Here is a 70,130-nt window from a genome sequence, read left to right as displayed (position 1 = left end):
AACTGTTGGAGAGAGACAGTTTGCTTGAATACCTCTTTTGTGTGATAAAATTGTTCATCCTGACACCTGAGATGGCATGTTAGTTGTTGTAGTGAGCCTGCCTAATGGCAATTGCATTATATTGATGAAAGATAACCCTCTCTCTGTGTTAATCACCAACACACATTGTAATCAATTATCTCAATAAATATGTACCAAAAGGGTAGGTAGTGTAAAAAACAAGTAGGTCTACCTAATTTGTAGCTGCTACATTTTTTTATTCAAATCTGCTTTTCTTGATTGAATGGTTATCCATTTCAAATGGTTGAATTGATAGACCTCTTTAATTGAGGTACACTCAGAGGCACTCAAAGAGAAGACTGGAATGTTTAAAATAGATGAAACTGTACAAGTTAGGTCCTGCATGGATAGAGTCATTTTCTACCCCCCAAAAACGTTTTTAATGATATGATATAAGTGATTAGTGTGGTTTGTGAGAACCAGGCCCAATATGGAGTGGCGATACATGAGGGGTTGAATAAGGCTCAATAGTAAGGTACAGAGAGAGCCTGAAGTTTGCTTTTTAAAGTCTGTGTTGTGCTTTGTCATCTCCAATGGCAACGCCTTGCATCACAATGATGATGTCATAAAGGATATTGTGCACATAATGATAGGAACATACAAAATCGATTCATTTGAACTTGGTCACTTTTCCAGTAGCCAACTTTTTACTAGTAAATCAGATAGGCCTATTGCGTAATCATCTCTGGATCAGGATTGTCACTTGCTTCATTGTAAGTAAACGGGAAGAAAATGTGTGCATATTGTAAAGAGATGCATTATTCTTTGGTGAGCAACACGCCACTTACTACAACGTTATGTATTTTCCAGAGTTATTGTTAGCTAGGAGGAAGACATGGAGGGTTCAACGCTGACACAGAGGAGGGCTGAGTGTCAGTTGAAGGAAAGGGCGATCCAGACAGACTACGTGATGGAGCTGAGAGTCAGGTTGGCTCTGGTGTGGCAGATCCAGAGGGAGCAGGAGAAGGAAATGAAGAGGATTTGGTTTGAGACGAGGAAAATGCCAAGCCTGATTGAGGAGGTAACAAGACCAACTTTGACAAAGTTTTCTAGAGTTCTATTGAATAATATTGATTGAATCAAATATATGTCAATATACGGGCAAAATGTGCGATATGCCATGGAATGTAAGCTAACAATATTTTGTCTGATATCTTTTCTTGTGTTGTATCGTGTCTGTCTCTCTGTTTGAGTATTGTTATGTACATAGTCCTCAGTTCTTGTGGTTGTCTTGTCTTTAAAAAACTAGACCAAGCGATCTCTCGTAGACCTTCATATCAGGATTATATGGTTGTCCCACCTAGTTACCTTAAGTTGAATGCACTAACTGTAAGTCGTTCTGGACAAAAGCATCTGCTAAATGTCTAAAATGTCAAATGTTATGCTGGGTGTGGTGCGTGTATTTTTACACTTAGTTGAGCCATTGACTAGAAGACCAGGGTTGGTACAGACTGGTGCAGAGCATCTGAGAGGACACTAGATATATACAGTGCCTTCGGAAAGTATTCCGACACCTTGACTTTTTCCACCTTTTGTTACGTAACAGCCTGATTTGAAAATTGATGAAATAAATGCATATTCTCAGCAATCTACAAACAATACCCCATATTGACAAAGTGAAAACCGGTTTGTAGAAATGTTGAAATATCTGTTTTACATAAGTATTCAGACTCTTTACCATGAGACTGGAAATTGAGCTCATGTTAATCATGTTTCTACTGATTATCCTTGAGATGTTTCTGCAATGTGATTGGAATCCACCTGTTGTAAATTCAACTGATTGAACATGATTTGGAAAGGCACACACCTGACTATATAAGGTCCCACAGCAGACAGTGCATGTCAGAGCAAAAACCAAGCCATGAGGTCGAAGGAATTGTCTGTAGAGCTCCGAGATAGGATTGTGTCGATGCACAGATCTGGGGAAGGGTACCAAAAACTCTGTGCAACATTGAAGGTCCCCAACAACACAGTGGCCTCCATCATTCTTAAATGGAAGAAGTTTGGAACCACCAAGACTCTTCCTAGAGCTGGCCAAGCTGAGCAATCGGGGGAGAAGGGCCTTGGTCAGGGAGGTGACCAGAGCCCGATGGTGACTGACAGAGCTCTAGAGTTCCTCTGTGGAGACGGGAGAACCTTCCAGAAGGACAACCATCTCTGCAGCACTCCACCAATCAGGCCTTTAAGGTAGAGTGGCCAGATGGAAGCCACTCCTCAGTTAAAGGCACATGACAGCCTGCTTGGAGTTTGCCAAAAGGCACCTAAAGGGTCTCAGACCATGAGAAACAAGATGCTCTAGTCTGATGTAATCAATATTGAACTCTTTTGCCTGAATGCCAAGTCTGGAGGAAATCTGCCACCATCCCTACGGTGAGGCATGGTGGTGCCAGCATCATGCTGTGGGGATGTTTTTCAGCGGCAGGGAATGGGAGACTAGTCAGGATCGAGGCAAAGATGAACAGAGCAAAGTACAGAGAGATCCTTGATGAAAACCTGCTCCAGAATGCTCAGGACCTCAGACTTGGGCGAAGGGTCACCTTCCAATAAAACAATGACCCTAAGTACAAAGCCAAGACAATGCCGGAGTGGCTTCAGGACAAGTCTCTGAATGTCCTTGAGTGGCCCAGCCAGAGTCTGGAATTGAACCGGATCGAACATTTCTGGAGAGACCTGAATATAGCTGTGCAGCAACGCTCCCCATCCAACCTAACTTAGCTTGAGAGGATCTTTAGAGGAGAAAGGGAGAATTCCCGAAGCACAAGTTTGTAGTGATACCCAAAAATATTCTCTGCTGTAATCGCTGCCAAAGGTGCTTCAACAAAGTACTGAGTGAAGGGTCTGAATACTTATGTAAATGTGATATTTCAAAAGAAATGTGTGATGAATTTGGAACAATTCTGTTTTTGCTTTGTCATTATGGGGTATTGTGTGTACATTGATGAGGGGAAAAAACGATGTAATCAATTTTAGAATAAGGCTGTAAGGTAACAAAATGTGGGGAAAGTGAAGGGGTCTGAATACTTTCCGAAGGCACTGTATATGTGATGTATAAGTAAATAGCATTGACTCATAAAGTATCTATGTACTGAATGTGATCACTTTCAACATGCCTGTTTTTTTTCTCACGCAGAATGTGAGAGATGTGACAAACCGTCCACTCACTGAGTTCATGGCTCCCTGTATTGACTCCCTCCCACCACTGGCTTTCACCAATCGGAGGCCTATACCAACCATGTTACATCCCCCCTCTCAATTGGCCATACGCGCTCCAGGAGGCACAGCGGTTCATTGTATTTTCATACTTTGTCCCTGCTGAGTGCCCAGTTGCCACAGAGGCCACTGCAGATGTACGTACTGGTAAAAGAGAGGACTTATCGACAGATACACATCTTTCCTCAATGCTGCATCGATACCTGCCACACTTCTTTAACGATGACTCCATGCCACCACAGCAGACATTAGAGGGAACCACTGAGGTCTCAGTTGCTCCAGTGGCAAAATCTAATATCAAGGAAGAGGACAGATTCTATCCTTTCTCCCTCCCACCACTGGCTCAGCGGTTCATTGGCAAATCATTCAATGTCCCGGAAACCTCCCAGCCTGCTGTTTTAGCCACAGAGTACCGAGTTGCCAAAGAGGCTACTGCAGGCACGGCCACTGTCAAGACAGAGAACCGATGGGCAGCTAGAAGTCTTCTTTCAGTGCTGACTCCATGCCTGCCATCAGTCTTTGACGGTGACTTCATGCCACCAGAGCAGACAGTAGAGGATGCCTATGAGGTCTCAGGTGCTACAGAGAACACTTCAGGTACAGCTACTGTTGATGGAGTGGGCAGATCAGCAGCTAAATGCCCTGTCCCAATGCTGCCTCCAAGTCTGTCACGTGTCTTTGACATTGACTACAAACTGCCGGGGTCGGCAGTAGAGGGAACCAACAAGTGTCCAGTTGCCAGTGGAACAACCAATGATGTGTCAACTCACCTAAAGGAGGACATGGCAGCTGATCAAAGCCCTCCTGACCCTGGAGCACTGCCTCCAAGCTCGCCATGTATCCGTGACTCTGACCACAAACTGACCAAGGAGAAAAAAGAGGACGCCAATGAGTCCTCCCTTGCCACAGAGATCACTGTAGGCACATCCATTGTCCAGGGAGAGGACCTGTTGGGTGATAAAAGCCCTGCTCCAAGGCTGCCTCCAAGCTTGTCACACATTTTGGACAATGACCATAAGCAGCCAGAGGAGACGATAGTTGCGAGGGAAGCAGCTGTTTCCGTGTCCACTGTCCTCCAAGAGGAGTTTTTGGCTGGTAAAAGTCCTCCTGCACCCGCAGCACTGCCTCTAAGGCTGCCCTGTACCCACTGCATTGACCACAAACAGCAAGAGGAGACAGTTGAGGAACACACAGAGCGCTTAGTTGACACAGAGGAAAGTGCAGTTTCATCCACTGTCAAGAGAGAGGAACTGACAGGTGATACAAACCCTGTCCTAGCACTTCCTCCAAGCCTGGCATGCATCCATGACAAAGACCACAATGATCCAAATCAGAAAGGGAGGTGCACTACTAAGAAGGTGTATCTCTGCACTCACGCTCACCAGCTGGACCCAGATGCTAACTTAACTCTGTCAACCCACAATGATGAACCCAGGACCTGGACCCTGGAAGAGACAAAGGTAGGTGTCCTATTTTACACTACTACTTTACAGGGTTGGGGGTCAGTTCCATTTCAATTCAAAGCATTGAAGAGAATTGGAATTTTAGAGTTCTTCTTGAATAGACTGGAATTGACCCAAACTTGCTGCTCTTTGCTCATAGTATGAAACATCACCCCTCACTAGGGTTAACATTTATGGGTTTTGTAAAATATAATGGGGATACAAAAAAAACAAATGACCTTAATTACTGTCCTCCAAATTGTGTGCCCCATGAGGCCATCATTGTATGTTGATCACTCAAATGTGTATTGAATGTGCCACATTGGAACAATATTACATCTAGAATCAATGTCTTCCTGTCAGGATTATTGGATAGGCATTGACATTGAGAGTGAAGAGAGGAGCGTCCAGGAGGAGGTGAGACCGAGGGAGGGGTTGAAGTGTGATGCGGACTGTGCCCATTCCAAGAGCTCCAATGGGATGGTTTCATCAGAGAGAGCAGAGACCATCCTGGGAAGAGTGGGCTTTCTGGTCAGGAACCACATGCAGAAAATCCCATTTTTGAAGATGGATAGAAAAGGGGAAAGTAAGAAACTGAATAAGAAGTTGAAAGATGACGAGAAAGAGAGAAAGGAGATGAAAAACAAGGAGGAGGAGCAAAAAAAGAGGGAGAAGAAAGAGATGAAAGAGAGAGAGAAAGAGCAGAAGAAAGTCATGAAGGCTGAGAAAAAGAGGGAGAAGTTAGAACAGAAAAAGAGAGAGAAGGAAAGAAAAGAGGAGGACAAGGCAGAGAAAAAGAGGTTAGAGGGGCTGATGAAGATACATAATGACATGATGAAAGACAGGATTAAGAAAGAGAAGAAGTGTTCTGATGAGCTGAAAAAGAGAGAGAAAGCTCAAGCTGAGTTCCTGGAGATGGAGAGAAAGATTCAAGAAAAGGAGGAGAAGAAGAGAGAAAAGATGAGGAAAGAGGAGAGGAAGAGACTGGAGAAGAAGAAAAAGAGTGAGCCAGTTGGAGGTGGAACTGAGAGGGTGATAGAAGAGCAGGGAAGGGATGAAAGCTTGAAGATGGATGAGTAGACTGGGTGATAGAGAGAGAGAGCAGGGAGGGAAACTTTATTTTTGCGTGCATTGAAAAAGGAATAAAAAAAATCAATAAATAAGGTTTACTCTCTGTTTAATTTTTGTCAAGGCATACTGTATAACACAGTATAAACACACAATGTTTACTTTTCACAAATCTGGGGAGTGTTGCAATGTTAAAATGTTGAATTCCAAATCTACCCGATGGAGTGGAGCTGTGCTGAGATGAGGAGGAGGGAAAGGGAGGGGGAGTGGATGGAGGGTAGAGAGGAATATGTTAGAGAGGAATATGATAGAGAGGAATATGATAGAGGGGAATATGATAGAGGGGAATATGATAGAGAGGAATATGATAGAGAGGAATATGATAGAGGGGAATCTGATAGTAGGAACGTGATACAGAGGAATATGATAGAGAGGATTATGATATTTTATTAATTTATTTAATTTAACCTTCATTTTATTAGGCAAGTCAGTTAAGAACAAATTGCTATTTACAATGGCGGCCTACCAAAAAGCAAAAGGCTTTCTGGGATTAAAAATATAAATATATTAAATAGTTAAAATATAGGACAGAACACACATCACTACAAGAAAGACAACACAACACTAAATAATGAGAGACCTAACACAACAACATAGCATGGCAGCAACACATGACAACACAACATGTTAGCAACACAACATGACAACAACATGGAGGCAACACAACATGGCATCAACACAACATGGCAGCAACACATGACAACACAACATGTTTGCAACACAACATGACAACAACATGGAGGCAAAAACAACACGGCCGCAACACAACATGTTAGCAGGACAATACAGGGCACGAACATTGTTGGGTACAGACAACAGCAAACAAGACAAGAAGGTAGAGACAACAATACAACACGCAAAGCAGCCATAGAGGGAATATGATAGAGGAATATGATAGAGGGAATATGATATAGAGGAATATGATAGAGGAATACAATAGAGAGGAATATGACAGAGGAATATGATATAGAGGAATATGATATAGAGGAATGTAATAAGAGGAGAATATGAAATAGAGGGAAATGATGAGGGGAATATGAAATAGGGGAATATGATAGAGGGAAATAAAATACAGAGGAATATGACAGAGAGGAATATGATATATGAGGAATATGACAGAGGGTAAAATGATAGAGAGGATTATGATACTGAGGAAAATGATACAGGGGGATATGATAGAGAGGAATATGATAAAGGGGAATATGATAGAGGCGAATATTATGTTTTATTTTTTTTAATTTCATTTAACCTTTATTTTACTAGGCAAGTCGGTTAAGAACAAATTCTTATATGCAATGACGGCCTTCCAAAAGGCAAAAGCCTTCCTGTGGGGATGGGGGCTGGGATTAAAAATATAAATACATTAAATAAAAAATACAGGACAATACACACATCACGACAAGAGAGACAACACAACACTACGTCATGAGAGACCTAAGACGACAACATAGCATGGCAGCAACACATTACAACACAACATGTTAGCAACACAACATGACAACAACATGGAGGCAACACAACATGTCAGCAGCACAAAACAGCGCACAAACATTGTTGGGCACAGACAACAGCAAACAAGACAAGAAGGTAGAGACAACAATACATCACTCAAAGCAGCCAGAGAGGGAATATGACATAGAGGAATATGATATAGAGGAATGTTATAAGAGGGGAATATGATAGAGGGGAAAATGAAATAGAGGGAAATGATAAAGGGAATATGATTGTCGTGTTTTTGGCTATGCCAGATTAAGTGATATTTCATGCTATTCTATAAAATCCTTTCTCTGTAATTAATATTACCTGATTAAGCTAATCATGTAAATGTAATTAACTAGAAAGTCGGGGCACCACGGAAGAACGTTTATAGAGCCGTTATCTTCCGAATAAACTCTTAAAATACTTAGTAATCTTTTACATCGATAGCAGTCATCTTAATCATCTTATTTTCAGTCTCATAATGAAAGTTGTAAATTCTTGGTTATCTTCACGAACCCTGGCTAACAAGTTGAATCAGCAATACAAAATTGGGTTTAATTATTTATTTACTAAATACCTAAACCAATCACACAGAATTACAAATACACAGAATACAAATGATGTCATACAGAAAACATCCCTGGTGGACGGAACCTGTATGAAAGCTGGTTACACAAAGAAAGGGGGTTGGGCTTGAGTCAAAGAGCGGGAAGACTTAGGAACAAAGCAACAGCAGCTATGCTATCGTTAATACATTATCTTATGCATTCTAAATGACTGCCCATTCGGAAAAGGAAAATGCAATAAATATTTACTCTGAGCTGCGCTTCGGTAGATTGGTCGTAGATGCTGGCCGGGTTGGCCAACAGATCTTCCTGTCCTCGGAAGAATGTCTCTGGTGGTAAATTGGATACGTGGTGGTATCTTCGTCTGTTTGTTAGACTGGATCCGTCGTCCGTCCTTTCCTAGCCCACGTCTTCAGCGGCCGCTGCTAACTCAACGGCTAGGAAGTATCACTTCTGTAGTGATTAAGCTCAAAGTTCATACCATTCGCCACCAAAGCTCACGCCGAGGTTGGCTTAGTTCTGTACTTGACGTGTGTCCTTCTAACGTAGAGGCTGCAGACCTCACGTACTGGAACATGTGGTTATCTTTTCATCAAAGGCTTATATAGTGGAGAGGGGGAAGGATGTGTTTCATCGTTTATAACCCCTGTCTCTTCACAGGGGTGGGCCACTGATCAAGCAGGGCACTTTCCTTATGAAAACCCAATTCTCTCATTTGGAAGCTAAAATTACATTTAATCTCCTAACAAACAATTTCAATATCAAACATTTCAATTGCATAACAATTCCATGTGACTCTGATAACTAGAGGGTGTATACTTTCCCAGGTACAGTTTATGTCGTCCTGTCATCAGTCATAATGTCTCAGATGACAACTGAACTGACATCCATACTCATTACGTTCCAAAGCATATTTCCAACTGGTTTTATTACCAAAATATGGTTCCTTTCCCCATTTGTTTGATGTTCCCAGATTCTCTATATTTAACAGGACAGCAGTCCTTCAGGACAGCAGTCCTTCAGTAGGTTCAGAAAGAGAGGGGAAGGGAGAAAGGTATTTATGGGGGGGTCATAAACCTTACCCACAGGCCAACGTCATGACATGATATATAAAGAATATGATAGAGGGTAACATGACAGAGAGGAATATGATAGAGGGGAATTTGAAAGAGAGGAATATGATAGAGGGGAAAGTTATATAGAGGAATATGATAGAGGGGAATATTATAGAGGGGAACATAATAGAGTGTAATATGTGTCACTCCTGCTCTCGATCTTCCCCCCTGTATCTCGAGGGCGCCAGGCTCCCCAGCATTGCTCGCTCCTGCCATCATCATTACACACACCTGCCTTCCCCCGTCACGCGCATCAGCAATTATTGGACTCACCTGGACTAAATCACCTCTGTCATTACCTTCCCCATATCTGTCAGGTTCCCCGCTCTGATCCCTGCTTCTGAACTGATTGTCATATGTCATTGTTTACCCGTGTGCTGACAATGTTACTGTCTTGTTCTATGTCTGTTCCCGATTAAATGTTTGACTCCCCGTACCTGCTTCTCATCTCCGGGATTGGGTCTTAACATATGATAGAGGGGATTTGATAGAGAAGAATATGATAAAGGGGAATATGATAGAGGGAATTTGATAGAGTGTAATATGTTGGAGGGGAATATGATATATAAGGAATATGATAGAGGGGAATATGATAGAGGGGAGTTTGATAGAGAGGAATATGATAGAGGGAATATGATAGAGATGAATATGATAGAGGGGAATATGATAGAGGGGATTTGATAGAGGGGAATATGATAGAGGGGAATATGATAGAGGGGATTTGATAGAGAGGAATATGATAGAGATGAATATGATAGAGGGGAATTTGATATATAAGGAATATGATACAGGGAATTTGATAGAGTTGAATATGATAGAGGGGAATATGATAGAGAGAAATATGATAGAGATGAATATGATAGAGGGGAATTTGATATATAAGGAATATGATACAGGGAATTTGATAGAGTTGAATATGATAGAGGGGAATATGATAGAGAGGAATATGATAGAGTTGAATATAATAGAGAGGAATATGATAGAGTTGAATATAATAGAGAGGAATATGATAGAAAAGGAATAAAATAGAGGGAATTTGATATATAAGGAATATGATACAGGGAGTTTGATAGAGTTGAATATGATAGAGGGGAATATGATATATAAGGAATATGATAGAGCGCAATATGATAGAGGGAATATGATAGAGATGAATATGATAGAGAGGAAATTGATAGAGGGGAATTTGATACAGGGATTATGATAGAGTTGAATATGATACAGGGAATATGATAGAGTTGAATATGATAGAGGGGAATATTATAGAGGGGAATATGATAGAGTTGAATATAATAGAGAGGAATATGATAGAGGGGAATATGATAGAGGGGAATATAATAGAGTGTAATATGTGTCACACCTGCTCCCTGTCTTCCCCCTGTATCTCGAGGGTGCCAGGCTCCCCAGCATTGCTCACTTCTGCCGTCATCATTACGCACACCTGCCTTCCCACCGTCACGCGCTTCAGCGATTATTGGACCCCACCTGGACTAAATCACCTCTGTCATTACCTTCCCCATATCTGTCGTGTTCCAAACTCTGTTCCCTGCTTATGCATTCATTGTCATATGTCCTTGTTTACCCGTGTGTTGACACGGTTCCTGTCTTGTTCGGTCTGTTCCCGATTAAATGTTTAACTCCCCATACCTGCTTCTCATCTCCGGCGTCGGGCCTTAACATATGATAGAGAGGAATATGATAGAGGGAATTTGATAGAGGGGAACATGATATAGAGGAATTTGAAAGAAGGGAATATGATAGAGGGGAATATGATAGAAAGGAAAATGATAGAGGGGAACATGACAGAGGGGTAAACTTTATAGATTAATATAATAGAGAGGAAATTGATAGAGGGGAATATGAGAGAGAGGAATAATATAGAGGAATATGATAGAGTGGAATATGATAGAGGGGAATATGATAGAGGGGGATATGATTGAGGGAATATGATCAGTGGCGATTTTAGCTTGTAAATCTTGGTGAGACAAAGAAAAGAAAATGTTGGATGCATGCCAACAAAGCCACTACACAACACTAAACAATACATGAATTGCACTATAAGGGTGAAAGACGGTGCCCACAAACTGTTCGAGCCTACATAAAGCTGTCCCAACACCTTACCACTGCTATACCTGGCTATCAGCAAAGCCTTGTCTGGCAGCAAAATAGTTCATTCATTCGGTGAGGCACATGGGCTACTAACAGCTTACTTTCTTAGCTACGGTATATATATATCTCCCTGCCATATTACTTAATTTATGTAGCAGCATACAAGACATTTTTGGACTCACCTTGTTGTGCTGTGCTCACTTGAACAGGAAGGTGGCGCGGCGGTCCATCGTGGGCAAATTTTGTCACCAAACTTTGTCATCAAAGTCTGGCATTTTCTGGATTCATGGTGCATTCAAGAAAACTGGGAACTCAACAACAAAAAAAGCATGAATCATGATGACATCAGTGATCTTCAGGACGTAGCTCTAGAATGAGGCCTGAGTTCTGAATTTACAATTCCGAGCTGGATGAAAGTTCAAAATGTATTTTCCTAGTCGTAGATCATTTTTCCCGAGTTCCCAGTTGTCTTGAACTTACTAAAGTCAGATTTTGCAGTTCCGAGTTAACAGTTGTTTTGAGCGCTGCACAAATCATGCTTCACTGACAGCATGGCCAATGTTGATTGAAAAGAGACCCTTAATCTTAGACTTGGGACTACACAGCCACTCCAGTGAATAGCAGGCTAATGACTGCTTTGCAATTCTTGCAGTTAGCGACTGATTCCTTCCAAACCACTCATTGTTGAATTTGCGATTTCCAACTTAATGTGTCCAATGGCCGCTGAGCAACGATACGTTTTATCCTCAATTAACAAATTAATATATATTTTATATTTGAGATTCTTCAAAGTTTCCACCCATTGCCTTGATGTCAGCTTTGTACACTTTTGGCATTCTCTCAAACAGCTTCACCTGGAATGCTTTTCCAACAGTCTTGAAGGAGTTCCCACATATGCTGAGCACTTGTTGGCTGCTTTTCCTTCACTGCGGTCCAACTCATCCCAAACCATCTCAATTGGGTTGAGGTCGGGTGATTGTGGACCAGGTCATCTGATGCAGCACTCCATCACTCTCCTTCTTGGTCAAATAGCCCTTACACAGCCTAGAGGTGTGTTGGGTCATTGTCCTGTTGAAAACAAATTATACTTCCACTAAACACAAACTAAATGGGATGGCGGATCGCTGCAGAATGCTGTGGTAGCCATGCTGGTTAAGTGTGGTTGAATTCTAAATAAATCACAGACAGTGTCAGCAGCAATGCACCCCCACACCATCACACCTCCTCCGCCATGATTCAGGCTGGGAACTACATATGCGGAGATCATCCGTTCACCTACTCTGCGTCTCACAAAGACACGGCGGTTGGAACCAAAATCTCAAATTTGGACTGATCAGACCAAAGGACAGATTTCCACTGGTCTAAAGTCTATTTCTTGTGTTTCTTGGCCCAAGCAAGTCTCTTCTTATTGGTGTCCTTTAGTAGTGTTTTTTTTGCAGAAATTCGACCATGAAGGCCTGTTTCATGCAGTCTCCTCTGAACAGTGTATGTTGAGATGTGTCTGTTACTTGTGTGACGACCCTCCCACTCTGTTTCCTTATTAGGATGCCGCTGGGCGGAGTTGGGAGGGTCGTCAGCTACATGGGAAACACCTGGGCCCGGGTGTGTCCCATGATAAAAACACCTCTTCCTCAGTCATTGGAGAGACTCTCTCCATGCAGACACCTTTATTTGATTTCTGTTGTGGTAGTCTTGTGGCTTTTTGGTTGTTTGCTTTGGCACCCTTCAACACCCTGGTAACTCTGGGTTTTCCTTTCCTGTGGCGGTCCTCATGAGAGCCAGTTCCATCATAGCGCATGCTGTTCTTGACATTTTCCTGATAGACTGATCTTCATGTCTTAAAGTAATGATGGACTGTCATTTCTCTTTGCTTTATTGAACTGAACTTCCCATAAAATGGCATTTTCCCCCCAAATAGGGCAATCTTCTGCATACCACCCCTACCTTGTCACAACACAATTGATTGGCTCAAACGCTTTAAGGAAAGAAATTCCCCAAATTAACTTTTAACAAGGCACACCTGTTCATTAAAATGCATTCCAGATGACTACCTCATGAAGCTGGTTAAGAGAACGTCAAGAGTGTGCAAAGCTGTTATCAAGGCAAAGGGTGGCTACTTTGAAGAATCTCTAATATAAAACATATTTTAATTTGTTTAACCCTTTTTTTCTTACTACATTATTCCATATGTGTTATTTTAGAGTTTTGATGTCTTCACTATGATTCTACAATGTAGAGAAAAAGAGAAAATAAACCTTGAATGAGTAGGTGTGTCCAAACTTTTGACTGATACTGTATATATATTTTACATTGTTTGCAAACTGATATGTGACATGTATTAATGTCAAAATAACATGCAAAACAGGACAGCCAGTTTTTGCAAAAATGTGGGGCTAAGCCCCAGGAATATGATAGAGGGGAATGAATGGAGGAATGTGTGATGCTCTTGAGTCTGATTGGTTAGATCAACTGGAAAGACATGGATAAGAAACATTTCAAACACGTTTTTAAACAAATGGCCCTGTTGGCAGGTCTAAAACTTCTGTTCAATTGTCAGCTGATATTGATTTCCTTAATTAATAATTTATTGAACTACAATACAAGAATTCAGGGACACCTACTCTTCAACCAAATGTTTTAGGCCTAGATAATTACACATCCAGCACATCTTATTTCTCTACCAGCATGCCTACCGTAAAGATCCCTCAACTGCAACAGCTCTAGTTGATTTAACCCATCAATGGCTCAGGTCACTTGACCAAGATAAACTTGTGGGTGAGCTGCTTCTTGATTGTAGTGCTGCATTTGACCTTGTTGATCATATGGCTAATAGCTGAGGCCGTTGGAGATATTTTCTTGAACCCTCATTTCTTTGTTGGAACTATGTTACTGAGGTGTCATAGTCTATGGAAGACTTGTTTTACTGTAGTAAGGTAGCCTAAATATTATATTAATGATGAAGAGGATGATGAGAAACATTTACATTAGAGGTAGGCTGAGATCAAACAAATAACCTAGTAAACCTGGATGCTAGTTGTGATATCTAAAACATATTCACTTTGAAATAGGCAAAACACCTGTATTACGAATGGTCAACCATTTGAAATGAGGTAGAGTATTTTATTTGAATAAAAATTGTGGTTACATGGATTCAATGTAAATATTTGGTATGACTGCTGCATAGGTTAAAAAAGGTGAATTGTTCCAGCATTTGATTACACATGAGAGCTTCTGTTGGTAGTCATGGCAATGAGGCCTTCATTGTGACATCACAAGATTCTGATTCTAGGAGGTTAGCTGTTGTACAGACAAACAGAACAGTGCAAAGAGACTGATTCAACTAACCACTGACAGATTATTAATGTCCTATTTCATTAGAGAGAGACCACGCTGCTTACTTGAGAGGTAGGTTGTAATATAACTTACTGTATAACTATGTTCCTGTAGAATAACTACTTTTCAAATTACTAACAGGCCTAACATACAATCTGTTGAAACTGTTGGAGGGAGACAGTTTGCTTGAATACCTCTTTTTGTGTGATAAAATTGTTCATCCTGACACCTGAGATGGCATGTTAGTTTTGTAGTGAGCCTGCCTAATGGCAATTGCATTATATTGATGAAAGATAACCCTCTCTCTGTGTTAATCACCAACACAAGTTGTAATCAATTATCTCAATAAATATGTACCAAAAGGGTAGGTAGTGTAAAAAACAAGTAGGTCTACCTAATTTGTAGCTGCTACATTTTTTATAAAAATCTGCTTTTCTTGATTGAATGGTTATCCCTTTCAAATGGTTGAATTGATAGACCTCTATAATTGAGGTAGACTCAGAGGCACTCAAAGAGAAGACTGGAATGTTTAAAATAGATGAAACTGTACAAGTTAGGTCCTGCATGGATAGAGTGATTTTCTACCCCCCCAAAAACGTTTTGAATGATATGATATAAGTGATTAGTGTGGTTTGTGAGAACCAGGCCCAATATGGAGTGGCGATACATGAGGGGTTAAATAAGGCTCAATAGTAAGGTACAGAGAGAGCCTGAAGTGTGCTTTTTAAAGTCTGTGTTGTGCTTTGTCATCTCCAATGGCAACAGCTTTCATCACAATGATGATGTCATAAAGGATATTGAGCACATAATGATAGGAACAGCCAAAATCGATTCATTTGAACTTGGTCACTTTTCCAGTAGCCAACTTTTTACTAGTAAATCAGATAGGCCTATTGCGTAATCATCTCTGGATCAGGATTGTGACTTCCTTCATTGTAAGTAAACGGGAAGAAAATGTGTGCATATTGTAAAGAGATGCATTATTCTTTGGTGAGCAACACTACACTTACTACAACGTTATGTATTTTCCAGAGTTATTGTTAGCTAGGAGGAAGACATGGAGGGTTCAACGCTGACACAGAGGAGGGCTGAGTGTCAGTTGAAGGAAAGGGTGATCCAGACAGACTACGTGATGGAGCTGGGAGTCAGGTTGGCTCTGGTGTGGCAGACCCAGAGGGAGCAGGAGAAGGAAATGAAGAGGATTTGGTTTGAGACGAGGAAAATGCCAAGCCTGATTGAGGAGGTAACAAGACCAACTTTGACAAAGTGGACTAGAGTTCTCTTGAACATTATTGATTAAAGTAAATACGTCAATATAAGGGCAAAATGTGCGATATGCCATGGAATGTAAGCTAACAATATTTTTTCTGATATCTTTTCTTGTGTTGTATCGTGTCTGTCTCTCTGTTTGAGTATTGTTATGTACATAGTCCTCAGTTCTTATGGTTGTCTTGTCTTTAAAAAAAAATGTAAAACTAGACCAAGCGATCTCTCATAGACCTTCATATCAGGATTATATGGTTGTCCCACCTAGTTACCTTAAGTTGAATGGACTAACTGTAAGTCGTTCTGGATAAAAGCATCTGCTAAATGTCTAAAATGTCAAATGTTATGCTGGGTGTGGTGCATGTATTTTTACACTTAGTTGACCCATTGGCTAGAAGACCCAGGGTTGGTACAGACTGGTGCAGAGCATCTGAGAGGACACTAGATATATACAGTGCCTTCGGAAAGTATTCGGACACCTTGACTTTTTCCACCTTTTGTTAGGTAACAGCCTGATTTGAAAATTGATGAAAAAAAAGCAAATTCTCAGCAATCTACAAACAATACCCCATATTGACAAAGCGAAAATCGGTTTGTAGAAATGTTGAAATATCTGTTTTACATAATTACATTACATTACATTTAAGTCATTTAGCAGACGCTCTTATCCAGAGCATAAGTATTCAGACTCTTTGCCATGAGACTGGAAATTGAGCTCATGTTCATCCTGTTTCCACTGATCATCCTTGAGATGTTTCTGCAATGTGATTGGAATCCACCTGTTGTAAATTCAACTGATTGAACATGATTTGGAAAGGCACACACCTGTCTATATAAGGTCCCACAGCAGACAGTGCATGTCAGAGCAAAAACCAAGCCATGAGGTCGAAGGAATTGTCTGTAGAGCTCCGAGATAGGATTGTGTCGATGCACAGATCTGGGGAAGGGTACCAAAAACTCTCTGCAACATTGAAGGTCCCCAACAACACAGTGGCCTCCATCATTCTTAAATGGAAGAAGTTTGGAACCACCAAGAGTCTTCCTAGAGCTGGCCAAGCTGAGCAATCGGGGGAGAAGGGCCTTGGTCAGGGAGGTGACCACAGCCCGATGGTGACTCTGACAAAGCTCTAGAGTTCCTCTGTGGAGACGGGAGAACCTTCCAGAAGGACAACCATCTCTGCAGCACTCCACCAATCAGGCCTTTAAGGTAGAGTGGCAAGATGGAAGCCACTCCTCTGTTAAAGGCACATGACAGCGCGCTTGTAGTTTGCCAAAAGGCACCTAAAGACTCTCAGACCATGAGAAACAAGATTCTCTAGTCTGATGTAACCAATATTGAACTCTTTGGCCTGAATGCCAAGCTTTACGTCTGGAGGAAATCTGCCACCATCCCTACGGCGAGGCATGGTGGTGCCAGCATCATGCTGTGGGGATGTTTTTCAGCGGCAGGGAATGGGAGACTAGTCAGGATCGAGGCAAAGATGAACAGAGCAAAGTACAGAGAGATCCTTGATGAAGTCCTGAGCATTCTGGAGCAGGTCCTCAGACTGGGGCGAAGGGTCACCTTCCAATAGAACAATGACCCTAAGTACAAAGCCAAGACAATGCCGGAGTGGCTTCAGGACAAGTCTCTGAATGTCCTTGAGTGGCCCAGCCAGAGTCTGGAATTGAACCGGATCGAACATTTCTGGAGAGACCTGAATATAGCTGTGCAGCAACGCTCCCCATCCAACCTAACTTAGCTTGAGAGGATCTTTAGAGAAGAAAGGGAGAATTCCCGAAGCACAAGTTTGTAGTGATACCCAAAAATATTCTCTGCTGTAATCGCTGCCAAAGGTGCTTCAACAAAGTACTGAGTGAAGGGTCTGAATACTTATGTAAATGTGATATTTCAAAAGAAATGTGTGATGAATTTGGAACAATTCTGTTTTTGCTTTGTCATTATGGGGTATTGTGTGTACATTGATGAGGGGAAAAAACGATGTAATCAATTTTAGAATAAGGCTGTAAGGTAACAAAATGTGGGGAAAGTGAAGGGGTCTGAAAACTTTCCGAAGGCACTGTATATGTGATGTATAAGTAAATAGCATTGACTCACAAAGTATGTATGTACTGAATGTGATCACTTTCAACATGCCTGTTTTTTTTCTCACGCAGAATGTGAGAGATGTGACAAACCGTCCACTCACTGAGTTCATGGCTCCCTGTATTGACTCCCTCCCACCACTGTCTTTCACCAATCGGAGGCCTATACCAACCATGTTACATCCCCCCTCTCAATTGGCCATACGCGCTCAGGAGGCACAGCGGTTCATTGTATTTTCATACTTTGTCCCTGCTGAGTGCCCAGTTGCCACAGAGGCCACTGCAGATGTACGTACTGGTAAAAGAGAGGACTTATCGACAGATACACATCTTTCCTCAATGCTGCATCGATACCTGCCACACTTCTTTAACGATGACTCCATGCCACCACAGCAGACATTAGAGGGAACCACTGAGGTCTCAGTTGCTCCAGTGGCAAAATCTAATATCAAGGAAGAGGACAGATTCTATCCTTTCTCCCTCCCACCACTGGCTCAGCGGTTCATTGGCAAATCATTCAATGTCCCGGAAACCTCCCAGCCTGCTGTTTTAGCCACAGAGTACCGAGTTGCCAAAGAGGCTACTGCAGGCACGGCCACTGTCAAGAGAGAGAACCGATGGGCAGCTAGAAGTCTTCTTTCAGTGCTGACTCCATGCCTGCCATCAGTCTTTGACGGTGACTTCATGCCACCAGAGCAGACAGTAGAGGATGCCTATGAGGTCTCAGGTGCTACAGAGAACACTTCAGGTACAGCTACTGTTGATGGAGTGGGCAGATCAGCAGCTAAACGCCCTGTCCCAATGCTGCCTCCAAGTCTGTCACGTGTCTTTGACATTGACTACAAACTGCCGGGGTCGGCAGTAGAGGGAACCAACAAGTGTCCAGTTGCCAGTGGAATAACCAATGATGTGTCCACTCACCTAAAGGAGGACATGGCAGCTGATCAAAGCCCTCCTGACCCTGGAGCACTGCCTCCAAGCTCGCCATGTATCCGTGACTCTGACCACAAACTGACCAAGGAGAAAAAAGAGGACGCCATTGAGTCCTCCCTTGCCACAGAGATCACTGTAGGCACATCCATTGTCCAGGGAGAGGACCTGTTGGGTGATAAAAGCCCTGCTCCAAGGCTGCCTCCAAGCTTGTCACACATTTTGGACAATGACCATAAGCAGCCAGAGGAGACGATAGTTGCGAGGGAAGCAGCTGTTTCCGTGTCCACTGTCCTCCAAGAGGAGTTTTTGGCTTGTAAAAGTCCTCCTGCACCCGCAGCACTGCCTCTAAGGCTGCCCTGTACCCACTGCATTGACCACAAACAGCAAGAGGAGACAGTTGAGGAACACACAGAGCGCTTAGTTGACACAGAGGAAAGTGCAGTTTCATCCACTGTCAAGAGAGAGGAACTGACAGGTGATACAAACCCTGTCCTAGCACTTCCTCCAAGCCTGGCATGCATCCATGACAAAGACCACAATGATCCAAATCAGAAAGGGAGGGGCACTACTAAGAAGGTGTATCTCTGCACTCATGCTCACCAGCTGGACCCAGATGCTAACTTAACTCTGTCAACCCACAATGATGAACCCAGGACCTGGACCCTGGAAGAGACAAAGGTAGGTGTCCTATTTTACACTACTACCCTACAGGGTTGGGGGTCAGTTCCATTTCAATTCAAAGCATTGAAGAGAATTGGAATTTTAGAGTTCTTCTTGAATTGACTGGAATTGACCCAAACTTGCTGCTCTTTGCTCATAGTATGAAACATCACCCCTCACTAGGGTTAACATTTATGGGTTTTGGAATATATAATGGGGATACAAAAAACAAATGACCTTAATTACTGTCCTCCAAATTGTGTGCCCCATGAGGCCATCATTGTATGTTGATCACTCAAATGTGTATTGAATGTGCCACATTGGAACAATATTACATCTAGAATCAATGTCTTCCTGTCAGGATTATTGGATTGGCATTGACATTGAGAGTGAAGAGAGGAGCGTCAAGGAGGAGGTGAGACCGAGGGAGGGGTTGAAGTGTGATGCGGACTGTGCCCATTCCAAGAGCTCCAATGGGATGGTTTCATCAGAGAGAGCAGAGACCATCCTGGGAAGAGTGGGCTTTCTGGTCAGGAACCACATGCAGAAAATCCCGTTTTTGAAGATGGAGGAAAAAGAGGAATGTAAGAAACTGAATAAGAAGTTGAAAGATGACGAGAAAGAGAGAAAGGAGATGAAAAACAAGGAGGAGGAGCAAAAAAAGAGGGAGAAGAAAGAGATGAAAGAGAGAGAGAAAGAGCAGAAGAAAGTCATGAAGGCTGAGAAAAAGAGGGAGAAGTTAGAACAGAAAAAGAGAGAGAAGGAAAGAAAAGAGGAGGACAAGGCAGAGAAAAAGAGGTTAGAGGGGCTGATGAAGATACATAATGACATGATGAAAGACAGGATTAAGAAAGAGAAGAAGTGTTCTGAGGAGCTGAAAAAGAGAGAGAAAGCTCAAGCTGAGTTCCTGGAGATGGAGAGAAAGATTCAAGAAAAGGAGGAGAAGAAGAGAGAAAAGATGAGGAAAGAGGAGAGGAAGAGACTGGAGAAGAAGAAAAAGAGTGAGCCAGTTGGAGGTGGAACTGAGAGGGTGATAGAAGAGCAGGGAAGGGATGAAAGCTTGAAGATGGATGAGTAGACTGGTTAATAGAGAGATAGAGCAGGGAGGGAAACTTTATTTTTGCGTGCATTGAAAAAAGGAATAAAAAAACTAAATAAATAAGGTTTACTCTCTGTTTGATTTTTGTCAAGTTATAGTGTATAACACAGTATAAACAAACAATGTTTACTTTTCACAAATCTGGGGAGTGTTGCAATGTTAAAATGTTGAATTCCAAATCTACCCGATGGAGCGGAGCTGTGCTGAGATGAGGAGGACGGAAAGGGAGGGGGAGTGGATGGAGGGTAGAGAGGAATATGTTAGAGAGGAATATGATAGAGGGAATATGATAGAGGGGAATATGATAGAGGGGAATCTGATGAAGGGTAATATGATAGAGAGGAATATGATATAGAGGAATATGATAGAGGGGAATATGATAGAGAGGAATATGATAGAGAGGATTATGATATTTTATTAATTTATTTAATTTAACCTTCATTTTATTAGGCAAGTCAGTTAAGAACAAATTGCTATTTACAATGGCGGCCTACCAAAAAGCAAAAGGCTTTCTGGGATTAAAAATATAAATATATTAAATAGTTAAAATATAGGACAGAACACACATCACTACAAGAAAGACAACACAACACTAAATAATGAGAGACCTAACACAACAACATAGCATGGCAGCAACACATGACAACACAACATGTTAGCAACACAACATGACAACAACATGGAGGCAACACAACATGGCATCAACACAACATGGCAGCAACACATGACAACACAACATGTTTGCAACACAACATGACAACAACATGGAGGCAAAAACAACACGGCCGCAACACAACATGTTAGCAGGACAATACAGGGCACGAACATTGTTGGGTATAGACAACAGCAAACAAGACAAGAAGGTAGAGACAACAATACAACACGCAAAGCAGCCATAGAGGGAATATGATATAGAGGAATATGATAGAGGAATACAATAGAGAGGAATATGACAGAGGAATATGATATAGAGGAATATGATATAGAGGAATGTAATAAGAGGAGAATATGAAATAGAGGGAAATGATGAGGGGAATATGAAATAGGGGAATATGATAGAGGGAAATAAAATACAGAGGAATATGACAGAGAGGAATATGATATATGAGGAATATGATAGAGGGTAAAATGATAGAGAGGATTATGATACTGAGGAAAATGATACAGGGGATATGATAGAGAGGAATATGATAAAGGGGAATATGATAGAGGGGAATATGATGTTTTATTTTTTTATTTCATTTAACCTTTATTTTACTAGGCAAGTCAGTTAAGAACAAATTCTTATATGCAATGACGGCCTTCCAAAAGGCAAAAGCCTTCCTGTGGGGATGGGGGCTGGGATTAAAAATATAAATACATTAAATTAAAATACAGGACAACACACACATCACGACAAGAGAGACAACACAACACTACGTCATGAGAGACCTAAGACGACAACATAGCATGGCAGCAACACATTACAACACAACATGTTAGCAACACAACATGACAACAACATGGAGGCAACACAACATGTCAGCAGCACAAAACAGGGCACAAACATTGTTGGGCACAGACAACAGCAAACAAGACAAGAAGGTAGAGACAACAATACATCACTCGAAGCAGCCAGAGAGGGAATATGACATAGAGGAATATGATATAGAGGAATGTTATAAGAGGGGAATATGATAGAGGGGAAAATGAAATAGAGGGAAATGATAAAGGGAATATGATTGTCGTGTCTTTGGCTATGCCAGATTAAGTGATATTTCATGCTATTCTATAAAATCCTTTCTCTGTAATTAATATCACCTGATTAAGCTAATCATGTAAATGTAATTAACTAGAAAGTCGGGGCACCACGGAAGAACGTTTATAGAGCCGTTATCTTCCGAATAAACTCTTAAAATACTTAGTAATCTTTTACATCGATAGCCGTCATCTTAATCATCTTATTTTCAGTCTCATAATGAAAGTTGTAAATTCTTGGTTATCTTCACGAACCCTGGCTAACAAGTTGAATCAGCAATACAAAATTGGGTTTAATTATTTATTTACTAAATACCTAAACCAATCACACAGAATTACAAATACACAGAATACAAATGATGTCATACAGAAAACATCCCTGGTGGACGGAACCTGTATGAAAGCTGGTTACACAAAGAAAGGGGGTTGGGCTTGAGTCAAAGAGCGGGAAGACTTAGGAACAAAGAAACAGCAGCTATGCTATCGTTAATACATTATCTTATGCATTCTAAATGACTGCCCATTTGGAAAAGGAAAATGCAATAAATATTTACTCTGAGCTGCGCTTCGGTAGATTGGTCGTAGATGCTAGCCGGGTTGGCCAACAGATCTTCCTGTCCTCGGAAGAATGTCTCTGGTGGTAAATTGGATACGTGGTGGTATTTTCGTCTGTTTGTTAGACTGGATCCGTCGTCCGTCCTTTCCTAGCCCACGTCTTCAGCGGCCGCTGCTAACTCAACGGCTAGGAAGTATCACTTCTGTAGTGATTAAGCTCAAAGTTCATACCATTCGCCACCAAAGCTCACACCGAGGTTGGCTTAGTTCTGTACTTGACGTGTGTCCTTCTAACGTAGAGGCTGCAGACCTCAAGTACTGGAACATGTGGTTATCTTTTCATCAAAGGCTTATATAGTGGAGAGGGGGAAGGATGTGTTTCATCGTTTATAACCCCTGTCTCTTCACAGGGGTGGGCCACTGATCAAGCAGGGCACTTTCCTTATGAAAACCCAATTCTCTCATTTGGAAGCTAAAATTACATTTAATCTCCTAACAAACAATTTCAATATCAAACATTTCAATTGCATAACAATTCCATGTGACTCTGATAACTAGAGTGTGTATACTTTCCCAGGTACAGTTTATGTCGTCCTGTCATCAGTCATAATGTCTCAGATGACAACCGAACTGACATCCATACTCATTACGTTCCAAAGCATATTTCCAACTGGTTTTATTACCAAAATATGGTTCCTTTCCCCATTTGTTTGATGTTCCCAGACTCTCTATATTTAACAGGACAGCAGTCCTTCAGGACAGCAGTCCTTCAGTAGGTTCAGAAAGAGAGGGGAAGGGAGAAAGGTATTTATGGGGGGGGGTCATAAACCTTACCCACAGGCCAACGTCATGACATGATATATAAAGAATATGATAGAGGGTAACATGACAGAGAGGAATATGATAGAGGGGAATTTGAAAGAGAGGAATATGATAGAGGGGAAAGTTATATAGAGGAATATGATAGAGGGGAATATTATAGAGGGGAACATAATAGAGTGTAATATGTGTCACTCCTGCTCTCGATCTTCCCCCCTGTATCTCGAGGGCGCCAGGCTCCCCAGCATTGCTCGCTCCTGCCATCATCATTACACACACCTGCCTTCCCCCGTCACGCGCATCAGCAATTATTGGACTCACCTGGACTAAATCACCTCTGTCATTACCTTCCCCATATCTGTCAGGTTCCCCGCTCTGATCCCTGCTTCTGAACTGATTGTCATATGTCATTGTTTACCCGTGTGCTGACAATGTTACTGTCTTGTTCTATGTCTGTTCCCGATTAAATGTTTGACTCCCCGTACCTGCTTCTCATCTCCGGGATTGGGTCTTAACATATGATAGAGGGGATTTGATAGAGAAGAATATGATAAAGGGGAATATGATAGAAAAGGAATATGATAGAAAAGGAATATGATAGAGAGGAATATGATAGAGGTGAATGTGATAGAGAGGAATATGATAGAGAGGAATATGGTAGTGATGAATATGATAGAGGGGAATATGATAGAGGGAAGTCGATAGAGTTGAATATTATGGAGGAGAATATGATATATAAGGAATATGATAGACGGAATAGGATAGAGTGTAATATGATAGAGAGGAATATGATAGAGGGTAATATGATAGAGGGGAGTTTGATAGAGGGGAATATGATAGAGGGAATATGATAGAGATGAATATGATAGAGTTGAATATGATAGAGGGGAATTTGATATATAAGGAATATGATACAGGGAATATGATAGAGTTGAATATGATAGAGTTGAATATGATAGAGAGGAATATGATAGAGTTGAATATAATAGAGTTGAATTTGATAGAGTTGAATATGATAGAGTTGAATATAATAGAGAGGAATATGATAGAAAAGGAATATAATAGAGGGAATTTGATATATAAGGAATATGATACAGGGAGTTTGATAGAGTTGAATATGATAGAGGGGAATATGATATATAAGGAATATGATAGAGCGCAATATGATAGAGGGAATATGATAGAGATGAATATGATAGAGAGGAAATTGATAGAGGGGAATTTGATACAGGGATTATGATAGAGTTGAATATGATACAGGGAATATGATAGAGTTGAATATGATAGAGGGGAATATTATAGAGGGGAATATGATAGAGTTGAATATAATAGAGAGGAATATGATAGAGGGGAATATGATAGAGGGGAATATAATAGAGTGTAATATGTGTCACGCCTGCCCCCTGTCTCTACAGGGTGCCAGGCTCCCCAGCATAGGCTCACTTCTGCCGTCATCATTACACACACCTGCCTTCCCACCGTCACGCGCTTCAGCGATTATTGGACCCCACCTGGACTAAATCACCTCTGTCATTACCTTCCCCATATCTGTCGTGTTCCAAACTCTGTTCCCTGCTTATGCATTCATTGTCATATGTCCTTGTTTACCCGTGTGTTGACACGGTTCCTGTCTTGTTCGGTCTGTTCCCGATTAAATGTTTAAATCCCCATACCTGCTTCTCATCTCCGGCGTCGGGCCTTAACATATGATAGAGAGGAATATGATAGAGGGAATTTGATAGAGGGGAACATGATAGAGGGGAATTTGATAGAGGGGAATATGATAGAAAGGAAAATGATAGAAAGGAAAATGATAGAGGGGAATATGATAGAGGGGAATATGATAGAGGGGAATATGATAGAAAGGAAAATGATAGAGGGGAATTTGATATAGAGGAATATGATAGAAAGGAAAATGATAGAGGGGAACATGACAGAGGGGTAAACTTTATAGATTAATACAATAGAGAGGAAATTGATAGAGGGGAATATGAGAGAGAGGAATAATATAGAGGAATATGATAGAGTGGAATATGATAGAAGGGAATATGTTAGAAGGGAATATGGTAGAGGGGAATATTATATAGGGAATATGATATATAGTGAATATGATATAGGGTAATATGATAGATTGGAATATGATAGAGAGGAATATGATAGAGGGAATTTGATAGAGGGGAACATGATAGAGGGGAATTTGATAGAGGGGAATATGATAGAAAGGAAAATGATAGAGGAGAACATGACAGAGGGGTAAACTTTATAGATTAATACAATAGAGAGGAAATTGATAGAGGGGAATATGAGAGAGAGGAATAATATAGAGGAATATGATAGAGTGGAATATGATAGAAGGGAATATGTTAGAAGGGAATATGGTAGAGGGGAATATTATAGAGGGAATATGATATATAGGGAATATGATATAGGGTAATATGATAGATTGGAATATGATAGAAGGGAATATGATAGAGGGGAATATGATAGAGGGGGATATGATTGAGGGAATATGATCAGTGGCGATTTTAGCTTGTAAATCTTGGTGAGACAAATAAAATAAAATGTTGGATGCATGCCAACAAAGCCACCACACAACACTAAACAATACATGAATTGCACTATAAGGGTGAAAAACAGTGCCCACAAACTGTTCGAGCCTACATAAAGCTGTCCCAACACCTTACCACTGCTATACCTGGCTATCAGCTGAGCCTTGTCTGGCAGCGAAATAGTTCATTCATTCGGTGGGGCACATGGGCTACTAACAGCTTACTTTCTTAGCTACGGTATATATATCTCCCTGCCATATTACTTAATTTATGTAGCAGCATACAAGACATTTTTGGACTCACATTGTTGTGCTGTGCTCACTTGAACAGGAAGGTGGCGCGGCGGTCCATCTTCGGCAAATTTTGTCACCAAACTTTGTCATCAAAGTCTGGCATTTTCTGGATTCATGGTGCATTCAAGAAAACTGGGAACTCAACAACAAAAAAAGCATGAATCATGATGACATCAGTGATCTTCAGGACGTAGCTCTAGAATGAGGCCTGACTTCCGAATTTACAATTCCGAGCTGGATGAAAGTTCAAAATGTATTTTCCTAGTCGTAGATCATTTTTCCCGAGTTCCCAGTTGTCTTGAACTTACTAAAGTCAGATTTTGCAGTTCCGAGTTAACAGTTGTTTTGAGCACTGCACAAATCATGCTTCACTGACAGCATGGCCAATGTTGATTGAAAAGAGACCCTTAATCTTAGACTTGGGACTACACAACCACTCCAGTGAATAGCAGGCTAATGACTGCTTTGCAATTCTTGCAGTTAGCGACTGATTCCTTCCAAACCACTCATTGTTGAATTTGCGATTTCCAACTTAATGTGTCCAATGGCCGCTGAGCAACGATACGTTTTATCCTCGATTAACAAATCAAAATGTATTTTATATTTGAGATTCTTCAAAGTTTCCACCCATTGCCTTGATGTCAGCTTTGTACACTTTTGGCATTCTCTCAAACAGCTTCACCTGGAATGCTTTTCCAACAGTCTTGAAGGAGTTCCCACATATGCTGAGCACTTGTTGGCTGCTTTTCCTTCACTCTGCGGTCCAACTCATCCCAAACCATCTCAATTGGGTTGAGGTCGGGTGATTGTGGACCAGGTCATCTGATGCAGCACTCCATCACTCTCCTTCTTGGTCAAATAGCCCTTACACAGCCTAGAGGTGTGTTGGGTCATTGTCCTGTTGAAAACAAATTATAGTTCCACTAAACACAAACTAAATGGGATGGCGGATCGCTGCAGAATGCTGTGGTAGCCATGCTGGTTAAGTGTGGTTGAATTCTAAATAAATCACAGACAGTGTCAGCAGCAATGCACCCCCACACCATCACACCTCCTCCTCCATGATTCAGGCTGGGAACTACATATGCGGAGATCATCCGTTCACCTACTCTGCGTCTCACAAAGACACGGCGGTTGGAACCAAAATCTCAAATTTGGACTGATCAGACCAAAGGACAGATTTCCACTGGTCTAAAGTCTATTTCTTGTGTTTCTTGGCCCAAGCAAGTCTCTTCTTATTGGTGTCCTTTAGTAGTGTTTTTTTTGCAGAAATTCGACCATGAAGGACTGTTTCATGCAGTCTCCTCTGAACAGTGTATGTTGAGATGTGTCTGTTACTTGTGTGACGACCCTCCCACTCTGTTTCCTTATTAGGATGCCGGTGGGCCGAGTTGGGAGGGTCGTCAGCTACATGGGAAACACCTGGGCCCGGGTGTGTCCCATGATAAATACACCTCTTCCACAGTCATTGGAGAGACTCTCTCCATGCAGACACCTTTATTTGATTTCTGTTGTGGTAGTCTTGTGGCTTTTTGGTTGTTTGCTTTGGCACCCTTCAACACCCTGGTAACTCTGGGTTTTCCTTTCCTGTGGCGGTCCTCATGAGAGCCAGTTCCATCATAGCGCTTGCTGTTCTTGACATTTTCCTGATAGACTGATCTTCATGTCTTAAAGTAATGATGGACTGTCATTTCTCTTTGCTTTATTGAACTGAACTTGCCATAAAATGGCATTTTCCCCCCAAATAGGGCAATCTTCTGCATACCACCCCTACCTTGTCACAACACAATTGATTGGCTCATACGCATTAAGGAAAGAAATTCCTCAAATTAACTTTTAACAAGGCACACCTGTTCATTAAAATGCATTCCAGATGACTACCTCATGAAGCTGGTTAAGAGAACGTCAAGAGTGTGCAAAGCTGTTATCAAGGCAAAGGGTGGCTACTTTGAAGAATCTCTAATATAAAACATATTTTAATTTGTTTAACCCTTTTTTTCTTACCACATTATTCCATATGTGTTATTTCATAGTTTTGATGTCTTCACTATGATTCTACAATGTAGAGAAAAAAGAGAAAATAAACCTTGAATGAGTAGGTGTGTCCAAACTTTTGACTGATACTGTATATATATTTTACATTGTTTGCAAACTGATATGTGACATGTATTAATGTCAAAATAACATGCAAAACAGGACAGCCAGTTTTTTGCTAAAAATGTGGGGCTAAGCCCCAGGAATATGATAGAGGGGAATGAATGGAGGAATGTGTGATGCTTTTGAGTCTGATTGGTTAGATCAACTGGAAAGACATGGATAAGAAACATTTCAAACACGTTTTTAAACAAATGGCCCTGTTGGCAGGTCTAAAACTTCTGTTCAATTGTCAGCTGATATTGATTTCCTTAATTAATAATTTATTGAACTACAATACAAGAATTCAGGGACACCTACTCTTCAACCAAATGTTTTAGGCCTAGATAATTACACATACAGCACATCTTATTTCTCTACCAGCATGCCTACCGTAAAGATCCCTCAACTGCAACAGCTCTAGTTGATTTAACCCATCAATGGCTCAGGTCACTTGACCAAGATAAACTTGTGGGTGAGCTGCTTCTTGATTTTAGTGCTGCATTTGACCTTGTTGATCATATGGCTAATAGCTGAGGCCATTGAAGAGAGATATTTTCTTGAACCCTCATTTCTTTGTTGGAACTATGTTACTGAGGTGTCATAGTCTATGGAAGACTTGTTTTACTGTAGTAAGGTAGCCTAAATATTATATTAATGATGAAGAGGATGATGAGAAACATTTACATTAGTGGTAGACTGAGATCAAACAAATAACCTAAGTAAACCTGGATGCTAGTTGTGATATCTAAAACATATTGACTTTGAAATAGGCAAAACACCTGTATTACGAATGGTCAACCATTTGAAATGAGGTAGAGTATTTTATTTGAATAAAAATTGTGGTTACATGGATTCAATGTAAATATTAGGTATGACTGTGCTGCATAGGTCAAAAAGGTGAAATGTTCCAGCATTTGATTACACATGACAGCTTCTGTTGGTAGTCATGGTAATGAGGCCTTCATTGTGACATCACAAGATTCTGATTCTAGGAGGTTAGCTGTTGTACAGACAAACAGAACAGTGCAAAGAGACTGATTCAACTAACCACTGACAGATTATTAATGTCCTATTTCATTAGAGAGAGACCACGCTGCTTACTTGAGAGGTAGGTTGTAATATAACTTACTGTATAACTATGTTTCTGTACAATAACTACATTTCAAATTACTTACAGGCCTAACATGCAATCTGTTGGAGAGAGACAGTTTGCTTGAATACCTCTTTTTGTGTGATAAAATTGTTCATCCTGACACCTGAGATGGCATGTTAGTTGTTGTAGTGAGCCTGCCTAATGGCAATTGCATTATATTGATGAAAGATAACCCTCTCTCTGTGTTAATCACCAACACAAGTTGTAATCAATTATCTCAATAAATATGTACCAAAAGTGTAGGTAGTGTAAAAAACAAGTAGGTCTACCTAATTTGTAGCTGCTACATTTTTTATAAAAATCTGCTTTTCTTGATTGAATGGTTATCCCTTTCAAATGGTTGAATTGATAGACCTCTTTAATTGAGGTACACTCAGAGGCACTCAAAGAGAAGACTGGAATGTTTAAAATAGATGAAACTGTACAAGTTAGGTCCTGCATGGATAGAGTCATTTTCTACCCCCCAAAAAACGTTTTTAATGATATGATATAAGTGATTAGTGTGGTTTGTGAGAACCAGGCCCAATATGGAGTGGCGATACATGAGGGGTTGAATAAGGCTCAATAGTAAGGTACAGAGAGAGCCTGAAGTGTGCTTTTTAAAGTCTGTGTTGTGCTTTGTCATCTCCAATGGCAACAGCTTGCATCACAATGATGATGTCATAAAGGATATTGAGCACATAATGATAGGAACAGCCAAAATCGATTCATTTGAACTTGGTCACTTTTCCAGTAGCCAACTTTTTACTAGTAAATCAGATAGGCCTATTGCGTAATCATCTCTGGATCAGGATTGTCACTTGCTTCATTGTAAGTAAACGGGAAGAAAATGTGTGCATATTGTAAAGAGATGCATTATTCTTTGGTGAGCAACACTACACTTACTACAATGTTATGTATTTTCCAGAGTTATTGTTAGCTAGGAGGAAGACATGGAGGGTTCAACGCTGACACAGAGGAGGGCTGAGTGTCAGTTGAAGGAAAGGGCGATCCAGACAGACTACGTGATGGAGCTGGGAGTCAGGTTGGCTCTGGTGTGGCAGACCCAGAGGGAGCAGGAGAAGGAAATGAAGAGGATTTGGTTTGAGACAAGGAAAATGCCAAGCCTGATTGAGGAGGTAACAAGACCAACTTTGACAAAGTGGACTAGAGTTCTCTTGAACATTATTGATTAAAGTAAATACGTCAATATAAGGGCAAAATGTGCGATATGCCATGGAATGTAAGCTAACAATATTTTTTCTGATATCTTTTCTTGTGTTGTATCGTGTCTGTCTCTCTGTTTGAGTATTGTTATGTACATAGTCCTCAGTTCTTATGGTTGTCTTGTCTTTAAAAAAAAATTAAAAACTAGACCAAGCGATCTCTCATAGACCTTCATATCAGGATTATATGGTTGTCCCACCTAGTTACCTTAAGTTGAATGGACTAACTGTAAGTCGTTCTGGATAAAAGCATCTGCTAAATGTCTAAAATGTCAAATGTTATGCTGGGTGTGGTGCATGTATTTTTACACTTAGTTGACCCATTGGCTAGAAGACCCAGGGTTGGTACAGACTGGTGCAGAGCATCTGAGAGGACACTAGATATATACAGTGCCTTCGGAAAGTATTCCGACACCTTGACTTTTTCCACCTTTTGTTACGTAATAGCCTGATTTGAAAATTGATGAAAAAAATGCAAATTCTCAGCAATCTACAAACAATACCCCATATTGACAAAGCGAAAATCGGTTTGTAGAAATGTTGAAATATCTGTTTTACATAATTACATTACATTACATTTAAGTCATTTAGCAGACGCTCTTATCCAGAGCATAAGTATTCAGACTCTTTGCCATGAGACTGGAAATTGAGCTCATGTTCATCCTGTTTCCACTGATCATCCTTGAGATGTTTCTGCAATGTGATTGGAATCCACCTGTTGTAAATTCAACTGATTGAACATGATTTGGAAAGGCACACACCTGTCTATATAAGGTCCCACAGCAGACAGTGCATGTCAGAGCAAAAACCAAGCCATGAGGTCGAAGGAATTGTCTGTAGAGCTCCGAGATAGGATTGTGTCGATGCACAGATCTGGGGAAGGGTACCAAAAACTCTCTGCAACATTGAAGGTCCCCAACAACACAGTGGCCTCCATCATTCTTAAATGGAAGAAGTTTGGAACCACCAAGAGTCTTCCTAGAGCTGGCCAAGCTGAGCAATCGGGGGAGAAGGGCCTTGGTCAGGGAGGTGACCACAGCCCGATGGTGACTCTGACAAAGCTCTAGAGTTCCTCTGTGGAGACGGGAGAACCTTCCAGAAGGACAACCATCTCTGCAGCACTCCACCAATCAGGCCTTTAAGGTAGAGTGGCAAGATGGAAGCCACTCCTCTGTTAAAGGCACATGACAGCCCGCTTGTAGTTTCCCAAAAGGCACCTAAAGACTCTCAGACCATGAGAAACAAGATTCTCTAGTCTGATGTAACCAATATTGAACTCTTTGGCCTGAATGCCAAGCTTTACGTCTGGAGGAAATCTGCCACCATCCCTACGGCGAGGCATGGTGGTGCCAGCATCATGCTGTGGAGATGTTTTTCAGCGGCAGGGAATGGGAGACTAGTCAGGATCGAGGCAAAGATGAACAGAGCAAAGTACAGAGAGATCCTTGATGAAGTCCTGAGCATTCTGGAGCAGGTCCTCAGACTGGGGCGAAGGGTCACCTTCCAATAGAACAATGACCCTAAGTACAAAGCCAAGACAATGCCGGAGTGGCTTCAGGACAAGTCTCTGAATGTCCTTGAGTGGCCCAGCCAGAGTCTGGAATTGAACCGGATCGAACATTTCTGGAGAGACCTGAATATAGCTGTGCAGCAACGCTCCCCATCCAACCTAACTTAGCTTGAGAGGATCTTTAGAGAAGAAAGGGAGAATTCCCGAAGCACAAGTTTGTAGTGATACCCAAAAATATTCTATGCTGTAATCGCTGCCAAAGGTGCTTCAACAAAGTACTGAGTGAAGGGTCTGAATACTTATGTAAATGTGATATTTCAAAAGAAATGTGTGATGAATTTGGAACAATTCTGTTTTTGCTTTGTCATTATGGGGTATTGTGTGTACATTGATGAGGGGAAAAAATGATTGAATCAATTTTAGAATAAGGCTGTAAGGTAACAAAATGTGGGGAAAGTGAAGGGGTCTGAAAACTTTCCGAAGGCACTGTATATGTGATGTATAAGTAAATAGCATTGACTCATAAAGTATCTATGTACTGAATGTGATCACTTTCAACATGTCTGTTTTTTTTCTCCCGTAGAATGTGAGAGATGTGACAAACCGTCCACTCACTGAGTTCATGGCTCCCTGTATTGACTCCCTCCCACCACTGGCTTTCACCAATCGGAGGCCTATACCAACCATGTTACATCCCCCCTCTCAATTGGCCATACGCGCTCAGGAGGCACAGCGGTTCATTGTATTTTCATACTTTGTCCCTGCTGAGTGCCCAGTTGCCACAGAGGCCACTGCAGATGTACGTACTGGTAAAAGAGAGGACTTATCGACAGATACACATCTTTCCTCAATGCTGCATCGATACCTGCCACACTTCTTTAACGATGACTCCATGCCACCACAGCAGACATTAGAGGGAACCACTGAGGTCTCAGTTGCTCCAGTGGCAAAATCTAATATCAAGGAAGAGGACAGATTCTATCCTTTCTCCCTCCCACCACTGGCTCAGCGGTTCATTGGCAAATCATTCAATGTCCCGGAAACCTCCCAGCCTGCTGTTTTAGCCACAGAGTACCGAGTTGCCAAAGAGGCTACTGCAGGCACGGCCACTGTCAAGAGAGAGAACCGATGGGCAGCTAGAAGTCTTCTTTCAGTGCTGACTCCATGCCTGCCATCAGTCTTTGACGGTGACTTCATGCCACCAGAGCAGACAGTAGAGGATGCCTATGAGGTCTCAGGTGCTACAGAGAACACTTCAGGTACAGCTACTGTTGATGGAGTGGGCAGATCAGCAGCTAAACGCCCTGTCCCAATGCTGCCTCCAAGTCTGTCACGTGTCTTTGACATTGACTACAAACTGCCGGGGTCGGCAGTAGAGGGAACCAACAAGTGTCCAGTTGCCAGTGGAACAACCAATGATGTGTCCACTCACCTAAAGGAGGACATGGCAGCTGATCAAAGCCCTCCTGACCCTGGAGCACTGCCTCCAAGCTCGCCATGTATCCGTGACTCTGACCACAAACTGACCAAGGAGAAAAAAGAGGACGCCAATGAGTCCTCCCTTGCCACAGAGATCACTGTAGGCACATCCATTGTCCAGGGAGAGGACCTGTTGGGTGATAAAAGCCCTGCTCCAAGGCTGCCTCCAAGCTTGTCACACATTTTGGACAATGACCATAAGCAGCCAGAGGAGACGATAGTTGCGAGGGAAGCAGCTGTTTCCGTGTCCACTGTCTTCCAAGAGGAGTTTTTGGATAGAGAGAATCCATCAGCAGCTACACGTCTTCCCTCAGTGCTGCCTTCAAGTCTGCCACTTGTCTTTGACAATGACTACAAACTGCCAGAGGAGGCAGTAGAGGGCACCAGCAAGTGTCCAGTTGCCAGTGAAGCAGCCGCTTCCGTGTCCACTGTCCTCCAAGAGGAGTTTTTGGCTGGTAAAAGTCCTCCTGCACCCGCAGCACTGCCTCTAAGGCTGCCCTGTACCCACAGCATTGACCACAAACAGCTATGGGAGACAGTTGAGGACAACACAGAGCGCTTAGTTGACACAGAGGAAAGTGCAGTTTCATCCACTGTCAAGAGAGAGGAACTGATAGGTGATAAAAACCCTGTCCTAGCACTTCATCCAAGCCTGGCATGCATCCATGACAAAGACCACAATGATCCAAATCAGAAAGGGAGGGGCACTACTAAGGAGGTGTATCTCTGCCCTCACGCTCACCAGCTGGACCCAGATGCTAACTTAACTCTGTCAACCCACAATGATGAACCCAGGACCTGGACCCTGGAAGAGACAAAGGTAGGTGTCCTATTTTACACTACTACCCTACAGGGTTGGGGGTCAGTTCCATTTCAATTCAAAGCATTGAAGAGAATTGGAATTTTAGAGTTCTTCTTGAATTGACTGGAATTGACCCAAACTTGCTGCTCTTTGCTCATAGTATGAAACATCACCCCTCACTAGGGTTAACATTTATGGGTTTTGTAATATATAATGGGGATACAAAAAACAAATGACCTTAATTACTGTCCTCCAAATTGTGTGGCCCATGAGGCCATCATTGTATGTTGATCACTCAAATGTGTATTGAATGTGCCACATTGGAACAATATTACATCTAGAATCAATGTCTTCCTGTCAGGATTATAGGATTGGCATTGACATTGAGAGTGAAGAGAGGAGCGTCCAGGAGGAGGTGAGACCGAGGGAGGGGTTGAAGTGTGATGCGGACTGTGCCCATTCCAAGAGCTCCAATGGGATGGTTTCATCAGAGAGAGCAGAGACCATCCTGGGAAGAGTGGGCTTTCTGGTCAGGAACCACATGCAGAAAATCCCATTTTTGAAGATGGAGGAAAAAGAGGAATGTAAGAAACTGAATAAGAAGTTGAAAGATGACGAGAAAGAGAGAAAGGAGATGAAAAACAAGGAGGAGGAGCAAAAAAAGAGGGAGAAGAAAGAGATGAAAGAGAGAGAGAAAGAGCAGAAGAAAGTCATGAAGGCTGAGAAAAAGAGGGAGAAGTTAGAACAGAAAAAGAGAGAGAAGGAAAGAAAAGAGGAGGACAAGGCAGAGAAAAAGAGGTTAGAGGGGCTGATGAAGATACATAATGACATGATGAAAGACAGGATTAAGAAAGAGAAGAAGTGTTCTGATGAGCTGAAAAAGAGAGAGAAAGCTCAAGCTGAGTTCCTGGAGATGGAGAGAAAGATTCAAGAAAAGGAGGAGAAGAAGAGAGAAAAGTTGAGGAAAGAGGAGAGGAAGAGACTGGAGAAGAAGAAAAAGAGTGAGCCAGTTGGAGGTGGAACTGAGAGGGTGATAGAAGAGCAGGGGAGGGATGAAAGCTTGAAGATGGATGAGTAGACTGGTTAATAGAGAGAGAGAGCAGGGAGGAATACTGTATATTTGCATGCATTGAAAAAAGGAATAAAAAAAAAACGAAATAAAAAAAGTTGACTCTCTGTTTGATTTTTGTCAATGCATAGTGTATAACACAGTATAAACACACAATGTTTACTTTTCACAAATCTGGGGAGTATTGCACTGTTAAAATGTTGAATTCCAAATCTACCCGATGGAGCGGAGCTGTGCTGAGATGAGGAGGACGGAAAGGGAGGGGGAGTGGATGGAGGGTAGAGTGGAATATGTTAGAGGGGAATATGATAGAGAGGAATATGACAGAGAGGAATATGATTGAAGGGAATATGATAGAGAGGAATATGATAGAGGGGAATGTGATAGAGAGGAATAGGATGGAGAGGAATATGATAGAGAATGAATGGAGGAATTTCTGATGCTCTTGAGCAAGAAAGGTTGTCTGATTGGCTAGATCAACATGGATTAGAACATTTTCAAACATGTTTTTAACAATAGGCACTGTTGGCAGGCTCAAAAGTCAGCTGATAATGATTTCCAAAATTAATAATTTATTCAACTAGAATGCAAGAATTCAGGGACACAGCCAATAGCTTCTACCTTATAGCCATAAGACTCCTGAACAGCTAATCAATGGGCTACCCAGACCCCTTTTTTACTCTGCTGCTACTCTCTGTTTATTATCTATGCATAGTCACTTTAACTCTACCTACATGTACATATTACCTGTGGTGGCTAATTTCTGCATTACCAAATGAGGAGAGTTGCAAACTTCACACACCAGTCAGAGTTATACTTAAACTATATCTTTAATAATAAGAGCTTTGCAATAGCACTGACTTTCAATGATGCACCATTTCTAATGAACCATTGAAAGTGACAACACAAAAGTACAAAGATCTTTTATAGCCAAGATACACCCCTCTCAACCTACATGATGAACAACAGATCTTAGGAACAGTTCACAAAGAAAGACTTTTACTTGAGAGAGAGGAGTATCCCATAGCCAGATAGCATTCACTATAAATTATCGTTCAGTTTGGTCCCCAAGACGTGGTTCTAATCCCGTTCCTGGTACTTCATAGCACAAAAACACCATCTCATTCAATGGCATAAATCAATTGTCAACTCTAGATACTCCCATCTCAACTAAAACCCCTCTTGACCCCACTCCTGGACAAGCTCACTGAGGGGAGTGAGCCTTTAGGTCATACACTATCCCAGGATAAGTGCAACATCAGAGAGGACATACAATGGTTCCAGACACTGCCATACACCTCCCGCCAATGCAAAAGGAGGGAGTGACTTGCGCCCAGACATTGTGGAGACAAGTAATTGGTTTCTCATTAATCACGCCATCCCTTCACATGGTTTAACAGATACATTCACATATGAAGACAATGTTCCATCCTGTCCTCTTCCCTTTCTGATATTCTGCATAGCACCAGGGATATGTGAAAGACAAGCCTGACCTCTCCCCTCTCTGGGCCCCAAGTGACTGAGCCCCAGCTGAGGGAAGAAATGCAACTGCCAACACTAGAGTCTATTAGAAATACATTCTAATAGACACGTATATCACATAAACATATTATGCAATACAAGCATTATAACATAATCTTGCAATTTTCCACGACATACCTCAATTACCTCGACTAACCTGTGCCCCCGCACTTTAATTCTGTACCGGTACTCCCTGTATCTAACCTCGCTATTGTTATTTTACTGCTGCTGTTTAAGTATTTGTTACTTTCATTTAAACATTTTTACTTAACACTTTGTTTTCTTAAAACTTCTTAAAGCATTGTTGGTTAAGGGCTTGTAAGTACTCATTTCACTGTAAGTTGTATTCGGCGCATGTGACAAATAACATTTGATTTGATTTTACCTACTCTTCAACCAAATGTTTTAGTCCTAGATAATTACACATCCAGCACATCTTATTTCTCTACCAGCATGTGTACCGTAAAGATCCCTCAACTGCAAGGCATACTGTATAACACAGTATAAACACTAAGCACTCCTACATTTTCAAAGTATTGGATAGATGTACAGGGAGATACAGGTGTAATATGGCCAACATAGCCTATCAGAGGGAGTGGTAGAGCCATTACCGGTGCTTATACATTTGGGATAGGTAGAGAAAATTCTAAAACAAATCTCATAAGCTCTCATCCATAGTCAAATGAACTACTGTCGTCTGGGGTAATGTAGATAGCTACACGCCTGAAAATACCCATCTCCACTAATAGGGCAATAATTAAGAAATGTAAAACACCTGGAGCTGTGATGAACCTTCCTGGAAGAGGACGCAAGTGTATTTTGCCCCCACGCACAGTGAGAAGGATGGTTCAAGTGGCAACAAAAATCTCCAAGGATCACAGTTGGAGAATTGCAGAAGTTGGTTACATCTTGGGGTCATCAACTCTCCAAAACTACAATTAGACGCCACCTCCATGCCAAGAAGTTATTTGGAAGGGTTGCCAGAAGAAAGCCTCTGCTGTCACCAAGCCACAAACGTAAGCAGCTGGAGTTTGCAAATTGTCATTGGAATTATGATTGGAACCAGGTTCTATGATATGATGAGACTAAAATTGAGATTTTTGGCAACAAACACCAGAGGTGGGTTTGGAGTAAAAAGTGCCATGGCCATGCAGAAAATAACCTAATCCACAGTCTTTTACTTCCAAAGGCCATGGGAACCTTGTTAGGTTACATGGCATCATGGACTCCATCAAGTACCAGAAGATTTTAGGTCTAAACTTGTGCCAGGAGGCTAAAACTGGGTCGTCGTTGAATCTTCTTGCTGGACAATAATCCAAAGCATACCTCCAAATCCACACGAAAATGGTTCACTGACCATAGAATCAAGCTTTTGCAATGGCCATTCCAGTACCCTGACATAAACCCCATTGAAAAAACTGTGTGGTGAGCTGAAGAGGAGAGTCCACAAGCAACGACCAAGGACTCTGAAGGATCTGGAGAGGGTTTGTATAGAGGAATGGTCTCAAATCCGTTCCCTTCCTATGTGTTCTCCCACCTCATCAAACATTATATGAGATGACTCAGAGCTGTTATCTTGGCAAAGGGAGGGTGCTCAAAGTACTAAATGCAGGGGTGACAATTATTGTGAATAAAATAATTATTTTTTTGATGACGATAATTTAAAAAAAAATTTTTTTTTAACTCAGTTAAAGGTTAGATTCATATGATATTTTGAATGCAAGATCAAGCTGATAACCAACAATGGCATTTTTTTCACAGCCTTTTTTGTTCATATTTACATAAGGTGCCAATAATTCAGGAGGACACTTTATGAGTTCCTATTTCTACAGTTGATCATACTTTCTTTATTATTATGTATTAGTCTAGGAAATCCCAGACCTAGGGCAACGGAAAATTGTTACCATTGTGGGAGGTATGCAAACCAACCTTGTCTTCCTAGGGAGACTAATTTATTATCAAATTCAAAAAATGAACTGCTGATCAAATAAAAGCTTGCCTTTGTTAGGATTTGTTTTGTTATACCCAGATATCATTCATAGAACAGTGGCCATTGAAATGTTATTCTAACGTTTTAGGAGCGTTTTTATCAGACATAAGCTTTTATTGTGCTTTTATTTTATTCAAAACCGGAAATACCCTTTTTGTGTTGCACCTCCTTAAAACTGTGTTTTCAGCAAAACAGTCCTGACCTCCCCACTTGTTCTTACGTACTAGGTTCCTAGCTAGCCGTCCTGGATCTAAACAATTGATTGACCACAACAATCTTGACGTTGTAGTTTAATCTGCCCTTGAACTTTGTGACAGATAGGTATATTTGCGACATTATACGACATTAATAGAGACACTTGCGTCCAACAACGTTCCCAGATTGATTGGTAGCAAACGTTATACAAAGTAACGTTAGCTAGCTATAGCCACATCTTGTATTTTTCAGTGGTTGACGTGTAACGTTAGTAGCTAACTAGTTAGCTAATAATAGCAAATGTCATAACAAGTCTGATCTAAAGTTGCAGTGCTGTTGCGTTCAAGGAAAACGTCATCCATTTAATGAGAATGGTGCACATTCTAAGAAGCTAAGAAAAGCACAAACACGACTGAACTACAGTGACAGGTACAGTATGTTCAATACAAGTTTTTTATTTAACCTTTAATTAACTAGGCAAGTCAGTTAAGAACAAATTCTTATTTACATTGACGGCCTACACCGGCCAAACCCGGACGACGCTGGGCCAATTGTGCGCCGCCCTATGGTACTCCCAATCACGGCCGGTTGTGATACAGCCTGGATTTGAACCAGGGTGTCTGTAGTGACGCCTCAAGCACTGAGATGCAGTGCCATAGACCGCTGCACCACTTGGGTAAAACAAGGGGAAGCATGGCATTGTTGCATGGCACGAGCTTACTGTAGTGTGTGTGTGTGTGTGTGTGTGTGTGTGTGTGTGTGTGTGTGTGTGTGTGTGTTTAAACCATTAGATTGTGGTTAGATTTACAAAATTAGATTGTGATTGGTTTTAGTTCTGCAGGAATAATTTGTCAAACTTAAATTAAAGTCAGTGCATGTAAAACATCCACATAATACACTTTGCAATATAACTAAGCATCCCTCCCCATCCACTCTAGGCATCCGCTCTCTCCCCAGCCATGGCTGGTCTCCTCCACAGAAGGTTGCGTCTGAGAACTGCTCTCAGGTGGATGAGTCCCCTCAGCACTGCCTCACCTCCAGCCGTAGTCAGAACTTTACCCCCAGGTTTTAGCAGCAGCCTGCTCCAGACACCCAGGCCCGGGTCTTGTGGTGTCCGCTGTCGGGAGCTCCATGCTGGGGAAGAGAGACCCGCCCCGTCCCCCGCAGCTGCCCCAGAGAGGAGGCCTTTCTCCAGGGTAACTCCAGAGGACCTGGCCTTCTTCAGCAAGATAATACCAGGCAGGACCATCACTGACCCAGATATACTGGAGGCCAGTAATGTGGACTGGCTCAAGTCAGTGAGAGGTGAGAAATAAAGAGAGGGGGAGGGAGAGAGCGAGAGAAACAAATAGTACAAACAAATATGAAAATGTATGCACTCACTACTGTAAGTCACTGTGGGTAAGAGTGTCTGCTAAATAACTACAATGTAGAAAGATAAGTCCGAGGAGGGAGATTGTGGAGGAAAGAGCGGTCAGAGGAGGGAGATTGTGGAGGAAAGAGCGGTCAGAGGAGGGAGATTGTGGAGGAAAGCGCTTGCTATCTTTCTCTCCTCTGTAGGGTTGTTAGGAACTGTTGATGTACTTGTTATGGTTGTATTGTGTTGATGGATGTGTAGATCTCATCCCTCTGTCTGTGCAGGTTTCAGTGAGGTTCTGCTGAGGCCCCAGAGTACAGAGGAAGTTTCTCATATCCTTGGGTATTATTCTCCAGTCTTCTACTTTATGAAGCCAGGTTTCCTCTACTGTTGTAGTGTTACATGACTGGTGGGAGGCAGTGTACCTGTGTTCTAATGTTGTGTTGTGTTTCTCCTGTAGGTACTGTAACAGTCGTAACCTGGCAGTGAGTCCTCAGGGTGGTAACACAGGGCTGGTGGGAGGCAGTGTTCCTGTCTATGATGAGATCATCCTCTCTACCGCTCTCATGAACAATGTCATCAACTTCGACTCTGTCTCCGGTCAGTATCGTCTGTAATTCTAGGGTTACTGTCAGTATTCATTGGTCAGTTACACGTCAAATTTCCTGTTCCGATTCTCAAAGTTTTGCCTTAGTGTTTTACAGTCCAATCCAGTTGAGCCAGACTCACCTCTCTTTCTCTCTTTCTTTCTTTCTTTCTTTCTTTCTTTCTTTCTTTCTTTCTTTCTTTCTTTCTTTCTTTCTTTCTTTCTTTCTTTCTTTCTTTCTTTCTTTCTTTCTTTCTTTCTTCCCCCCTGCTAGGTATTCTGTCATGCCAAGCAGGTTGTGTGTTGGAGAGCCTGTCTCTTTACCTAGAGGACAGGGACTACATCATGCCCCTGGACCTGGGGGCAAAGGGAAGCTGCCATATAGGAGGCAACGTAGCCACTAACGCTGGAGGACTGAGGCTGCTACGCTACGGATCCCTACGAGGGACAGTATTAGGACTAGAGGTGGTCAGTAGGGGAGGGGGGGTTGACAGGGGGCTATGCATTTTGAAATTCAACTAACTATAAAGGACAGCACCAATACTCTGTGTGTGTATTTGTGTGTAGGTGCTAGCAGACGGAAGGGTCCTGGACTGCCTAGCCACCCTGAGGAAGGACAACACAGGATATGACCTCAAACAGCTGTTCATCGGGTCAGAGGGCACGTTGGGGGTCATCACCGCGGTAACCATCCTGTGTCCACGGAAAGCTAAAGCCGTCAACGTGGCCTTCCTGGGTAGGTGTGACCTGACCTCATGACCCCTCCTGACCTTGTAACTGGTGATCATCTAATGTCACATATACATCCTCCTTTTGACTTATTTATGTTTTTACACACTCTCACGCTGTCTAATATATGATGCATGTGATGTGTTTCTTCTGTGAGATGATCGTCATGACAATTTAATGTGATGATATGATCGTGTGTGTCCAGGCTGTGAGAGTTTTGAGCAGCTGCTGCAGACCTTCCAGCTGTGTAGAGGCATGCTGGGAGAGATCCTCTCAGCCTTTGAGTTCCTGGACAGAGAGTGTATGAGACTACTGAACACACACCTCAAACTAGCTAACCCCATCACAGGTACACACACACAGATTTTCTAATGCTTTTGAACGTTCTAGTAATTGTTCGTTTGAGTAATTCTAACTCTGATTGGTTCAAAGCCTCTTATCTATTTCCTGCTTTGTTCCACAGACTGTCCGTTCTACATCGTCATAGAAACGTCCGGCTCTAACCCCACCCACGATGAGGAGAAGTTGCACAAGTTTCTGGAGGAGGCCATGACATCATCCCAGGTTATCGACGGGACCGTAGCAACCGAGGAGGCCAAAATCAAGGTGACTTTCATTTATGAATATGTTGATATCAAAAAAGAGAATCATTAAAAAGAATGATCAAACATTGGAGGATGCAAGACATGTTGCCTCAATGTGTTTTCCTGTGTGTGTTTTCCTGTGTGTGTTCCTGTGTGTGTGTTTAGGCTCTCTGGTCACTGCGCGAGCGAGTAACAGAGGCTTTAACTCATGATGGTTTCACATATAAATACGACATCTCACTTCCTGTGGAACGGATCTACCAGCTGGTCACAGATATGAGAGAACACCTGGGAAACAGGGCCAAGAGTGTGGTGGGATACGGACACGTTGGTAAGACTGTGTGTGTGTGCGCGTGTGCCTGACGCGTGTGTGTGTGTATGCGTGCCTGACGCTGTGTGTGTCCTCTCCCACCAGGTGATGGTAACCTCCACCTGAACATCACCTCTCCTACCAAAGACCCCGACCTCCTGGCCTCCATCGAACCCTTTGTCTATGAGTGGACGGCCCGTTTCCAGGGCAGCATCAGCGCAGAGCACGGCCTGGGCCTGAAGAAGAGGAACTATATTTACTACAGTAAAGCCAACCTGGCTGTTGCTCTGATGGGGAACATTAAGACCATGTTAGACCCCAAAGGCATTCTCAACCCTTATAAGACCCTGCCGGACAACCTGCAATGACCATATTGCTCCTTACCTGATTAACTTAAACACCTGACCTGACCTTGACTCAACTCTCATAAGACTACCAGTTGACCTTTCACCCTGCACGACCATAACTGATGAACTCAACTAACCCTGACCCAAACCCCCCTCCAGACCACCTCCACTGCTGACTCCAGGGCCCAGATTCACAAAACCTTCTTAAGAAGATATGTCTCACTTTTTTTTTGTTGCATAAAGCTAGGCTAGGATTCAATCTGATCGCGCTTTGTCGACAGTGCACGTTTTAAAGGCAATGTTTACGAGTTCACAGAGACCACATTCACAGTATACCCTGCATATGTCTGCTCAATCGGAAATTACCTTTAAGTGGCGCATTGTCCAAATCCGCGATCGGATTGAATCCCGGCCCTAGTGAACTACCTGATACTCAACTCCAACCTGCACTGATGAGGCCACAGTAGACCTGTCTGATTAGGGGGCTAACCGTGGCCATAGTTCTCTCATTGTATAAGTGTCTCATCAACTTCTAATGTAAGTATAATCTGTGTAAATTCATTGTAAATAGAGCTGATAACTTTTTTTTTTTACATAATCAGTTTATTATTTACCACCACAATTGAAGACAGCAGATGGTGTTTGGTAACAGTGCAGATATTGTTTTATTACATGTAAAAAAAGATATGTTTTTAAAATGTACAGCAACAAAATAAGCTCATTTTGTGAATGAATACAGAATCTCTAAAAACTAGATGTACGGCTGATTCTTTTCATGTAAATAATTGTGCATGCTCGTTTCCCCAAAGGGACCCATAGATGCCCAATTCCAAATTGACCCTTAACCCCTACACTATAAGCAATATTGTGGTAGCTCCACCTTGCCCTCTGATGTTAAAAGCTCAGTGGAGTTTTCCTTTTTCGATCTTGTTCTGAGGGCAGAATTAATGTGATTGTTTGGATGTAGGCAGAGTTTGCAGCAACAGGTGAATGTCAAATAAAGGCTTGTTAGGTGGTAACATTTTATTTTATTCAACTAGGCAAGTCAGCTAAGAACAAATTCTTATTTACAATGACGGCCTACACCAGCCAAACCCGGACGACGCTGGGCCAATTGTGCGCCACCCTATGGGACTCCCAATCACGGCCGGTTGTGATACAGCCTGGATTCCAACCAGAGTGTCTGTAGTGACACCTCTGGCACTGAGATGCAGTGCCTTAGACCGATGCGCCACTCGAGACGGTAGAGGGTGTACAAAATTAGTTTTGACACACAAGATCACTAGTTCGAATACCAATGTGGTTTCAGTTCTCTAACCCACCATACTTAACCAATCACATTCCCAATGTACTGTCATTCTGACAGACTGACTGAACAGCGTTATATATGTGCGGTAAAAAGACTGGTGCCTCCCCCCTATTGGCGCAATGGACTAGGTACAGGGACCAGAAGGTCACCTGATCTTGTTGATGCCCTGATGTTCAAATCTCAGTGTGGTTGTTTTCTAACCCCATTCATAGTTCTTGCTTTAACGTAACCAATCACATTTGTTAGCTGTCCTCCGAATAAGGGCTGGATTAATTTCGTATAGTGGAAGATCCGCGTTAAAATGTAAAGGTCCGATTGAGTCAACATATGCAGTGTTTACCGCATTGTCTTACATCAGGTAGGGAGGCGATTCGGCATGCACCAATATTGGTTGAGGGACGAGCGTCGCGGAGGACTGACGCCATATGACGTGAGACAATGGCGTTTACCGTGAATATAGTCTCCCAGAAGTCAGGAACGTTACCTTTAAATTTCAATCGAGCTATAACATGGATCTTCTGCGATACGGATCTAATCCAGCCCCTAGAAATACACCAATCTGCCCTTAAAACACATTTTCTCTCTTGACCTCCTTGAGTAGGTAGAAGTTGCCTGATACAGGGTCTGATATGTCAACCCCGTAGTGGTTAAGGTTAGGATGTGGGTAGTATGGTAATCTGATTATAGATCTGTGGTTAGGGGAAATGTCTACCTGGAACCTTAATTGAGCAACACCTGTTAGCTTCAGTACCAATGTGAAAACAGATCAGCTTACAGAGTCTTATCGGGGGCTCAACTTTAAAAACCTTGGTACTAGTACAACCCTATTACAAAGACATTTTCCACACACTGTTCCTTACAAATTTAAGGTCAGGATTTAATCCAACCAGTTACACCTCCGACCCCCAAAAGGAGCAATGTGTTTTTCAACTAACCAGGCTACTGCGGATCGGATTTAATCCTGGCCTTTTCCTGTAAAACATTCTCTCAAAAGGAACAAGTCTGTTTCCTATGCGTTGGCGATCCTGGGTGAGCGGAATCATTAGGTGCACGTGATTAAACTTGCCTGACACTCCGGCAGGGCCGGTTCCAGGCATAAGTGACATCAGCGGTCACTAAGGGCCTCCGGGATCCTCCCCAAAACAGGAACTCAGCCGAGTCTCAATTTACTAATGAGAATAAGAATAGAATACACCAGCTGCAATTTAGAAATGTGGTTATGCAACAGCAGTTTTTCTCTTGTTATGTCAGTCACTGACAGCCACTCAATTAACCATGTCAGCTAGTCTAGCCAGCTATCTAAACTTGTAGGAATCATGGACAAATACCGACCAGGGTCCCTGACCTCCAAGGGGGCCCCATTGATTTGGTTAGTCATTCTCACTCAGATATCATATTAACATGTCATTACGTGTAGAATTACAGGAAATTGGCTAAATGTGTTAATGTTTATGTTTTCTCTCTGCCCCAAAATGTCTGAGGTCCAATGCAGCTGTTTTTATGTCAATATCAAATCATTTCTGGGTAACATTTAAGGCATACTTCAGGATTTTGGCAATAAGCCCCTTTTTTTTTTTTCATTTAGCAGACGCTCTTATCCAGAGCGACTTACAGTAGCGAGTGCATACAATTTCATACCTTTTCTACTTCCCCATAGTCAGATTAACTCGTGGATACCATTTGTGTCTACGTGCCATTTGAAGGAAGTTATTAACTAGCGTTAGTGCAATTGCTAGCTAGAGTTAGCACCTGCTAGTAGATACCTTAGACTAGTTAGCATTGGCTCACGCGACTACCTCCAACTGACTTCATACGGGATGCAGATACATACAAATGGTATCCAGTTCATCTAACTCTGGGGAAGGAGATAAAGGGCTTCATTGCTAAAATACAGAAGTATCCCTTTAAGTACCTGTGATTGTTAGCAAGAGCACTTTCTCAAGCAAAAAAACTTTACTAGCACTGTCTGGGAGTGGAAAACAAAAAATGTTATTGGGAGAGAAGTTTGGACAGGCTGAAATTCCAAACAGCTACTACACTAAAAGGGCATTATCATGTTCACAGTATTATTCCAACCTCATACTGTGGAAATATATAAAACACAGGAAAATCACATTAAAAAATATATATATACATTCTCTCTCTCCTCCGTAAAGAGGGGGGCCAATAAAATGTTTTGTCACGAGGTGGGGGGCCCCACAACCAAATCTGGCAAAGGCCCTGCACTCTGGGTAGGGAGAGTTGTTCACTTTTGAAACCAGTCAAGGTGAAAACTGTCAACATGGCGCAGGTGTGAAGTAAATCAAGAGCACTGGGTGGAATTCTACAAAGCATACAATACTGAATCAGTATGTGGTTCCAATATTTATAACAATAATGCATTCACAGCTCACAATTCAAAGCATGTGGAGGCATGTCTCCTGACTTCCTTTGTAAATACACAATGTCTTAATAGCCCAAAAAACTGCATTTACATGGGTATATAAAGTTTCCTTGTAATGTAATCAGTTTTCCCTTACCAAAACCAACTCCAAACTCCTAGTCATAACATTACAAATCATCATAGTCCCACCCTACACAAAGCACATTACATCAATATTTTACTATAGAGTTCACAACTGTAGCGTTCATTTGATCCTATTGGCTCTGTTCCTGTGTAACTGAACTCAAGATTGTGTGTGTCTTCGTTCGTGTGTGTACCTACATTGGAATACACATCTGATTGATTGTCTGAGTAGAGCAACATAATATGATTGGCTGAACATTGAAACGACAAATGGGCAGAAGTGCGTGTGTGTAGAGGGTCTGAGCCCCAGCCTTGACCCCTGCAGCGTGTACAGGCCTTTAAAGCAGGGTAAGGCTACGGTAACACCATCTCACACGGAGTGACCAGCTAGTTCAGTTCAGCATTCAGCCAATAAGGATATCAACATTCATGTTCAGTAGCAGCAGCTGTGTCCATCTGATCTGTTATCTCCACCCCCCCTGCCTTCTTTCTCTCTCTCCTCTGGCAGTCGCCCTCCTTTACTCTCCTCACGACTTCTTTCCTTTCTCCAGGGAGCTCTGGATCTTGTTCAGGGTCTTTTTGATGCGCAGGGCTGTGAGGCGAGCCGAGGGGTTCTGGTACCAACACTCCTTCATCAGTTTCACCAGGGCAGACAGGGTCTAGAGAGAGAGGGTGGGGGAGAGAGAGAGGAGCGGGGGAGAGAGATGGAGAGGGTCATTGTAAGTTTATACACAAGAAGACAGGGTTTGAAACACAGAAACCTGAGAACATATTACCTTAATTTAGTGTTACCGTTAAGGTCATGGTACCCGTGTGTGTGGTCATTTAACGGTCACGTAGTGGTCATACTCACAGGGTCGGAGAACCAACGATTGGGGATGAACGGTCGTTGTTGTTCCACACAGACCACCTTCCTCATGTCCTCAAAGCTGGGGTCGTTAGGCACTTGGTCATAGAACGGTGGCTTGTACTCCTCCACAATACCTGATCACAGGGGTAAGAGGACATCTAGTGTTAGGGTCAAGGGTTACAGGGGCTAGGTGAAGGAAAGGGGACAAGGAGAGGAAGCCACTTGACGTCAGAGGTTCCTGAACTATTTTAGGTAATAAAAACATTATTAGTCCTGACCGTTGCTGTAGGTTCTCCTAGCGATCTCCCACAGTACCAGACCGAGGGCCCAGATGTCCACTCTCTTATAGGCATCAAAACAGTCTGTCTGGATGGTCTCATCCAACACTTCAGGAGCCATGTAGCGCTTGGTGCCCACCTTGGGGTTGTTTCCTACATCCAGCTGGTTGTCTGACTGGGAGTGGGTTACTGCCAGGCCTGTAGGGAACAGGGGGAGAGGAGAGAAACTGTTCAGTACTGGCACAAAATGGCTACTGTGTGTGATTGTGAGTGCCCCGTTTTATTTTTTTATATGGCTCTGCATCTATCAATCTCTGACATATTTCTTTCACACTGGATTTAAGTACCGAAGCTAATTAGTAGCATGTAAAGACAGACACTCAGACACACACACTACTGACCCAGATCAGCTATACAACAGTGTAGATCCTTGGTCACCAGTATATTCTTGCTCTTCAGGTCTCGGTGAGCGATGGCCGGCTTCCCCTCGGTGCCGAAAATTTCCGTGTGCAGGTGCACCAAACCGCACGCCACTGACGTCGCCATCGCTAGGCCCTCCCCCGTCTCTACGGGAACCCTCTGGAGGTAGTCGTAGAGCGAGCCGTTGTCATGGTAATGTGTGATAAGCCAGAGCTGGGTGCTGGAGTAACGAGACGTCATATCTGACGCCATGAAGCCTGGAAGGAAACGGAGAGGTCAAAATCTTAATAACTATTATTTTAATATTACCATCAGGGTTCTCCCCAGGAATTTTTAACAAGGTGGTGCTGCTGAGGACGGCGGGAGATTTTTGAACACCTATAATGGTCTTACAGGGCATTCGGAAAGTATTCAGACCCCTTGACTTTTTCCACATTTTGTTACAGCCTTATTCTAAATTGGATTAAATAATTTTTTTCCCCCTCATCAATCTACACACAATATCCCATAATGACAAAGCAAAAACAGGTTAAGACATTTTTGCAAATGTACTATTAAGATAATTATATACATACATATTCAGACCCTTTGCTATGAGACTTGAAATTGAACTCAGGTGCATCCTGTTTCCATTGGTCATCCTTGAGATGTTTCTACAACTTGTTTGGAGTCCACCTGTGGTAAATTCAATTGACTGGACATGATTTGGAAAAGCACACACCTGTCTATATAAGGTCCCACAGTTGACAGTGCATGTCAGAGCAAAAACCAAGCCATGAGGTCGAAGGAATTGTCTGTGGAGCTCCGAGACAGGATTGTGTCGAGGCACAGATCTGGGATACCAAAAACCCTGAAAATATGTGTACAGCGACGCTCCCTATCCATCCTCACTTTTTTTTTGTGCAAACATTTCTATAAACCAGTTTTTGCTTTGTCATTATGGGGTATTGTGTGTAGATTGAGGGGGGAAAATGACTTAATCCATTTTAGAATAAGGCTGTAAAGTAACAATGTGGAAAAGATCAAGGGGTCTGAATACTTTCCGAAGGCACCACCTCTCTTACATTCTTTGGGGAGAACCCTGACCATTATTATTAAATATTATTTGAATATTACCATTTCATAACATTGTTCAATATGCGTTTGTGTGCTTGAGTCCAATATAGCGTGTGGGAGCTGGATGTGGGAGCTGGATGTGGGAGCTGGATGTGGGTTAGAGAGCGAGATGCTCCTACTCACCCAGTATGTTCTCGTGTCTCAGTAGCACTGTGTTGTAGATCTCAGTCTCTCTGAACCATGACCTCTCGTCTCGGGAGGAGAAGATCTTCACAGCCACGTTCTCCCCCTGCCACTGACCCCTCCAGACCTCTCCATAACGCCCCTTACCTAAAGACACGGGGAGAGACACCTCATTCGTTACAAATGTTTACATTTCTATTATATGTGTTTGTCTGTTGTATGTGTTGTGATTCTATGTACCTACACACGCCATTAGGCTGATCTAAGTGTTGCGTTTCTACATACCTACGCACTCCATCAGGCTGATCTGTCTGGCCACAGTTCTCTGGACCAGGAAGGGCAGGCCTGAACCACTGCCTGACGTACAGGAGTGGTCCAACAGCTCCTTGAGAGGGAAGTGGGGGAGAGACAGAGGTCATCAGGGTTCTCTCTATATTAATACAAACAAACTCATACAAGTATTTTCTTCTTACAGCCAGAGTGCTGTCCCCAACATTAGAGGTGATGAGTCCGTCAATCGCATCCTGTTCTGGGTCAAACTCCTGTAGTCGCTGTAGCCTGCCATGGTGCAGCCTCCTGCAGCCCAACACAGATAGGACTGACAGGAGGGTTAGGATCACTACTGGACCCAATACAAACAGGGCCAGAGTCTCCACACGATACCTCATAGGCTCTTCTTCTGGAGCTGGAGGTAGAAAGGCGGAAGAGAGAGAGAGAAAATGTTACATCACTACAACTGGACCCAGCATGCCATGAAACAAGCCAAAGTCTTTGCTTTTCTTAAAAGTAGTTTAAGGGGTGCAGTTCCCACCTGTAGCGAGGAGGGGCAGTAGTGAGCTGGCGGTGGCGTTGCGGTTGCACATGAAGCTGGAGCAGCAGAGAAGGGCATGGCTGAGGGAGGACGCCGTAGAACAGATCAAACGGGTCTTCTCTGATCCCTGCAGGCAGCCCCGTGTTACTACGGCCCCATGGCTACTGACCGCCACCGACGAGTAGCATTGAGAGCCCTCGCACTGGGCGGAGTTGAGGCAGCCGCTGCCCTCACACACACACAGCAACTGGCCATCTAATAGAGAGAGAGGAGAAGTAGAAGGGGAGAGAGTTAACACACATGCAAAGCAAATGTCCATATGAGAGAGAGCGGTAGATATACTTCATGTCTACCTTCGGCCAATGTCTGCAGGGTCTGTAGCAGCAGGAACAGAAAGACACAACGACCCATTTGGTTCACTGCACTGTAGGGGAGAGGGAGACGGTCAGCTCTCAGAACAGGGCTGGTCACAGTCATTTTATTTCCTCTCTCTAAGGGACACAATGTCTTTTGTCTCAATTGATCGATCCTCTGCAGCGTGTGTAAGTGAATTAAACTGGGCTGCAACTCGCAATGTTGACAGGGAAAAATACATAGCCACACTGTGTTGTTGTCTTAGGTCTCTTTATGTAGTGTTGTAGTGTCTCTCTTGTCGTGATGTGTGTTTGGTCCTATATTTTTATTCCCAGCCCCCATCGCCGCAGGAGGCCTTTTGTCTTTTGGTAGGCCATCATTGTAAATAAGAATTTGTTCTTAACGGACTTGCCTACTTAAATAAAGGTTAAATAAAACATTTAAAAATAAACTAATAGCAGAATATAAAGGGCAGAATGTAAGATCCACATTAGACCATGGATTGGGTCAATTTAATTTTTTTAATTGCTACTCGCTCACTGAATAGACTGAATTGCATTGGAACTGACCAAAGTCCTGATCAGATATGGGCTTACTACTAGCAGGTCTTACTTGTAGGGGTCCAGTTGGGATGGTCGGCTGTGCCTTAGGGCTCAGACATAGCCAGTCTGGCCTCTACAGATCTATGGAGGGGACAGGAGAAAAGCGCAAAACAGTAGCAGGATTCAGTTAGACACATTCTCATATCAGGTAGCCATCATACATGTATTACTGCATATTTTATAGCCGGGTTTCTCAACTGCACAATGTACAACACATTAATGATGTGATGTACATCAGTCTAGGAAGTACAAAACCAACACTGTGGTAAAGTTACTGGTTTGACTCTTTCAGTCACCATAAAACACGCATAGCTTGTTAGACAACGTTAGCTACCTAGCAAAAATGTTCTAGATATCTAGTTGGCTAGACATGATTTGGATCAAATCAAAGTTTTTGTCAAGTGTGCCGAATACAACAGGTGAAATGCTTACTTACAGGCTCTAACCAATAGTGCGGGAAAAAAAGGTGTGTGTGTGTAGGTAAGTAAAGAAATAAAACAACAGTAAAAAGACATTTGAAAATAACAGTAGCAAGGCTATATACAGACACCAGTTAGTCAGGCTTATTGAGGTAGTATGTACATGTAGGTATGGTTAAAGTGACTATGCATATATGATAAAAAGAGAGTAGCAGCGTAAAAGAGGGGTTGGGGGGGGCACACAATGCAAATAGTCCGGGTAACCATTTGGTTACCTGTTCAGGAGTCTTATGGCTTGGGGGTAAAAACTGTTGAGAAGCCTTTTTTGTCCTAGACTTGGCACTCCGGTACCACTTGCCATGCAGTAGTAGAGAGAACAGTCGATGACTGGGGTGGCTGGGGTCTTTGACAATTTTGAGGGCCTTCCTCTGACACCGCCAGGTGTAGAGGTCCTGGATGGCAGGCAGCTTTGCCCCAGTGATGTACTGGGCCGTACGCACTACCCTGTGAAGTGCCTTGCGGTCGGAGGCCGAGCAATTGCCATACCAGGCAGTGATGCAACCGGTCAGGATGCTCTCGATGTTGCAGCTGTAGAACCTTTTGAGGATCTCAGGACCCATGCCAAATCTTTTTAGTTTCCTGAGGGGGAATAGGCTTTGTCGTGCCCTCTTCACGACTGTCTTGGTGTGTTTGGACCATTCTAGGTTGTTGTTGATGTGGACACCAAGGAACTTGAAGCTCTCAACCTGCTCCACTACAGCCCCGTCGATGAGAATGGGAGCGTGCTCGGTGCTCCTTTTCCTGTAGTCCACAATCATCTCCTTAGTCTTGGTTACGTTGAGGGATAGGTTGTTATTCTGGCACCACCCGGCCAGGTCTCTGACCTCCTCCCTATAGGATGTCTCGTCGTTGTCTGTGATCAGGCCTACCACTGTTGTCGTCTGCAAACTTAATGATGGTGTTGGAGTCGTGCCTGGCCATGCAGTCTAGGGTGAACAGGGAGTACAGGAGGGGAATGAGCACGCACCCCTGGGGAGCTCCAGTGTTGAGGATCAGCGTGGCAGATGTGTTGCTACATACCCTCACCACCTGGGGGCGGCCCGTCAGGAAGTCCAGGATCCAGTTGCAGAGGGAGGTGTTTAGTCTCAGGGTCCTTAGCTTAGTGATGAGCTTTGAGGGTACTATGGTGTTGAACGCTGAGCTGTAGCCAATGAATAGCATTCTCACATAGGTGTTCCTTTTGTCCAGGTGGGAAAGGGCAGTGTGGAGTGCAATAGAGATTGCATCATCTGTGGATCTGTTTGGGCGGTATGCAAATTGAAATGGGTCTAGGGTTTCTGGGATAATGGTGTTGATGTGAGCCATTACCAGCCTTTCAAAGCACTACATGGCTATGTACGTGAGTGCTACTGGTCTGTAGTCATTTAGGCAGGTTGCCTTTGTGTTCTTGGGCACAGGGACTATGGTGGTCTGCCCTTGTGTCATGCCCTGGAAGGTTTAGTGGAAGCTGACTGGCTAGCAGCTGTTCTCCTCGGCCATCTAGCTAGCTACTGTTCGCTAACGCAGGCAGACAACTTGGCTAGCCAACTGGCTAGTTATACTATGGCATTGTTGAATACTCCTTTCTGATTGGCTTGAAGGGCATTCTAGAGCGTGCATTATGTAAAGGATAATCAACGAGTTCTGTGGAAAATAATGAACGACGTGGGAGGTGTGTTCCACGACGCGCTACAGTGAACTAACCTTCCACAGAGTTGCATTATTTTTTAGAGAACGCATAGAGCCCCGAGTTCATTATCCCTTTCATACCATGGCTATAATTTATCACATTTGCTGCTATGAATGTGTTTAACACCTAGTAGCTAGCTAGTTTACCAGATAGCTACAGTAACGTTAGTTGACTTGGTAACCAAACAGACTTGCTAGTTTAGCTAACCAAACCATCAGTCCTAGCTTGCTATTATGAAAATCTAATTCAGCAATGACAATAATGTTTTCAATTAAACTTTTGCTTTCAAAAGCAGCTCAAACATCTAAGAATGAACTTAAAGCCATCAAATTCTACCATGCTGATATTTGAGGTCGACCAATTATGATTTTTCAACGCCAATACCGATACCGATTATTGGCGGACCAAAAAAAGCTGGTACCGATTAATCGGCTGATTGATGACAATTACAACAATACTGAATTAACACTTTTATTTTAACTTAATATAATACATAAATAAAATCTATTTAGTCTCAAATAAATAATGAAACATGTTCAATTTGGTTTAAATAATGCAAAAACACAGTGTTGGAGAAGAAAGTAAAAGTGCAATATGTGCCATGTAAAAAAGCTAACGTTTAAGTTCCTTGTTCATCACATGAGAACATATGAAAGCTGGTGGTTCCTTTTAACATGATGAGTCTTCAATATTCCCAGTTAAGAAGTTTTAGGTTGTAGTTATTATAGGACTATTTCTCTCTATACCATTTGTATTTCATATACCTTTGACTATTGGATGTTCTTATAGGCACTGTAGTATTGCCAGCCTAATCTCGGGAGTTGATAGGCTTGAAGTCATAAACAGCGCTGTGCTTCAAGTACTGCGAAGACCTGCTGGCAAACGCAGGAAAGTGCTGTTTGAATGAATGCTTACGAGCCTGCTGCTGCCTACCACCGCTCAGTCAGACTGCTCTATCAAATATCAAATCATAGACTTAATTATAATATAATATAATACACACAAATACCAGCCTTAGGTCATTAATATGGTCAAATCCGGAAACTATCATTTTGAAAACAAAATGTTTGTTCTTTCAGTGAAATACGGAACCGTTCCGTATTTTATCGAATGGGTGGCAACCCTAAGTCTATATATTGCGGTTACATTGCACAACCTTCAATGTTATGTCATAATTATGTACAATTCTGGCAAATGAATTACGGTCTTTGTTAGGAAGAAATGGTCTTCACACAGTTCGCAACGAGCCAGGCGGCCCAAACTGCTGCATATACCCTGACTCTGCTTATACACTGGAACGCTTTTGTTAAATCATCACCCGTTTGGCGAAGTAGGCTGTGATTTGATGATAAATTAACAGGCACTGCATTGATTATATGCAACGCAGGACAAGCTAGTTAAACTAGTAATATCATAAACCATGTGTAGTTAACTAGTGATTATGTTAAGATTGATTTTTTTTTAATAAGTTAAGTTTAATGTTAGCTTGCAACTTACCATGGCTCCTTGCTGCACTTGTGTAACAGGTGGTCAGCCTGCCACGCAGTCTCCTCGTGAATTGCAATGTAATCGGCCATTATCGGCGTCCAAAAATACAGATTACCAATTGTTATGAAAACTTGAAATCGGCCCTAATTAATTGGTCATGCCGATCTAGCTGATATACTGTGCGTTGTTTAAAGCAATAAGGCCCGAGGTGGTGTGGTATATGTCCAATATACCACGGCTAAGGGCTGTTCTTATGCACGACGCAACGCAGAGTGCCTGGATACAGCCCTTAGCTGCTGTATATTGATTATATACCACAAACCCACAAGGTGCCTTATTGCTATTATAAACTGGCATTATAACCTGGGTGGTTCGAACCCTGAATGCTGATTGGCGGGTATGACAAAACATTTATTTTTACTGTCCTAATTACGTTGTTAACCAGTTTATAATAGCAGAGGTTTATGGTACATGGCCAATATACCACGGCTAAGAACAGCCCTTAGCAGCGGTATATTGGCCATATACCACACCCCCTCAAGCCTTACTGCTTAATTATACTATGGCATTTTTTTAAAAAACATTTTTATTTAACTAGGCAAGTCAGTTAAGAACAAATTCTTATTTTCAATGATGGCCTAGGAACAGTGGGTTAACTGCCTTGTTCAGGGGCAGAACGACATATTTTCACCTTGTCAGCTCGGGGATTCGATCTTGCAACCTTTCGGTTACTAGTCCAACGCTCTAACCACTAGGCTACCTGCCGCCCATTGTTGAATATTCTTGAAGGGCATTCTAGCGTGTGCATTATTTCAACTGGATGTTTTAACACATTTCTAGTGTGTTAAATTATAACCATGGTATAAAATGGATAATCAACTCGGGGCTCAATGAGTTCTCTGGAAAATAATGCAACTCCATGGGAGGTTAGTTCCACACCTTCCACGTAATTCATTATTTTCCATAGAACGCACAGCCAGTCCCTCTTTGATTATCGCTTTCGCACAGTGCATTCAGAAAGTATTCAGACACCTTCCCTTTTTCCAAAATGTGTTCCGTTACAAACTTATTCTAAAATGGATTTAAAAACAGATATCCTCAATCTACTCACAATACCCCATAACGACAATGCGAAGAGGTTTCGACATTTTTGCAAATGTATTAAAAATAAAAAAAACAGTAATACCTTATTTACATACGTATTCAGACCCTTTGCTATGAGACTCGAAATTGAGCTCAGGTGCATCCTGTTTCATTGATCATCCTTGAGATGTTTCTACAACTTGATTGGAGCCCACTTGTGTTAAATTCAATTGATTGGACATGATTTGGAAAGACACACACCTGTCTATATAAGGTCCCACAGCAGACAGTGCATGTCAGAGCAAAAACCAAGCCATGAGGACAAAGGAATTGTCCGTAGCGCTCCGAGACAGGATTGTGTCGAGGCACAGAACTGGGGAAGGGCACAACAAAATCTCTGCAACATTGAAGGTCCAGAAGAACACAGTGGCCTCCATCATTCTTAAATGGAAGAAGTTTGGAACCACTCAGACTCTTCCTAGAGCTGGCCGCCCAGCCAAGCTGAGCAATTGGGGGAGAAGGGTTGGGAGGTGACCAAGAAACAGATGGTGACTGACAGAGCTCTAGAGTTCCTCTGTGGAGACGGGAGAACCTTCCAGAAGGACAACCATCTCTGCAGCACTCCACCAATCAGGCCTTTATACTAGAGTGGCCAGATGGAAGCCACTCCTCAGTAAAAGGCACATGACAGCCCACTTGGAGTTTGCCAAAAGGCACCTAAAGGACTCTCAGACCATGGGAAACAAGATTTTCTGGTCTGATGAAACCAAACTTGAACTCTTTGGCTTGAAGGCGAAGCATCACATCTGGAGGAAATCTGGCACCATCCCTACGGTGAAGCTTGGTGGTGGCAGCCTCATGCTGTGGGGATGTTGTTCAGCAGATCGAAGGAAAGATGAATGTAGCAAAGTACAGAGAGATACTTAATGAAAACCTGCTTCAGAGTGCTCAGGACCTCAGACTGGGGCAAAGGTTCACCTTCCAACAGGACAACCCTAAGTACACAGCCAAGACAACGCAGGAGTGGCTTCGGGACAAGTCTCTGAATATCCTTGAGTGGCCCAGACTTGAACCCGATCTAACATCTCTGGAGAGACCTGAAAATAACTGAGGCGACGCTCCCCATCCAACCTGACAGAGCTTGAGAAGATCGGCAGAGAAGAATGGGAGAAACTCCCCAAATACAGGTGTGCCAAGCGTGTAGCGTCATACCCGAAGACTCTGGGCTGTAATCCCTGCCAAAGGTGCTTCAACAAAGTACTGAGTAAAGGGTCTGAATACTAATGTAAATGTGATATTTCAGTTTGTATTCTCTATACATTTGCAAAAATCTAAAATCCTGTTTTTCCTTTGGCTTTGTCATTATGGGGTATTGTGTGTAGAATGGGGGGGTACAACTTAATACATTTTAGAATAAGGCTGTAACGTAACAAAATGTGGAAAAAGTCAAGGGGTGTACACTTTTCGAATCCACTGTATTATTGTATCAAAACTTCTAGTTAGCCAACGTTTACTTGCTGTTTTATTAGTTTGCAATTCACTATAAGCTATTGGCAATTTCGCTACGCTAACGTTGAACCAGGTTAACGTTACTACTTCTAGCTCAGCTTCGTTAGCATGCCCTTAGCTGGCTAATAGCAGCTAGCTGCCCAAAAGCTTGCGAAATGGTGCTTACCTGGGCTTAATTAACTGATTTGGGAAGGGCTAATCCAAATTAGCGTGCTAGTTCAGTTGCTTTTACTGTTAAAAAGGCTGAACGAATCGACCACCACCCACAGGCTTCTTGTTGGGTCGTGCAGTTCTAGCGCAACAACATGACGTCACTACAGCGTTCAAATTATAATGCATTGTGGGTACCCCAGTCCTCAAACCATTTTGGGGTTCTCCCCAGTACAAAGTTATTTTTGTTTAGGTGTTTTTGTACACACATCTCATGTAATTCATTGAAGCATTTACAATGAGTCTGTCTGATGTAGCTCAACTCTGCAGGGGGCAGACAGCCAGGCAGCTAGACAGGTGAAAGCAAGTTCACTTATGTAATATATTTTTTACTCATTGCCTTAAAGAATGAGTTCATCAGCTTTCCTGGTCCCTTGACCCCCTCCATCCCCTTCTGTGTTTACAGAATGCAGATATGAAACACTCTGAATAGGTGGAGAAGCAGTAGGGCGTAACCTTCCCTTTGCCTAGAATGCTCGGTGGACCATCGCCATAATGCTTAGATCCAACCTACTTGGATGAGATCTGACAATGGTCAATGACACCTATCATAAGCTCTGGGATGAAGTTTCCCCTAGGTACAGATCTAGGATCAGCATCCCCTCCCCGATCATATCCATAATCATTAGTTGGAATAATGTAAAACTGACCCAAGAACATCTTATAAGGGCAACTTCACCCTACTCCCATATCACAGGTCTAGGGGTGTTAACCTCTGTCCAACGGCTAAACTCCAAACCTGACCTCACCTCATATAGTCTACTACTGCAATGCGCTACCCTCCCTCCACAAAATATGCACCCATTCACTCCCTGTCTGCTCTACACTACAGCTGCAGCAATTGTTCTAGAAGTGCTCTGATAGATTCTGATTATATTACAAGTTTGTGTCTTTTACCACATAGTTCTGTACCTGTTCACAAACAAACTGTACTGAGACATGAGATCACTGCAGTTGCAGACTTCTCACAGTCTTACGCAACATCGATTGAACTGCTACGTGTTGAAACTTCTGATAAAATGTTCTTTTTTTTATCGGAACGTCCTAATGGCTTAGTATTTTTCCACTGAGTATGACGTGTCTCTTGTACACGTTCTGCTTAACTGAGATGTGTGTGTATATAAGTCGGGTCTGAGCCTCATGAAGTGCATCATATCTGAACAGGTATCGTTTCACAATGAGGGGTAGTGTTGCTCTGCTGGTGTTGCTGTTCTGTCTGTCTGGGGCATGGGCTCAGGAGGAGAGTGGTGGGGTCAGAGAGAATGACATCACTCAACAGGGACACAGTGCAGGGAGAGAGAGCAGGATGAGAGGGGTTCAGATGGAGAGCCAAATGACTGACGCTTCAGAGAGAACCAACAAACAGACGACCACCTTACCTGACATCTGGACTGAGATGAAGGAGCTGAGAGACATGGTGCACAACCTGGGAACCATCGTGGTGGAGCAGAGAGAGAAGCTGAGGAACATGGAGGTCAGAGTGACAGCCAGTGAGGCTGAGGCAAAGGAGCAGAGAAACACAGTGACCGATCTTAGGGTGGAGCTGATGCTCACCAAGAATAAAGTTGAGGAAGTGGAGAAAGATAATGCAGGTCATTTAAGCTTATTATTTATTGCTTTACAGTCAAGAGTCAACTAAAGTTACATTTGATTGTCAGCGAGAGTGGAAATAATGAACATTTAACATTCTGGATGGACGTTTCTTTCAGATTAGTTTGTAAGGCCGTACTTAGGCCTTATTACGCCAAGAGGCACATAAGGCCTCAACAATGTCCCGTCCTATTTCCTGTCCTGTGATTTTTCAGGCACCTCTTTCCACAATCAGAAGCAACATGAACTGTTTTTCATATTTCTTCTATCATTCTAGACCTGACAGCTGGATTGAGTGGCAGTAAGAGCCAGGTGGAGGAGCTGCAGACAAAGAATACAGGTCATTCTCTATATTTCTTATATGAATGATCATGATTATTTCTCACCTGTTTTACATAAACTTGAATAGCTTATGTTTCCATAAATTTAGCCCAAGCTGCTGAACTATCAACCATTGGGGACAGAGTGACAGCCAGTGAGGCTGAGAATGCAGGTAATAAGTAAGAGTGATTTACTGGTTGTTTAAAAGGGATAGTTCACCTAAATGACAGAAATACTTGAATATTTCTTTACCTTGTAATAATTCTATGGAATATGTGGTATCTTGCAGGTATGTTTACATAATGTCTATTAAAAGTGCTACTGTACTTAAAACCTTACTGTCCATAGGAAGTGCATAATACATAAGAGTAGTCATGGAGTAGTCCTGATGTTTTTATGATTGTTCAGCCCTGGAGACCAGACTGAGTACCTGTGAGAGCCAGGTGGAGGAGCTGAAGAGAGCAACTGCAGGTAAAACAGATGATTGCCTTGACATCCGCTTCAAACATACACACGTCTAGCAAAACATTAGCTTGTCACTCTGAGAGCCACAGTTGAGTCTTCGATCTTAGGAGGGTGATGTCACAGTTCATTTTAAACTCGACAACACACACACAATTGAAAATGTAGCAGTTGATTCGCCTGCTCTGTTCAGTTTTGAATCCATCCAAACACCACAAAGCTTCTCTACTCTCTCCCAGTTTGGCTGTATTCAGCTCCCTCCTACTCCCAGATAGAACTCTTCTACTGTGGCAGATGTGAACTATCATGTGGTGACATCACTCTCCCTGAGATCTCACTCTCCCTGAGATCTCACTCTCCCTGAGATCTTGCTCCAACATTTAGCATTATGCTGTTTCACTCTGCAACACTGATTCATACATAGACACTTGTTTAAAAAAAACAATTATTTCACCTTTATTTAACCAGGGAGGCTAGTTGAGAACATGTTTTCATTTGCAACTGCGACCTGGCCAAGATAAAGCAAAGCAGTTCGACACATACAACAACACAGACTTACACATGGAATAAACAAACATACAATTAATAATACAGTAGAAAAATCTATATACAGCATGTGCAAATGAGGTAGGATAAGAGAGGTAAGGCAATAAATAGGCCATGGTGGCGAAGTAATTACAATATAGCAATTAAACACGGGAATGGTAGGATGTGCAGAAGATGAATGTGCAAGTAGAGATACTGGGGTGCAAAGGAGAAAGATAAATAAATAAATAAATACAGTATGGGGATGAGGTAGATTGGATGGGCTATTTACAGATGAGCTATGTACAGGTGCAGTGATCTGTGAGTTGCTCTGACAGCTGGTGCTTAAAGCCAGTGAGGGAGGTAAGAGTCTCCAGCTTCAGAGATTTTTGCAGTTCGTTCCAGTCATTGGCAGCAGAGAACTGTAAGGAGAGGCGGCCAAAGGAAGAATTGGCTTTGGGGGTGACCAGTGAGATATACCTGCTGGAGCGCGTGCTACGGGTGGGTGCTGCTATGGTGACCAGTGAGCTGAGATAAGGCGGGGCTTTATCTAGCAGAGACTTGTAGATGACCTGGAGCCAGTGGGTTTGGCGACGAGTATGAAGCGAGGGCCAGTCAACGAGAGCATACAGGTCGCAGTGGTGGGTGATATATGGGGTTTTGGTGACAAAACGGATGGCACTGTGATAGACTACATCCAGTTTGTTGAGTAGAGTGTTGGAGGCTATTTTGTAAATGACATCGCCTAAGTCGAGGATCGGTAGGATGGTCAGTTTTACGAGGATATGTTTGGCAGCATGAGTGAAGGATTCTTTGTTGCGAAATAGGAAGCCGATTCTAGATTTAATTTTGGATCGGTGATGTTTAATGTGAGTCTGGAAGGAGAGTTTACAGTCTAACCAGACACCTAGGTATTTGTAGTTGTCCACATATTCTAAGTCAGAACCATCCAGAGTAGTGATGCTGGACGGGCGGGCAGGTGCGGGCAGCGACCGGTTGAAGAGCATGCATTTAGTTTTACTTGCATTTAGGGGCAGTTGGAGGCCACGGAAGGAGAGTTGTATGGCATTGAAGCTCATCTGGAGGTTAGTTAACACCGTGTCTAAAGAAGGGCCAGAAGTATACAGAATGGTGTCATCTGCGTAGAGGTGGATCAAAGAATCACCAGCAGCGAGAGCGACATCATTGATGTATACAGAGAAGAGAGTCGACCCAAGAATTGAACCCTGTGGCACCCCCATAGAGACTGCCAGAGGTACGGACAACAGGCCCTCCGATTTGACATACTGAACTTTATCGGAGAAGTAGTTGGTGAAACAAGCGAGGCAATAATTTGAGAAACCAAGGCTGTTGAGTCTGCCAATAAGAATGTTGTGATTGACAGAGTTGAAAGCCTTAGCCAGGTCGATGAATACGGCTGCACAGTAATGTCTCTTATCAATGGCTGTTATGATATTGTTTAGGACCTTGAGCGTGGCTGAGGTGCACCCATGACCAGCTCTGGAACCAGATTGCATAGCGGAGAAGGTACGGTGAGATTCGAAATGGTCGGTAATCTGTTTGTTAACTTGGCTTTCAAAGACCTTAGAAAGGCAGGGTAGAATAGATATAGGTCTGTAGCAGTTTGGGTCTAGAGTGTCTACCCCTTTGAAGAGGGGGATGACCGCGGCAGCTTTCCAATCTATGGGAATCTCAGACGATACGAAAGAGAGGTTGAACAGGCTAGTAATAGGGGTTGCAACAATTTCAGCAGATCATTTTAGAAAGAGGAGGTCCAGATTGTCTAGCCTGGCTGATTTGTAGGGATTCAGATGTTGCAGCTCTTTCAGAACATCAGCTATCTGGATTTGGGTTATTAACAACATTTAATATTTTGCCAGAGGGTGTAATGCAATTTTCACTGTGGACTTGAGAATACTAGAAGTACAGTCTGTCATTCAATCTGTATGTTATCTTTCCTGTGTTCACAGACAGGCCAAAGGTGGCCTTCTCTGCTGGTTTGACTGATTCAGGAACTGTTGGACCCTTTGTTGCTGAAACCACACTGGTATACACCAAAATCTTCTCAAACATTGGCAAGGCCTACAACCCAGCTACAGGTAGTCTACTTTCACTGATCTCTGGCCTGATTTCAAACCAACCTTTTGTCCCTTTTTGAATGCTCCTTGCAAATGTGATATGTATTTGTCACTCTTTAGTCATGCGTGGCCATCCTTCCAAATCCTCCTTCGTAGGCCTGGGCTTCTGAGGCTAGTCGCTCTTATGGCCATTAGGCTAGGATGTTAAGTAGTCTGGTACTTACTTTAGCTACAAAGTTATAACTTTTCTTGTTTAGCTATCAGGTGTCAATGGCATTCTGTTGATTTGTGTGATTTTTGTTGCATGCCAAAAGAGAACATGAGAAACGGAAAGTGTTGATTCCTCTTTACTCTCCTCTGATGCAGGTGTCTTCACAGCACCAGTGAGAGGAGTCTACTACATCAGATTCACTGCCATGAGTGTCCAGACCTCGTCTTACTTTTATGCATACATGTATAAGAATGGACAGAAAATCATGTACAGTCAGGGATATAATGCTGGAGGTTATGAGACACTGTCTAATGGAGTCAGTCTGGAGCTAGAGGAGGGAGATGTGGTGTACATGCGCATCCCTGCAAGCAACAGGCTCTATGATAACTCAAATAATCACAACATCTTCAGTGGCTTCCTGCTCTTCACAGTGTGAGAACATCGTGGATGCTGTAATGGTCTCTAGTGTAGAGTCTGTATGTCAAGGCCTCTTGGAGCCACAATGATTCCCGTATTAATAAATGCATCAATAAAAGCAGAATTTTGTGTTATTTATGTTTTACAGTCTGTATGGCATCCTGATGAATGTGTTAATTAGTTCAATATGACAGTAGCTCAGTGTTTCTGGTTGGTGGAAAGAAGGGGAGAAGAAGATTTGGGATGTATGATTAGGTTACATTATATAGTCATGGCATAGTCTGTCCACGACAAGGCCCAAATGTACCTATCGTTAGCACCAAGTAAAACACAAACTCAAAGTCTGAACAGAAAACTCTAAATTTACACTTTAACTCAATACCATACTCCTTATAGTTTTTTTTAACCTTTTAATTAGACCTGTATTTATTTTCATCTGGGGAAAAAAACAAGTGCAACTCTGCCCCCTGAGATAGATGCCAGTGAAATCACCCATATAACTAAATTGTTTACCGGCAATGTTACTATCCATCTGGTAGTGTTGGTATCTGACTGACTGTTTATCAGTATGGATCCAAGGACATACAGTAGGGAGCTCTAGAGGGAAATAGTCTTCTTGGTAGTGGCCTAGAGTTAGATGAACTACAGCGCCCTCCGGTATCTGGACAGACATCAACTTATTTGTTGTTGCTTTATTATGAAGCAATTTCATTGGATAAATAATCAAAGTCAAGTAAAGGTAAGTCTTTGGACACAGATGCCTTGATCAGCTTTTATCACACCGCTTTTCAGTATTTTTGTAACCTGTCTCCTCTTCAGCAGTTTAATGCTCGATAGGCACAACAACTTCGCACTCTTTTCCCCTAATTAAAGCCTTCGCTATAATAATATAGAATATGACATTTAGCAGATGTTTTTATCCAAAGCAACTTACAGTAGTGCATGGATACATTGTCTTATGGGTGGCCCCAGCGGGAACCAACCCACAATCGTGACATTGTAAGGGCCTTGCTCTACCAGCTGAGACACACACACAGGACCAACATAAGAAATAGAAGGTGACATTCTGTGCTTTAGCCTAATTTAAATAAGTTAGGAGGGCACAGTAGATCTCGTCTCTGTACACTGCTCTGGGTTTGGCTCTGTGTCCATGCCCCTTCAGGTCCTATGATCTTAGCACCCTCCCTATTACCTTGAGCAATGTTTTCAACCTGAAATCTGATGACCTTGGTGACTGGCAAATGACAGACAATAACAACAAGCAGTCTCGTAGCCTCATTGATCGAAATGACCTGCTTTAAGGAAACACCTTCTCAATTGTCTTGTATTTTACCAGTCTTTGGTTTTATTGTCTAGACTTCACCTTTGAGAACACGTGCAGCTTGTGTCCCATGTTGTGGTTCACTACAATGTGTGTTCTCTGTGTATAAGGAAGGGAAATTAGCTCTGTAGACTATATCATATCTGAAGAAGCATTGTATCAGAATGAGGGGTGCTGTAGCTCTGCTTGTGTTGCTGTTCTGTCTGTCAAGGCCATGGACTCAGGAGGAGAGTGGAGGGTGTTCTGTCTGTCTGGAACATGGACTCAGGAGGAGAGTGGAGGGTGTTCTGTCTGTCTGGAACATGGACTCAGGAGGAGAGTGGAGGGTGTTCTGTCTGTCTGGAACATGGACTCAGGAGGAGAGTGGAGGGTGTTCTGTCTGTCAAGGGCATGGACTCAGGAGGAGAGTGGAGGGTGTTCTGTCTGTCTGGAACATGGACTCAGGAGGAGAGTGGAGGGTGTTCTGTCTGTCTGGGGCATGGACTCAGGAGGAGAGTGGAGGGTGTTCTGTCTGTCTGGAACATGGACTCAGGAGGAGAGCGGAGGGTGTTCTGTCTGTCTGGAACATGGACTCAGGAGGAGAGCGGAGGGTGTTCTGTCTGTCTGGAACATGGACTCAGGAGGAGAGTGGAGGGTGTTCTGTCTGTCTGGAACATGGACTCAGGAGGAGAGCGGAGGGTGTTCTGTCTGTCTGGAACATGGACTCAGGAGGAGAGCGGAGGGTGTTCTGTCTGTCTGGAACATGGACTCAGGAGGAGAGCGGAGGGTGTTCTGTCTGTCTGGAACATGGACTCAGGAGGAGAGTGGAGGGTGTTCTGTCTGTCTGGAACATGGACTCAGGAGGAGAGTGGAGGGTGTTCTGTCTGTCTGGAACATGGACTCAGGAGGAGAGTGGAGGGTGTTCTGTCTGTCTGGAACATGGACTCAGGAGGAGAGTGGAGAGTGGAGGGTGTTCTGTCTGTCTGGAACATGGACTCAGGAGGAGAGTGGAGGGTGTTCTGTCTGTCTGGAACATGGACTCAGGAGGAGAGTGGAGGGTGTTCTGTCTGTCTGGAACATGGACTCAGGAGGAGAGTGGAGGGTGTTCTGTCTGTCTGGAACATGGACTCAGGAGGAGAGTGGAGGGTGTTCTGTCTGTCTGGAACATGGACTCAGGAGGAGAGTGGAGGGTGTTCTGTCTGTCTGGGGCATGGACTCAGGAGGAGAGCGGAGGGTGTTCTGTCTGTCTGGAACATGGACTCAGGAGGAGAGCGGAGGGTGTTCTGTCTGTCTGGAACATGGACTCAGGAGGAGAGTGGAGGGTGTTCTGTCTGTCTGGAACATGGACTCAGGAGGAGAGTGGAGGGTGTTCTGTCTGTCTGGAACATGGACTCAGGAGGAGAGTGGAGGGTGTTCTGTCTGTCTGGAACATGGACTCAGGAGGAGAGTGGAGGGTGTTCTGTCTGTCTGGAACATGGACTCAGGAGGAGAGTGGAGGGTGTTCTGTCTGTCTGGAACATGGACTCAGGAGGAGAGCGGAGGGTGTTCTGTCTGTCTGGAACATGGACTCAGGAGGAGAGTGGAGGGTGTTCTGTCTGTCTGGAACATGGACTCAGGAGGAGAGTGGAGGGTGTTCTGTCTGTCTGGAACATGGACTCAGGAGGAGAGTGGAGGGTGTTCTGTCTGTCTGGAACATGGACTCAGGAGGAGAGTGGAGGGTGTTCTGTCTGTCTGGAACATGGACTCAGGAGGAGAGTGGAGGGTGTTCTGTCTGTCTGGAACATGGACTCAGGAGGAGAGTGGAGGGTGTTCTGTCTGTCTGGAACATGGACTCAGGAGGAGAGTGGAGGGTGTTCTGTCTGTCTGGAACATGGACTCAGGAGGAGAGTGATGGGTGTTCTGTCTGTCTTGGTCATGGACTCAGGAGGAGAGTGGAGGGGTCAGAGAGAATGACATCACTCAACGGACAGGGGAACAGAATATGGTGAGTGAATTTCAGATAGAGACCCAAAGAACTGAAGCTATAGGCACGACAGGCAAACGCACGACCACACCACCTGATGTCTGGGCTGAGCTGAGAGCCCTGAGAGACATGGTGGTTGAACAGAGAGTGGAGCTGAGGAGTAAGGGGGCCAGACTGCAAGCCAGTGAAAGTGAGAATACAGCTAGTGTAGAAAAGCTTATTCTTGAATTAGTGGGAGAATCAATATGATTAATAAAGTTGAATTGGATTGACTGCCAGTGAGAGTGAAAATGCAAATATGATAAAGTGTATCAGCTCACGTTCTACAGTGGGTTGGTCATTTAATGTGTCTCTCAGTTTTAACTGTGAGGTAACCAGTGTTTCTGCTGATATCATTCTAGCATTGGCAGCAAGACAGTGCCAGTGAGAGGAAGAATACTGGTAATGTATATTTAATATGACAGAACATGCCTTTATAGAAAGCAATGAAATACATGTTGAGTACAAATGTAAAGGAAGATGCCGTATGTAGACTTTAGTCAAAATAAAAATCGGTATTTTTTGGGCCACTAGAAATTGAAATAGTGTATATTGTTCCTCGTTGTATGATAGAATGAAAGTGAAAGGCGAGGAGGAGGAGGTAAAGAGAGGTGAAACATTTTCTGAGAACTTCACTTGTTCCCATGTTGTTAAATTATGGTATTGGAAAATTTCTCTTCACTTTCAAAAAACATCTCATTAGAAACTAAGTAGGTTTAATAAGTAAAGATCTTTTCTAATTCGGAATTTCTACGTTTTATCAGTTAATTGTCCTAAATAAGTATACTTTCTCTCCCGTGTTCACAGACGGACCAAAGGTGGCCTTCTATGCGGCTTTAACTGATTCAGGAGCAGTAGCACCCTTCAGTTCTGAAACCAGATCTACACCAAAGTCTTCACCAATATAGGCAATGCCTACAGCCAACATACAGGTAGCCTACTTTTACTAAACGTACTGCCCAGTATCAAACCGACCCCTGGCCTCAACCACTAGGCCCTTTATAGAGGCTTTGACATTAGACTTTTGATCAATATGGACTGCATCCATATCGATTGTGCTATTTTACTTGTATATGCCCATGTTTGCATTAGGGCTTCTTCCCTCCATTAAGCTCTACTGCAGCTTCGACTGACATTTTCCTCTTCTTAGCACATCCCCACTAGCTACAACCAAAAGATCTTGTGGCCACAATTTAAAAGGTTGTTCCCTCTCTTCTTGCCCTGTGCTTCAGGTGCCTTCACAGCACGGGGGAGAGGAGTGTACTACTCATCACAATAACTTTTTTTTAATTACATTTTTTTCAGTCGGATAAACACTCCAAACAGCCTATCCGACCGCTCTGAAGCGTTCGCATGGTCCCAAAGCACACCGTTTCCTCGTTTTGTATCACACTCCAATGATGAGACTGGGGGGTGACAAAAATGCAATTTCAGTCCCCAGTGAAAGTTGCACCCCTGGATGCAATACTTAAAGCGGTTTGGGTAACAAACACATGATTTTATGGTACTGTTGTTTCTACTGGTTTCTACCAGTTTTTAGCCTATTCCAGATCTGGAAACAAGATTTAAAAACTCTTACGTCAAGGTAGAGCTAGACATTATGTACGTGTGTCTGTGCGTGTATGTGTACCTGCCTGCTTGTGAGCTGAGACCCAGAGATAGGGGTAGAGGTATCAGATAGCCAATACGTTTTCCTTGACTGGCTACCGTACACCTGAACAATACACAGCCTGTTATGGTGGCTAGGCTACATCTTTAATCTCAGCCCAGGCAGAGCGGGACACAAGGCCTCCCACCAGACTTCCACACAGAGACACTCTGTCTGCGTCACTCTTTTAATTAGAGAGATTGCTGGGATATGCCAGGTGTACTGGAGTGGGTACGCCAAGCCAAGTAGCCAGCCTGCCTCCCCTTCCCCCCTCTACTACTCTACCTTTCCTCCCTTCTCTCTCTTTTTGGAATGGAAGAGAATAATGAAATATTTTATTCTTACCTGACACCCCCCCCCCCCCCTCCATCTCTCCGCTTGAGGGTTCCTGAGAACAAGGGTATAAGAGAGGTTCGATGTGAAAACATTTTTTCCAGATAAAACCTCAGGTTACTGGTTTCTCCACTGTAGCATTCAGTTGGAGTGTGTCTCGTGCGTGAGAGGAGATGTCGTCTCCACAGTGTGTGTTTCAGAGAGAGAAGATTTCTGTCATTTTGTCAGTCGACATGACTCATCGGGACAGAAGGCTGGCCGTGACTCTTCTCCTCTTCTCATTCATCTCTTTCTCCACTCAGAAATCCTTTAGGTCAGATGTATTCTGTGTTTTCACCCTGGTTGTGATGAACCTCATCATAATGTGAAGGCTATTGAGCATTTCTGTGGCATTTGCAACAGGTGTTGTTCTCCAGTCTCCTGGTGTGTAGTGTCGGAGGCAGAGGAGCAGAAGTGTCTGGATCTGGCTGGGAGCGCTACAGCTCGCAATATCAGAGGAACGCTGCTGTGTGTCCGTGGACAGAGTCCCACAGACTGTATGGAGAAGATCAAGGTATGTGGAAAAACAGCCTTACGGCTGCAGAAATCCTGGTTGGAAGATTCCATGGAATTACAAGAGAATAAACAGGAAATCTGGGAGCCCTCCAACCAGGATTTCTGGAAAGTTACCAGAGTTGTGCAACCTTAAACAACCTGTAGAGAAAGTGTAGTTGAATTGTGCAACATGTAATATTACCTATGTCTTGTCAGAATGGTACAGCGGATGCAGCAGCCATGTTCACAGATGACATCTACACAGCTGGCTGGTGCTATGGACTAGAACTGGCTGCTGGAGAGTCTTACAATGGAGTGGGTGAGTGAGGAGGGAGGACGAGAGAGGGAGAAGGAAACCGTGTGTAAAACTTGAACCTGTCTTACCTTATCCTGTCTGCTCTCTCAGATGGTATCAGCTACTATGTTGTAGCTCTGGCTCGTCGCTCCTCCAGTGACCTGTCCCTGTTGGAGATGCATGAACGCAGGTGAGA

The 70,130-nt window shown here is 42.9% G+C and overlaps 6 protein-coding genes and 2 long non-coding RNA genes across 12 annotated transcripts in view; 7 read left to right on the top strand and 1 right to left on the bottom strand.

Annotated features, from left to right (window-relative positions):
* Positions 1–3,321, top strand: part of LOC123728063 (uncharacterized) — a 3,511-nt gene extending 190 nt beyond the window's left edge. Inside the window, exons 2-3 of the long non-coding RNA XR_006759935.1 lie at positions 871–1,081; positions 3,191–3,321. This is a non-coding gene — a long non-coding RNA (uncharacterized lncRNA). The remainder of the gene's footprint in view (positions 1–870; positions 1,082–3,190) is intronic.
* Positions 3,322–3,344: 23 nt separating this feature from the next.
* Positions 3,345–5,833, top strand: LOC123728062 (general transcriptional corepressor trfA). Its single transcript, XM_045698597.1, has 2 exons — positions 3,345–4,730; positions 5,076–5,833. The coding sequence occupies exons 1-2, from the start codon at positions 3,459–3,461 to the stop codon at positions 5,790–5,792; spliced, it is 1,989 nt and encodes a 662-aa protein (XP_045554553.1). The 5' UTR covers positions 3,345–3,458; the 3' UTR covers positions 5,793–5,833.
* An 8,574-nt stretch (positions 5,834–14,407) lies between these two features.
* On the top strand, positions 14,408–17,934 carry LOC123728061 (uncharacterized). The gene is made up of 3 exons (XR_006759934.1): positions 14,408–14,514; positions 15,475–15,685; positions 17,866–17,934. It is a non-coding gene; the product is annotated as an uncharacterized lncRNA (long non-coding RNA).
* An 11,648-nt stretch (positions 17,935–29,582) lies between these two features.
* LOC123728060 (uncharacterized) lies at positions 29,583–34,892 on the top strand. Of its 2 annotated transcripts, none has more exons than XM_045698595.1 (3): positions 29,583–29,682; positions 30,635–30,845; positions 33,026–34,892. In XM_045698595.1, the coding sequence occupies exons 2-3, from the start codon at positions 30,660–30,662 to the stop codon at positions 34,844–34,846; spliced, it is 2,007 nt and encodes a 668-aa protein (XP_045554551.1). In that variant the 5' UTR covers positions 29,583–29,682; positions 30,635–30,659; the 3' UTR covers positions 34,847–34,892. The 2 variants fall into 2 exon arrangements, with proteins under 2 accessions (XP_045554551.1, XP_045554552.1); XM_045698596.1 differs by lacking the exon at positions 29,583–29,682 and adding an exon at positions 30,452–30,537.
* Positions 34,893–39,504: 4,612 nt separating this feature from the next.
* LOC106575380 (D-2-hydroxyglutarate dehydrogenase, mitochondrial) lies at positions 39,505–44,165 on the top strand. 2 transcript variants are annotated; one of them, XM_014151880.2, is made up of 10 exons: positions 39,505–39,927; positions 40,437–40,803; positions 41,140–41,197; positions 41,316–41,455; positions 41,716–41,906; positions 42,009–42,177; positions 42,376–42,519; positions 42,634–42,776; positions 42,920–43,085; positions 43,170–44,165. In XM_014151880.2, exons 2-10 carry the CDS (start codon positions 40,458–40,460, stop codon positions 43,430–43,432), a joined length of 1,620 nt encoding a protein of 539 aa, XP_014007355.1. In that variant the 5' UTR covers positions 39,505–39,927; positions 40,437–40,457; the 3' UTR covers positions 43,433–44,165. The 2 variants fall into 2 exon arrangements, with proteins under 2 accessions (XP_014007355.1, XP_014007353.1); XM_014151878.2 differs by having other exon boundaries at positions 41,716–41,909.
* A 2,906-nt stretch (positions 44,166–47,071) lies between these two features.
* On the bottom strand, positions 47,072–58,317 carry LOC100196610 (Activin receptor type-1). 3 transcript variants are annotated; one of them, XM_014151831.2, is made up of 11 exons: positions 58,175–58,317; positions 51,791–51,861; positions 51,178–51,248; positions 50,825–51,079; positions 50,487–50,698; positions 50,299–50,398; positions 50,014–50,160; positions 48,756–49,031; positions 48,355–48,552; positions 48,080–48,210; positions 47,072–47,885 (listed from the first exon to the last, which is right to left on the bottom strand). In XM_014151831.2, the coding sequence occupies exons 3-11, from the start codon at positions 51,233–51,235 to the stop codon at positions 47,754–47,756; spliced, it is 1,509 nt and encodes a 502-aa protein (XP_014007306.1). In that variant the 5' UTR covers positions 51,236–51,248; positions 51,791–51,861; positions 58,175–58,317; the 3' UTR covers positions 47,072–47,753.
* Positions 58,318–59,415: 1,098 nt separating this feature from the next.
* On the top strand, positions 59,416–63,864 carry LOC100195755 (complement component 1, q subcomponent-like 2). Its single transcript, NM_001140784.1, has 6 exons — positions 59,416–59,810; positions 60,086–60,148; positions 60,239–60,301; positions 60,538–60,600; positions 63,087–63,215; positions 63,561–63,864. Exons 1-6 carry the CDS (start codon positions 59,525–59,527, stop codon positions 63,839–63,841), a joined length of 885 nt encoding a protein of 294 aa, NP_001134256.1. The 5' UTR covers positions 59,416–59,524; the 3' UTR covers positions 63,842–63,864.
* Positions 63,865–69,265: 5,401 nt separating this feature from the next.
* Positions 69,266–70,130, top strand: part of LOC106575407 (otolith matrix protein 1-like) — a 5,315-nt gene continuing 4,450 nt past the window's right edge. The window contains exons 1-4 of the mRNA XM_045700380.1: positions 69,266–69,414; positions 69,519–69,658; positions 69,856–69,958; positions 70,046–70,124. Of these exons, the coding sequence (XP_045556336.1) occupies positions 69,279–69,414; positions 69,519–69,658; positions 69,856–69,958; positions 70,046–70,124 (458 nt within the window). The 5' untranslated portion in view covers positions 69,266–69,278. The remainder of the gene's footprint in view (positions 69,415–69,518; positions 69,659–69,855; positions 69,959–70,045; positions 70,125–70,130) is intronic.

The sequence above is a fragment of the Salmo salar genome, chromosome ssa17, assembly GCF_905237065.1.
Source record: "Salmo salar chromosome ssa17, Ssal_v3.1, whole genome shotgun sequence".
Taxonomy (NCBI): Eukaryota; Metazoa; Chordata; class Actinopteri; order Salmoniformes; family Salmonidae; genus Salmo; species Salmo salar.
Note: the sequence above shows the minus strand (reverse complement) of the source record. Positions and strands in the feature narration are given on the sequence as shown.

Bases quoted from the DNA above. Each gene is read 5' to 3' on its own strand.
- LOC123728062 (XM_045698597.1), top strand. From the start codon at position 3,459: ATGCTGCATCGATACCTGCCACACTTCTTTAACGATGACTCCATGCCA. The intron at 4,731-5,075 runs GTAGGTGTCCTA...TCTTCCTGTCAG, and splicing joins GGACCCTGGAAGAGACAAAG to GATTATTGGATAGGCATTGA.
- LOC123728060 (XM_045698595.1), top strand. From the start codon at position 30,660: ATGGAGGGTTCAACGCTGACACAGAGGAGGGCTGAGTGTCAGTTGAAG. The intron at 30,846-33,025 runs GTAACAAGACCA...TTTCTCCCGTAG, and splicing joins TGCCAAGCCTGATTGAGGAG to AATGTGAGAGATGTGACAAA.
- LOC106575380 (XM_014151878.2), top strand. From the start codon at position 40,458: ATGGCTGGTCTCCTCCACAGAAGGTTGCGTCTGAGAACTGCTCTCAGG. The intron at 42,178-42,375 runs GTAGGTGTGACC...GTGTGTGTCCAG, and splicing joins CGTCAACGTGGCCTTCCTGG to GCTGTGAGAGTTTTGAGCAG. The intron at 42,520-42,633 runs GTACACACACAC...TTTGTTCCACAG, and splicing joins ACTAGCTAACCCCATCACAG to ACTGTCCGTTCTACATCGTC.
- LOC100196610 (XM_014151831.2), bottom strand. From the start codon at position 51,235: ATGGGTCGTTGTGTCTTTCTGTTCCTGCTGCTACAGACCCTGCAGACA. The intron at 50,399-50,486 runs GTAAGAAGAAAA...TTCCCTCTCAAG, and splicing joins TTGGGGACAGCACTCTGGCT to GAGCTGTTGGACCACTCCTG. The intron at 48,211-48,354 runs GTCAGGACTAAT...CCCTGTGATCAG, and splicing joins TAGGAGAACCTACAGCAACG to GTATTGTGGAGGAGTACAAG.
- LOC100195755 (NM_001140784.1), top strand. From the start codon at position 59,525: ATGAGAGGGGTTCAGATGGAGAGCCAAATGACTGACGCTTCAGAGAGA. The intron at 60,149-60,238 runs GTCATTCTCTAT...CCATAAATTTAG, and splicing joins GCTGCAGACAAAGAATACAG to CCCAAGCTGCTGAACTATCA. The intron at 60,302-60,537 runs GTAATAAGTAAG...ATGATTGTTCAG, and splicing joins CAGTGAGGCTGAGAATGCAG to CCCTGGAGACCAGACTGAGT.